Source organism: Heterodontus francisci, chromosome 11 (assembly GCF_036365525.1).
Source record: "Heterodontus francisci isolate sHetFra1 chromosome 11, sHetFra1.hap1, whole genome shotgun sequence".
In the NCBI taxonomy this organism is placed as follows: Eukaryota; Metazoa; Chordata; class Chondrichthyes; order Heterodontiformes; family Heterodontidae; genus Heterodontus; species Heterodontus francisci.
This window is the reverse complement of record NC_090381.1, coordinates 44,531,067-44,591,830: the sequence shown is the minus strand read 5'-3', so window position 1 is coordinate 44,591,830 and position 60,764 is coordinate 44,531,067. Positions and strand designations below refer to the sequence as shown.

General features: G+C 43.1%; 1 protein-coding gene across 2 annotated transcripts; it reads left to right on the top strand.

Annotated features, from left to right (window-relative positions):
• Positions 1-7,865: 7,865 nt before the first annotated feature.
• On the top strand, positions 7,866-43,829 carry LOC137375233 (ubiquitin carboxyl-terminal hydrolase 47-like). 2 transcript variants are annotated; one of them, XM_068042083.1, is made up of 14 exons: positions 7,866-8,061; positions 8,156-8,256; positions 9,275-9,371; positions 9,561-9,703; positions 10,543-10,631; positions 14,564-14,695; positions 15,716-15,811; positions 19,004-19,141; positions 22,480-22,521; positions 26,871-26,960; positions 32,942-33,064; positions 34,212-34,279; positions 34,423-34,478; positions 38,881-43,829. In XM_068042083.1, the coding sequence occupies exons 2-14, from the start codon at positions 8,223-8,225 to the stop codon at positions 39,999-40,001; spliced, it is 2,229 nt and encodes a 742-aa protein (XP_067898184.1). In that variant the 5' UTR covers positions 7,866-8,061; positions 8,156-8,222; the 3' UTR covers positions 40,002-43,829. The 2 variants fall into 2 exon arrangements, with proteins under 2 accessions (XP_067898184.1, XP_067898185.1); XM_068042084.1 differs by lacking the exons at positions 7,866-8,061; positions 8,156-8,256; positions 9,561-9,703 and having other exon boundaries at positions 9,281-9,371.
• Positions 43,830-60,764: the final 16,935 nt, after the last annotated feature.

Here is a 60,764-nt window from a genome sequence, read left to right as displayed (position 1 = left end):
ATTTTTAAACTCAAGGAAAATATGTAATGATCTCACACATTAAAACAGATGTTATTTGCTATATAACTTTATGATTATAGAAGTTATATAATTGCATGTTTTTCCTGTCTATCTGGAGTTACACTTCATGTTATTCAAAAATCTTTTTCCAAAACCCCTTTATACATGATTTTCTTCTCATAAACCCAAAACATTCAAGAATGCAAATAAACTTTATAGTGCAACAAAATATAAAAACCCTTCATCATAATAAAGCAGCATTATGATATTATGTGTAAAAATTGTACGAATCCCCTCATTTCAATAGTTTTTATTGACATATATATTTGCCTTTCACACATGCTCATCTCCAATCCACACCACAAATCCAAGAATATTTCATTGTGATTCATCGCTTCATATTCCTTTAGTTTTATATAAATACTAGTCAATCTCCTATGGTGTTGCTCAAATGACTCCAAGGATTTACTCTTTTATAACAATATGGGTGGGCGTGTTTTCCACATAGAGGATAAGATCAGGGCCATATCCAGTGACTGAATAAGTCAAACTCCATTTTTATTAAGTGCTTTCCTGGATTTTTATTGATGTTTTGGGAATTGAATTTACAGCTCTACCCATTGCTCTGTGAAAGCTGCAAATGAGATGCTTTATTTACATATACATCTAATTCCTTTACCCATCTGCTTAAAATGTATTCCATTTTTATCCCTCATCACTTTTAAAGCTGAGAAGACACAGCAAAGTGGTGTACAAGATGCATCAATTGAAGCTGGATATTTATGCCCTTAAATTGTGACAGAACTAATCCCTATTCGTTCCAGGTCCAGGCCAGGAACCTCATCCCAAATCTTTTCTCCAGTCTTTGGCTCCAAACGAAACTACGAACCCCGCAGGCAAGGTAGTTAACTCTTTCTGGAATCAATTACCATTGTCTGCTCACCATGTGAGGCATTTAGAAGACCACAGAATCATAAAATTATTACAGCACAGAAGGAGGGTATTCGGCCCATCATGCATAAACCAGCTCTCCAAATGAGCAATTCACCTAGTGCCATTCCCCCGCCTTCTCCCTGTAACCCTGAACAATCTTCTTTTTCAGATAACAGTCTAATTCGCTTCTGAATGCCTCGGTTGAACCTGCCTCCACCACACTCTCAAGCAATGCATTCCAGGCCTTAACCAATTGCTGTGTGAAAAAGCTTTTCCTCATGTCACTTTTGCTTCTTTTACCAATTACTTTAAATCTGTGCCCTCTCGTTCTCGATCCTTTCATGAGTGGGAACAGTTTCTCTCTATCTACTTTGTCCAGACCCCTCATGATTTTGAATACCTCTATCAAATCACCTCTCAGCCTTCTCTTCTCCAAGGAAAACAGTCCCAACTTCTCCAATCTATCTTCATAACTGAAGTTCCTCATCCCTGGAACCATTCTTGTGAATTTTTTCTGCATTCTCTCCAATACTTTCACATCCTTCCTAAAGTGTGGCACGCAGAACTGGACGCAATACTCCAGCTGAGGCTGAACAAAAGTTTTATACAAGTTCAACATAACCTCCTTGCTCTTGTACTCTATGCCCCTATTAATAAAGCTCAGGATACTGTATGCTTTATAAACTGCTCTTTCAACCTGTCCTGCCACCTGCAATGACTTATGCACATATACACCCAGGTCCCTCTGCTCCTGCACCCCCTTTCGTGTTGTACCGTTTCTCTTATATTGCCTCTCCATGTTCTTCCTACCAAAATGAATCACTTCATGTTTCTCCGCATTGAACTTCATCTGCCACTTGTCCACCCATTCCACCAACTTGTCTATGTCCTTTTGAAGTTCTGCACTATACTCTTTACAGTTCACAACTGTGTCATATCATCCACAAATGTTGAAGTTATGTCCAGTACACCAGGGTTAGGTCATTAATATATAGCAGGAAGAGCAAGGGTCACAACCCCTGAGGAACTCCACTACAAACCTTCCTCCAGCCTGAAAAACAATCATTAACCACCACTCACTGTTTCCTGTCACACAGCCAATTTCGTATCCATGTTGCTACTGTCCCTTTTATTCCATGAGTTGTAACTTTTCTCATAAGTTTGTTGTGCGGCACTGTAGCAAATGCCTTGTGGAAGTCCATGTACCAGCATTGCCCTCATCAACCCTCTGTTACCTCTTCAAAAAACTCCAGCAAGTTAGTTAAACATGATTTTCCCTTGACAAATCCGTACTGGCTTTCCTTAATTAACTGACATTTGTTCATGTCCCTATTAATTCTGCCGCAAATTATTGTTTCGAGAAGTTTCCCCACCACCAAAGTTAAACCTACTGGCCTGTAGTTGCTGGGCATATCTTTATACCATTTTTTGAACAAGGGTGTAACATTTGCAATTCTCCAGTTCTCTGGCACCACCCGAGTCTAAAGAAGACTGCAAAATTATGGCCAGTGCTTTTGCAATTTTCACTCTCACTTCCCTCAATATCCTTGGATGCATCGCATCTTGAATCTATTTTCATCTGGTATGAGTTCCACTGCAGCTGTTCACAGGTGTCTGGGTGGAATTTCCTAAAGATGCACAGGAACTCCACCCAACACTCCTCTGGATGTTTGGGTAGTGTGCAAATAGAAATGTGTTTGCCTACTAGAAATTAAAAGGCTGGTCTAAATGGGGCAGAATTCCCATTTAACCGGGTTTGACCTGAATTTCTCAATCACCCTGGAGAGGGGGAGTCAAGCTTTCCACCCTCTCCAGCAGCAGAAATTTCAGAAATCTGTTATTTAACAGTATAGAGAAGTGGGGAATAAGGATGGTCAAGGGTTTGGCCTGGTAGGGTTCAAAGAGGAGATCTTCTTAGGGAGGCAGAGAACTGAGCTATTAAATAAGTACTTTATTTCTGTCTTCATTAGATAAGAGGATAATGCCAATGTGACAGTAAAGATAGTACAGAAATAGGATAAAAATAAAGAGCAGGCTTTTGAAATTTTGGCAGCAGTGCTTAAAGTAGAAAAGTCACTCAATCCAGTTGGGGTGTATTTCCAGTTGCTGAGGCAGAAGTAAGAATAAAAATTGCAGAGGCTCTGGTCACAATCTTCCAAACTCCCTTACATTCAGAGAAGAGAAATAAGAAAGACCTGCATTTACATAGCACCTTTCATAACAACAGGAAATGCCAAAGTGCTTTACAGCGCATGAGGTACTTTTGAAGCGCAGTCACTGTTGCAAATGTATGAAACATGGCAGCCAATTTGTTCACAGCAAGTTCCAACAAACAAACTCTGTGGTACTGCCCAGATAATCTGTTTTTGTGATGTTGATTGAGGGATAAATATTGACCAGAACACCAGGGATAACTCCCTTGCTCTACTTCAAAATAGCACCATGGGATCTTCTACATCCACCTGGGAGGGCAGACAGGGCCTCAATTTAACATCTCATCCAGAAGACAGGACTAGATTGCTGCACTTAAGTCCTGGAGTGGGACTTGAACACCTTCTGATTCAGAGGCAAGAGTATCACCAACTGAACAATGGTCAACAACCCTACTCAATAACAGGGAGCAGGATGAATTTGACAATTACAGGCCAGTCAGCCTAACGACTGGTGGGAAAACTTTAAGAGACAATAATCTGGGATAAAATTAATTGCCACTTGGAAAAATATGAGTTGATAAATTAAAGCCAGCATGGATATTAAAGGCACATTGTGTTTGATTACTTTGATTGAGTTCTTTGATGAAGGAATGGAGAGAGTTGGTGAGGATACTGCAATTGATGTTGTGAAAGAGGAATTTGAAAAGGCATTTGATAAAGTACCATATAGTAGACTTACAAGTAAAATTAAAGCCCATTGGGACTAAAGACACAGCAGCAGCATAAATACAAAATTGGCTAAGGGACAGAAAGAAAAGAGTGGTTCATGGTTGATTTTAAAACTGGAGGGAAGTGTACAGTGATGTTCCCCCATGGGAAGGTGTTGGGACCACTGTTATTTCTAATACATTTTAATGACCAGGACTTAGGTATGTAAGGCATAATTTCAAAGTTTGTAGATGACACAAAACTCAGAAATATAGTAAACAGTGAGGAAGACAGTAACAGACTTTGGGAGGACATAGACAGGTGAAATGGGCAGACACATGGCAGATGAAATTAATGCAAAGAAGTATGAATTGACTTATTTTGGTCGGATGAATGAGGAGAGGTAATATAAACCAAATGATACAATTTTAAAGGGAGTGCAGGAACAGAAACCCAGGGGTAAAAACAAGTGCTTGAACTTGCCAGGACAAGTTGAGAAGGCTGTTAAAAAGGCATATGGGACCCTTGACTTTATAAATAGAGATATAGAGTACATAAGCAAGGAAGTTGTGCCAACCCTGTATAAAACACTGGTTAAGCCCCAGCTGGAGTATTGTGTCCAATTTTGGGCAATAGATTTTGAGAAAGGATGTCAATGCCTTAGAGATGGCACAGAGGAGATTTACTAGAATGGTACCAGGGATGTGGGTCTTCAGTTATGTGAAAAGATTAAAGAAACTGGGGTTGTTCTCCTTGCAGTAGAGACATTTATGGGGAAATTTGATAGATATGTTCAAAAGCATGAATGGTTTTGATAGATGAAATAATAATTGTTTCTAGTGGCAGTAGGATCAGTAACCAGAGTACACAGATTTAAAGTGATTAACAAATGAACCAGAGGCAACATAAGGTAAAGAAGAATGCACAGCAAGTTGTTGTGATCTGGAAAGAAATTTGATAAATACTTGCAGGCAAAGGAATTACAGGGCTATGGAGATGGAGCAGGGGAGTGGGGCTAATTGGATAGCTCCACCAAAGAGCCAGCAGAGATATGATGGGTCAAATGGCTTCTTTCTGTGCTGGTGGTTGGTGGAACAAAATGTCACTTCACAAACTGAACATACATATTAATACCTATTATAACTCTGATATATTAGTCTATGAAAGATGTGAAACAGTCTTCTCGTCTCGATGGGATAATTTTTTTTATCACTTTCTCCTTTTGCATCACACTTTATACTAACATAATTTGACAGCTTTGATACATCATTGAAATATTCAGCACTAAATAGTTACAGAGATTTTGAACTCTTAAATTATTTATCAGTCAGTGCGGACTTCTGGGTCGGTCCACTCCTTTCCAAACTTTCCAGTAATGCCTGCCTTTGTTGTCACACAAGTGAATCTATAGTTTTTTTTTAGAGATACAGCACTGAAACAGGCCCTTCAGCCCACCGAGTCTGTGCCGACCATCAGCCACCAATTTATACTAATCCTACACTAATCCCATATTCCTACCAAACATCCCCACCTGTCCCTATATTTCCCTACCATCTACCTATACTAGGGTCAATTTATAATGGCCAATTTACCTACCAACCTGCAAGTCTTTTGGCTGTGGGAGGAAACCGGAGCACCCGGAGAAAACCCACACAGACACAAGGAGAACTTGCATACTCCACATAGGCAGTACCCATAATTGAACCCGGGTCGCTGGAGCTGTGAGGCTGCGGTGCTAACCACTGCGCCACTGTGCCACCCTGAAAGTTCTCCTGAAAGTACAAAATGCATAAGCATAAAGAGATCATTAATAACTATGATCAGATCCCATTGTAATCATGAGCAGCCTAATTTTCTAGCAAACAAAAAATAATTCACCAACTCCGTTAATGTCGGGAAAGTCCGTCATCGGCAAGAGGGACAGATTGCAAACTCATTTAGATATATGGTGAAGCATGGAAAGGCTGTAACTAACCAATGATAACAAGTGACAGCAGCAAGCAGTCAGTGTATTTTGATCCACTGCGTACCTGCAGGACATCTCAGCTCTTAAAATATCAAATCATCATTTTCTGAAGTAAAAATGTATACTAATTTTTTTAAAACTTCCACACTCTATATGTTATTTGTACTATTTTCTATTTTGGGCCATAATTACCTCCTCTAGGAACAAAAACAAATATTTAGAGTTAACTTGTGTCCATGTGCAAAACTGACATATTTTCCAGCTAGGTATGGGGAAAAGGTAGGGTACAAGGGGGTGGGTGGTAAAGGCCCCCTACCTGACCCGAACCCGACGGGATCCGATGACATGTGTCGGGTTCGGGTCGGATTGAGTCGCTCTTCCGGGTCTGGCTTTGGGCTTGCGTCAGGTCAGGCCGGCTCCGGGTCGGGCCTGGTCCAGGTTGGGTCAGGTCTGGTCTGGGTCCAACATACACAATATAAATGTTTGCTCTGCTGGGAGGAAAGGGAAGTTCAGTTTAGTAAGTGTCAAAAGTTGAAAAGCCTACCTGAGCTGGGAGTCCGGGACATCAAGGAAGGAGATTCTGAGTCTGCGCAGTGAGCGAAAGAGCGTCTCTATGACATCATCACGCTCATGCTGTAGCTTCCTTCCAAAAGTGGTAAGTACAGTGAGTGCACTATGGTCGGGTCGGGCGTGGAAAAAATGGAAGGACTCGGGCCTGGTCGGGCTCAGGTTGGATGTGGTTCTGTTGGATTCGGGTCGGATTTTTCTTTCTGACTTGAGCAGGCCTTTAATGGGTGATGTTGGAGGACAAGAGAAAAAATATTTGAATAACACTTAAAATTGGGAGATAATTATGAAACCATTTTCAAAAGTAAAATATGGAATGACTAGATGAAGGTTACCCATTGAATGATAAGGGTACCATTCATCTTGTTCCTAAATGCTCAATTCAGTTTAAAAAAGCAACTTATTTGCAGTTCTCTCCTGATACAAGTCCAATGAACCCTGAAAAATTAATATTGTATCTGGATAATTGCTGCTTGTAAGGTACAGGTTTAACTCAGTGCAGAACTACTCTTCCTCCATTGACTAGCTAGCACATGAGTACTGACATTAATTGAGCGAGGGGAAAATTAAAAACTGTTTGCCAATAACAAAAACTCAGATATGGTGGGGGAAATATTGCACATATGATGTATGTGGGAAAATTGGTACAGTGAAATGATTGAAATTTACAACTGAAATGATGGAAATTTACTTAGACACAAGATTTGAATCAGCATCTATACTGTGTAACTTACAAACACCTGTCAAAATAGAATTGAAATTCAGGATAAGGTTCTTGAACAGTTCTGGATTTTATTTGGTTCCACAGACAAATCTCTACTGAAAATTAATTTGCGGTACAGGGAATCGTCCTACTCATATAAAAGTGATCTTTTATATAATTGTACATGTCAGGAGATTTATATATGTGATGTGGATTAATAATTTCCCCAGGGCATTTTTTCAACTCAGTGTTTGAAATCAGCTTGGATTCCCAGCTAAAGATTGTGCATCGATACAAGTCTGAGTGAGATCTGTCTCTGTGCCAGATAATTTCACATAAAACCTGACATTTTACTATGTTATTTTACTAGAGTGAAGTACTAGTGCTAGTTTAAAATGCTGATTTCAGAAGAACATGGCAACATGCTACTGCTTTCCACTGTCTACATTCTACCACAGTGCAGCTCTCTGTCAGACACAGGGAAGCCAGCAAATCTGGTAGCAATTCACAAGACCCACGACAAACTGAGTGCTCACTGCCACTGGAAAAAAGTCAATACTTTCACATCTTCTTAGTGAGGGAGAATGGCAGGTTCACTATCAGCTGCACTTTTAAAATGAATGCTGCATGCATCTATACGGAATTCTTCTTTCTCCTATTTTAATGCAAATGAAAACTCATTTATTTGAATTGCCTTCCTGAAAAAGAAATGACAGAGAAATCTTGCTCTAGTTCAGGGAGGCATCAGAATTGTCAGCCATCTCTTCTAGATGACAGAACTACAAGCAAACCAACAAGTAATAGAGCTCCAAGTCCAAATTCCAGTAATCAGAAACTGAAACTCGCTGTTGTCTGATTTTCACTGCTGATTGCGTTGTCAAAATCGGATGGTGTCGAGTGACGGGTGAATAAGAAGCGCCTTGAATAGTGGTCATCCAATCTGAAACACCGAAGCACCCCGTTCATCGTTCCTCAAGAAATACAGAGCAGAAACCTGATCAGGGAAACACTTGGAACAGAGAACCACGGACGTAAGTAAATAAAGGACTACACGGATTTAGCTATTACATGGAAGGAAATGGTTAAACCATGTTTTGCTGAGTAACGCCTTTCACTTCATTTCAGATTAACAAGAGAGGAAGAGTTGAATTAAAGAGAAAAGAAACAGCAAAAGTGAAAAGAAGTGGAGAAAATGTCGACAATACGAAACGGGGACAATCATGAAGGCAAGGGATAGAATTGTTATTTAATGAATTCATTATGTACTAGTGTTATTAACCTGCTTAGAAAAAAAATCTGTGGCGAAGAAAGCCTTTATTTTGCTATATCTTCAACTGCACATACTCTTATAAAATAGCTAACTGTTTAAAGAGGGGGTTTAATCATGTCACTTCTAAAAGTTAAAAACTTGCATTTATAGAACACCACCTAACACAGTAAAATGTCCCAAGGCAGAGCACAAGCAAATCAAAACTGAGACTGAGCCAAAGAAAGCAACTAAAAAACTTGGTCAAAGTAGTCTAAAAACAACCTGTATTTATATAGCACCTTTAACAGAGTAAACGTCTCAGGTGCTTCAAAGCAGAACTATCAAACAAAATTCCACATGGAGCCACCCAAGGTAATATTAGGACAGGTGACCAAAAGCTTGGTCAGAGGTAGGTTTTAAGGAGCATCTTAAAAGAGGAGAGAGAGGTCCTAATGGGCACTAGTCCACAGCACTGAATTTCCCTATCATTTGGCAGCAAATTGTTAATCTCATTCAGACAGGTTCAAGATTGTATATGGTTGAAAATTCAATCATGATTTCATCTGATATTGGATAAAGGCATATTATTGAAATAATGTAGTCAGAATGTTACCCTGCATTATCAACTTGTGCTATTCCTGATTTAAGTACCTGATATTGGGACCGACTGCAAAAGGTAGAAAAATATTATTATCCTTGGCAATGAAATCTTCACCTTGATTCCAAAATATCCAACTTGTGCCACGTATGATCATAAAGTTGCTGATTCATGTTTATTTAAAATTGACACAACAAAGCATCTGGCCTGTGTAGCCTGTATTCAACATTTTTGAAAATTTGTGTGAAAATGTGGCAGAATTGCACAGCCATAAGGAATCCTTTGCGTTACACAGATGCACATGGAAACTAGCATTCCTTTGTTTATTATCTGTTAAGAAAATCTGCTATATTCTATATACGTGATCAGTGTTAACAAAGCTTTTATTTATGATTAGAGTTCGTTGGAATATATAACCAAGGAACAACTTGTTACCTGAACACATTGCTTCAGACTCTCTATATGACTCCAGAAGTGAAGGAAGCTATTATCGGGTTTGTACAATTAATATAAATAATAATGAGCTTCTAAATATATTCCATCCATGTGCTATCTAATTAGTTTGAAGTATGATATGTTTTAGGTTGGAATATTTATACATAAAAAGCAAATAATGCATTATGTAAAAGTCATACTCTACACTGAAAATGCTTGCAATTGTTATACAATGTCCCTCCTGTTAGATTCATGGAAAATGCATGTGAAAAGATCAATAAGGACATCAGCATTTGCTACCAGCTTAAAGAACTGTTTGCAGCATTAGATGCAAAACAAACAGCACATACAGTTCAGATTACAAAGAACCTGGGCATGAGTGAAAAAGATGGTAAGTAACAAAATGCTCGAAAAGCCAAGATAAATCAGACAGGCATATATTGTGAAAATCATATACCATGACATATAATTTCCAGGAAGTTCATCAAAAGCTGATGGACCGAATGGCCTCCTTCTGTGCTGTTATGACTCTATAAAAGTATTCACAATGTTTTATATATAAGTTGCCATTAAGTACAAGATATTGGCTTTGAAATTATTTGATATGGCAATTTAATGCATGATGAAGGTTTTGAAATGTTCATTTGAAATTCCTTTTCTGCTATTTTAGCAAAAGATTTATTTGAAATGGGTAAAGCAACAAGGAAATGCATTTCAGACCAATGCATAAAGCATTTGCATGCAAGTATGCCATAGCATAGTTTCAAGGCCATTATAAGCTATACTCGAAGTCACTCTATAACACATCATATATCTCAGCAGACATTGTGCAGGTTATTTACCGAAGCATGAATTTTCCCATAGCTTAGATTGGAGAATTAACCATTGAGGTCAGTGCACAATAATTTGTAGTGCTCCATTGATGATGAGAGCTTGCTTGTCAGAAATTATATTAATCTGGTCCTCAGAGTGACTAGGTAGGATTTTTTTTTGTTATAATGTGATTTTCATTAATTATTTTATCCCACATGACTAATTCCTTCATGAATGCAACCCCTGACTTTGAGAAGTATCCCGTGTTCTAATGTTCCATGTTATTTTCAATGCTACAGCTATACTTTCCAACACTACTGTTACTTCCTGAATTTTTAGCAATGAATATAGCTTTTATTCAAAGTTCAGATTAATTAAAGAACAAGTCCATAAAGACTATTTTGGTTTATTTTTAAGTGTTCGTACAACAAGATGTAGAAGAATATTTCCGACTGTTGCTGAACAAAGTTGCCAGAGAAAGTGATAGGTCTTGCAATATATTGCAGGTGAGCTTATAATGGAGGAAAGATTTTAAAAATCAATTCTCACAAATCAATAAAGTTGATCTAAGCAAGATTTGATCCTGATGTTCTTCCTTGGGTATCTCTGCCTTGTAATCAATTGGTGTATGTTGTCCAGATTAATTGCATGAAAGTTTTTTTTTAATTTGTTTGTGGGATATGGGCATTGCTGGCTAGGCCAGCATTTATTGCCCATCCCTAATTGCTCTTGAATTGAGTGGCTTTCTAAGCCATTTTAAGAGTTAACCACATTGCTGTGGGTCTGGTCACATGTAGGTCAGACCAGGCAAGGACAGTAGATTTCCTCCCCTGAAGGACATTAGTGAACCAGACGGTCTTTTACAACAATCGGCTAAGGTTTTGTGGTCGCCATTAAATTAGCTTTTTAATTCCCAGATTAATTGAATTCATATTTCACCATCTGCCATGGTGGGATTCAAACCCATGTTCCCAGTGCAGTAGCCTGGGTCTCTGGGTTACCAGTTCAATGACATTACCACTATGCCACCGCCTCCCCATGATCATGTTTTATCTTTCACACTGTTACCTTTTATACTGCTATGACAGAGCAGAGATTGGAGATTGTTGTTGTCATTAAGTGTAACATTTGAGGTATTGAAGTGACACTGATCAGTAATTTAAATGAGTGTCATTCAGCTCTTGCTTATATCCATATACATAAGTGATGTAAAGATACTGTCGACAGAATGCTGGTTCTAAGCCTGATGGCAGGTAAGTGCATTAGGAATATTAACTGTCATTGTTGGCATAATAACTTGGTAAGAGCATAATGCACCATTGGACAAATTTAGCAATCCCACCTTCCTTATGGAGAGATGCACTTGAAAAAAGGACAGATTGGAAAGTTGGTCTTACAGTCCCATAGTCCAATCGCTAAATCAAATTCTCTTTGAGCACAACTCCCACTTGACACTGTGGCAGAGCTGTACCAGTGCTTTTGCAAGCACCTCCATGCAGCTGTTATGGCCACATGGTGTGACGTGTGTGGTTCCCACTGTTCAACTCCCCACCTGACTGCAGCAAGTGTATTTATATTAGAGTTTGGCCCCTTAGTGTTTTATTTTTCAGGTTAACAGTGACAAGTTTTCTTGTAAGTTTTAAAAACAGAAAGTCAATTGTTTATTGATCAATTTGACTTATCCTGAAATTGTCACAACCGCATCCACTGATTTATTCGTGCATGCACGCAGACACACAAAAGAGGAAACAGATAGGGCTGAATTTTACCAGCCCCTCGATGTCGCGCGTCACAACGCGGGGGCCGATAAAATGCTACGGGGAGAGGCCTGCCTCGACCCGCGACATCGAGAAGGGCCCGCCACAAATTACCAGCAGCAGAGGGACCTCATTGTGGTCCCTCCACCGCATGGCGGCGGCAGACCAATTAGAATATGTTAAATGGTACTTACCTCTGCAGATTATGCAGCCCGCTGCCTCTCCATGGACATTTGCTGATTTACTTTGAACGGGCAGCCGTCACATGCCATCCCGTTCATGATTAGAAAAGCCGGCAGGTCATCGGAGGCAGAAGGTTTCACGACAGAAGGTAAGTTCCATTTTCAGGGGTCTCACTCTGCATTCTTAAAGGGAGGAGAGAGGGAGGATTACAGAGCTCGCACTCTGTATACTGGGAGGGAGGGGGATACTCAGGGGACTCACTCTGCATACTGGAAGGGAGGAGGGGGGATTACAGGGGTTGCAGCTCTGCATTCTTAAAGGAAGGAGGGAGGGGGACTGGGATTACTGGGGGGAAAGCTTTGCAGGCTTGAAGGGAGGTACTGTGTACTCTCCCTCCATTTGTTTGTGTTTGTGAAGGAGAAATGGCACTCTAGGCACCCTGTGCATGGGGAGGGTGTCAGAAAGGGTAGGAGCATGAATGTTATATGGATGGTTATATATCGATGCAGCTGGTAGGAACTTTGTATGGTCATGTTGTTCCACTCTGAGTGTTAACCGAGATGGGCAATGCCATGACACGCCACATAGTTGATCCTTGAAAGCAGCTGATGTACCCGTCAACACCAATCCCTGCCCTGTTAGGAACCTTCGAATACATGGAGGGTTAAACTTTATTTATCACATTGAAATAGGTATGGCTCATCCTACATTGTGTGATTCTCTGCTCGTGAGGATCCGTATGCACCAGAGACAATATCAACAGGCAGGTGTGATCCACATAGAGTCCCCCGGTCATGAACAACAGCCCCCAAGGGGAGTTTACCATTCTGATTGCCATGCATCTACAGGCCCCACATGACATACCATCGGATGTCAGAGCACCAGTATCAGAGGCAATTATGCATGTAGAGAGGGTGGTGACACATCTCTGTGCCCTGCTCAAGGATGACCTGCAGCCCATGGTCTTTGGTGGACATCCTATGCCTTTGGCCCTCATAGTTGTAGCAGTTCTCAAGCTTGATGCCTATGCAGATTTTCAGGGGCCCACCAGAGACCTTTGTGGTGTCACACAGTCAGCAGTGCACTGCTGCATCAGGGAAGTCACCAGTGCCCTGCACCGGAGGGCCAGTGAGGATGCCCGCTTCAGGACGGACTCTCACAGCCAGGCCCAGAGGGCCATTGGTTCTTGCACCATTGCCAGAGAAACATAGGTTGTAATGTTCATAGACTGCACTCATGTGGCCATCAGGCCTACTGCCAGGCTACCACCTGCAGACGTCACCATTAAAGGAGCCCTCTCAATCTAGGTGAAGCTGGTATGTGATCACGCAGATGCTTCATGCAAATCTGTGACCACTTCTCAGGCAGCTGCCATGACACCTGGGTCTTGCGCCAGTCCCAGCTGCCACTGCTGTTCACTGAACTGGCTCAGATGGAGGGGTGGCTTCTTGGAGATCAGGGCTACCCTTTGCAGACATGGCTCCTGACACCAGTGAGAGACCCCACCACTGCTGCAGAGGAGAGGTACAATGCCAGCCACTGAGGTACAAGAGCCACCATTGAGCAGGAGATAGGCATACTGAAAGAGCGCCTCCAATGCCTGTATGGATAGGGTGATGCCCTGTACTACGGGCCGAAAAGGCCAGCTCCTTTCTTTGCCGCTCTGCAGAACTACGCACCCAATAGGGGCCAGGCCTGGCATGATGAGAAGAGACGGCAACAGGATTCCTCCTCGGACTATGAGGACACTGAGGACCCAACAACATGAAAGACGCATGTGAGGGCAGATGACATTCAGGCTCTGCATGCAAGGCTAGCAGTGAGGTAGGGATGTCCGGAAGTGGCTTATCAGACAAAGGCTCTCTACTCCATAGGAACCGACATGAGCTCTGCAAGCCACACATCACCCTCGCTCACCTGCTGTGCACCCAGTCCACATCTGCAGCATCCCTATGTAAACCATTAGAGGCAGCAGCTGACTGAGACAATGTCCATGTCACTGCATCCGTGGAGACGGTCATGAGTAATGGTGGCGCAGCAATGATGTTATTGCATACATTGGCTCTCCTGAAGGGCCAACGGTGCAAATGGATATGACATTGGTACTACATGCTGGCACACATCATTCGCACAGAGAAAAGGACACACATATTGATGAGGAACATTTAGTGAAAGACGTATTTACATTGCTGTGACACCCGTGCATTCCCATTTGTGTCAGTGTGTTCTCTGTAAACGGAGAGGTTGCCCCTTCTTGGTGCAACCTCTGTGCTAGCAGCCTGACTGGAGGAAGGCTGCTGATCTGATTGCCCTTTAGCTGTGTATGTCTTTGGCGCTCATACCCTGTGCACCCAAGGCCTAGAGGGCCCCAGCTAGCTGGAGGAGTGTTCGTTCATCCCCCTTTAGTTATTTAGTAGATGTGAAGGGCTACTGAAGGGTGGGGATGTGCAGAGAAAAATACAGAAAAACAGAAGATTCTTTCATAATTTTTTTTCTAGATTTACCAGAGTAAAGTGATTAATTCGCTGAAGTGTTTAGAATGCAATATTGAAGCCCCAGAAGAATGCATGCTTTTGGACATTCCTTTGCCCATTCGCTCATTTGATCGTCCTTTTAGTTTTAAGAGTGTGGTAAGTAGCATACCAGTGTTCATATTCACAATTGTAGCAAAGCCTGTTTAATAACAGGGACACGATGAGGGTCTAAGCCAGAACCATCAAGTAGTGAATGCTGTGTCTTAATGGGCTAGAAATACCTGTGCTGACCTCGTGGTGGTAGTTCTGATGAAGAGCCAAATCTTTCGTTCATATCCTGGCATTTTAACATGTAGGGCAGGCACCTGTGCCAAATACAGCATTTCAGATTTTGGGGGTGGGAGGATTTACTATGGCACCTTGCCATAGTATAAATGGACCCAGCTCAGGAAGTGTAATACATCAAACGCTAGATTTCCCTCAGTGACATGTTGTCATATGCCTGTCCATTTTGGGGCAGCAATTATATAGACTTCCAGCTTCACTTTCAGGGAAATTTTGCTAGATAGAAAAATGAGCACATCCTGGCATAATCAGGCCCCACCTCAAATTGTCTCATTCGCCTAGATTGCAGCATTTCCATCCTGGTTTTGCCCAAGGAATTTAATCGAGGTGAATAAAATTATGAGGGGCCTGGATAGAGTAAATAGGGTGACCTATTTAACTTAGCAGAGTGGTCAAAATCAAGGCACATAGATTAAAAATAATTGGTAGAAGGATTAGAGGGGAGATGAGGAAACAATTTTCACCTAGAGGGTGCTAGGGACCTGGAACTCACTGCCTGAAAGGGTGGTAGAGGCAGAAAGGTGCCAATACTTGGATGTCTATTTGAACAGCTGTGACCTTCAGGACTATGGAGCTATTGCAGGAAGCTGGGATTAGGCTGATAGCTTTCCATTGACCGGCATGGACGTGATCAGTGAAAGGCCTCCTTCAGCGTCATAAATTTTTTATGATTTCTACAATTTCCACGAATATCAGGCCAAGTATATCATTTAAGTTTGGGTTAAAATTTGGAAGACCAGACAAAAAATATTGATAAACTTGCAGTTATTATCCATTTTTCATGAAAATCTGCTGAAAAAGTCATCACTTTTTTTATAATTGTCTTTTTAGAATGAATCGCTTAGAAATTTTTTGGAAGTTGAAACTTTGAGTGGGGACAATTTGTGCTATTGTGAACCCTGTCAGAAGAAAACAAAGACTAAAACAGTGAGTTCATTTTCTATTGCTCTAATTTTAACAGCTACAGTGTAGTTTTGTTGAATGCATTATTTAGGACAGGAAAAATATTCCACAAAGCAGATATAGTGTTATTGGTTGCATGTAAAAAGCAAAACCGTGACTTGTATTACCAAGAGCAGGTGAAATACCTAGATTGTTGAAATAAAAGCAAAATACTGCAGATGCTGGAAATCTGAAATAAAAACAAGAAATGCTGGAACCACTCAGCAGGTCTGGCAGCATCTATGGAAAGAGAAGCAGAGTTAATGTTTCGGGTCAGTGACCCTTCTTCGGAACTGTTCTTCGGATTGTTGAAAACCTGATTGTTAGCACCTGATAAACTGTAAAACTCATTGCTTTAATTATTTTCTGTTTTTTAGTAGCTTTTCAAGGTATTCATCTGATTCTGGGTCCTGTTGTATGGAATCCTCACAGAAAACAATTAGCAGTGATACAGTAGACACAGCAAATTAGTGCTAAAAGGACACTCAGGCACATATCAGGGATTGATCTGAGAGTGAACAATCAGAGCCATATGATTCTACATATTGTAGACTTAACCTAGAGAAGGAATACACCCATCAGCAGATATTCCAACTGGCTTCTAGAGGTTTCATGGTTGCCCTTGACCATTCAAAAATGGGGCAGCACAGTGGCGCAGTGGTTAGCACCGCAGCCTCACAGCTCCAGCGACCTGGGTACTGCCTGTGTGGAGTTTGCAAGTTCTCCCTGTGACCATGTGGATTTTCGCCAGGTGCTCTGGTTTCCTCCCACAGCCAAAGACTTACAGGTTGATAGGTAAATTGGCCATTATAAATTGCCCCTAGTATAGGTAGGTGGTAAGGGAATTGAGGGAAGGTGGGGATGTGGTAGGAATATGGGATTAATGTAGGATTAGTATAAGTTGATGGTTGGCACAGACTTGATGGGCCAAAGGGCCTGTTTCAGTGCTGTATCTCTAAATATAAAATATAAATACAACTAGTTGGGTTCCCCAAATTATATTATATGGTCAGAGCTGTGTAGGATATTGGGTTCTGTATCCTAATGTAAATATTTTATAAATGATCAAGGAGGCTTACTAATCCTGGTGGAATGGTGAAGTGCTAATAGCACTCGCATTTTGTCCAACAGTATATTTGCATAATTATTCACAAATCAAGTGTAGATTTGGGTGTAGGGAGTGTAGGAAGAACAGTAGTGCTCAGCATGGAAATTTGTATGTCAGTGAAATTTAAAGGGAAGGAAACAATTAAACAATAGGGTTGCAAAAGTTCTGGAAGCTTTTAGAAGGGCTCTAAAGGTATCTCAGCCTGTTAGCTCCTGTTGGATCTCAGTTTTTCATGATCTCATGGGTTACACGAAAAGAGACGAAGTCCGACTGCAGCTTTAAGAAACTTTATTGCAGTACGTAATTGTTACATCTTCAGAAAACTTAACAATGAACTGAACTAAAACTAAAAGCAACACACACACTGAACTAACACTGAACTAACCTAAAACTAAAAGCACCACACACACTAAACTAACCCCCCCCCCCACCCCTAAACTGAACTCTTTGCACCAAATCAAGCCTTATTATAGTTATTCATACAAATCAGTAACACGTACTCTTTGTTCCCAATTGGTCTAGAAACCTCTGCAGTTTCTTGGTGTCGGGGCCTGATTGGGGTACTGCCTTGTCAATTTGTTCTTAACTTCTTACTTCAGTTTCCCATCCCCTTATCTCCTTGTGAACCGTTAGGCTGACAAAGGGTTATTACTAAACAGCCTGCAGCTGTCCTGTTAGTTTCTGCTGATAAGTTGCCTCTGCAGCCCTGAAGTTATGAAGTCATTTCTGATGAGCTGTCTGTGCAGCTCCGAGGTTATTTTGTTAGTAATACATGATTGATTAATTATTTCATCTTAAATGTCCCCATATTATTCTGTTCTCGAAAATTCTGTTCTCACAGCTCCCTTTGTGAATGTAGATAGAATTACAAAATGGGAGGCAAAAAGGAATGGACAGGAAACCTAAAATGAATATGCAAGCAAGTGACAGAGTAGCTCTAGCACCTGAGTCTTATTTGAAGTAGAGCTGGCCGTAAAGAGAGCCACTCAGTTGCCATTCCTTGGCACCATCCCTTTAAATCTGTCTTGTGGCATAGCTGAAACAGATTGGAGGCCACAGTTGACTGGTACTGTTCGTGTTTGGGCCAGCCCTAAGCTCAAGTTAACTGCAGGTGGCACAGTTCTACATATAATTCTCATCTAACCCAGAAGACAGTTACCACAATTAATGCCAGTGACAATGCTTGCCAACATGAATAGTGGCACTTTGGCTAATGAGGTCAGTCAGGTTTTGTTGACTGATGGTCACTTCGGCATACATTCTTTCCTTTACTACCGACTAAGCATGATATGCTGTGACTGAGATGCTTGTGAAGAAGCATCCAGCATTATAGTTAGTCTGACCTTCGCACCTAGCTGTGTATTGGGCCTATTATAACCTGCGGTAAGAGCCGAAGCCTCTATATGCACTAATCACTCACCAAAGTGAGGTATACTCACCTCTGTCTGTAGTTGTAGGTGTCTGTTTACTGACAGATGGGCACAAAACAACCGTTGAGCTGTCTGATCCACTTGGCATCCATCCGTTGGTGTTCATTTTATCCCCCAAACATCAAATGGATGACTTCCATTTGTAAACTTATTGGTACCTGTGGGGAAAAAAACACAACTTGTTTCAGTTGGCACTAAGTCTCATGAGCACCCAAGCACCAGCAGAAAAAGGGAAAAACAGTCAAGATAGGATCTAAAAATTGTTGAATAAATCTTTTTATTAGGTCTTTTAAACCCTCTTCAATGTACATCTCAGCATCATGGAACCTTGGTTATCTGTTTATGTGGACACACATTATTTGAACACATAATTATGTAATTTCTGAATCATTTGTATATTATATGAAGGCTCCTGTCTTTTCTCAAATGGGTGTTTTGTTTGCCTGCAGCGAACACATGCCATTGACAACAGGAGCAGAGACTACACGCAAGAGATCTCTGCCCTTATTCCTGCTCCGCAATATTCAGTCTGCACTTGTTTGTGAAACATTACGGACACAGAAATCAGACCTGTATGCTACTGTTCTAATATGAATTGGCATCTACATAGCTGTTTGCTTGTCTCCTTTTTATTTTCAGAGATACTATTTTGAAAGCCTGCCACAGATATTGGTTCTCCAGCTGAAAAGATTTGAGTTTGACTATTTCACGATGTGTTTCACAAAGCTGCAGGACTCTATAGAGATCCCACTGAAGTTAACATTTCAGAAGATGAAGGTACACATTTACATTGCTTTTCCCTTTTTATGGATTGCTTGCTTTTTGGAGTAGGAAAATGGCAAAATGACACAGGCTTCATTTCAATGTTAAAATTAGGGGCCAAATAGCGCCATCTTTCTTTGGTGCACCTTTTGCGGCAAGAACTCCAATTCCTCAGCACACGAAGTATCAGTGCTACCCAAATGTTCCTGCTGTGAATTATTAGATTTTCTGATGTAACCAAAGAGATAATTCAGCCCTTCTGTCTTCACTAACTCTAGCACCAACATCATGATATAAAGAATGGTTCTTTACATTCCTGCTGACAGTTACCAAAGACAAATATTTCTAGTTCAGTGCTGTATAAAACCAACATCCCATTTGATCGGATATTGCTGGGTAAAGTGTCATGTTAATGAGACACACATTATTAATGTGCAAATCAGCCAACAAGTTTAGGGGATTAAGAGATGCGTTATGAGTTACAAATCTCTCGAAGTTGCTGGTTGATTTACTTTACACAAATTGCGTCTTGCCCTTTGTCTACCTGTTATTTTCAGAACTTGCTGGATTTGCATATTAATTGCCTATTACAATCACTATAAAAAGTTATGTTTGATAATTAGTACTTTAATCATTAATGCAATGCCATCAACCTCTCTGGCACAGAATGGGAACAATTGATATGATGGAGTATCATTCTTTCAGGTAGTTAATTGTTGTTAAAGATTTTTTTAAATGTTACACTTTTTTTGTTATTTTTCCTTAGTCTCTTTTCTCTCTTTCTTAATCCAATCTTTCATTTCCTCTCTTTAGGCGATTTTTAACTTGTAGAAGCACTGGGTGGGGGAAAAGGCGGGGGTGTCCATTTGTGTGTACAAAACCCAGAAGTAAGTGTGGTGTGTCTGTCAGTGGTTGTTAAGCCATCACTGCATTTGCATCTGACTTCTGAGTTTACCGAACAATTAGGTTGCATGGACATGATGACGACCTGCATTAGTTGAGTTCAACTCCAGTATTTAAAGAAGCCCTGCCAAGATGACAGTTGATGGATCTTGGAGGTGGGAGAGAAAGGAAGAACCTGTCAGAAAGGAATTCCAACATTTCAAGTCGATGTCTTGCCATAGTGATGCCTCCCCAGATCTGATGCTGGGGGCATAAGGGCCTGCAGGGAGATATTGTTCCCTAATGATGGGAGGAAGAAGCCTGCTGGTGAAACCAAGAAGGCGTGGCTGGAGGCTGCTCAGGAGGTGAACGGCAGGAGTGTGGTGCCACGTTCCTGGATTCAGTGTCGAAAGTGGTTCAATGACCAAATCAAGACAGGAAAGATGAGTACAGTGGCATGGTCAACTACATCCTAATGTGTGTATCAATCCAACCCTCTCACACTGCCTTCTCAAGCTTATTGCAGCACATCACTGCTCACAACTTAACCTGCAGGTGCGCCCATCGCTCTGTCTATGCACTTCCTCATCCCCATCTGTACATCCACCAATGACACTCACCCTCATCTTTATGCACTGTCATGCCTCTCCCTCATAGTCATACTCAACAAATGCTGTCCATCCATCTGTTCAACATACTCTCAATCATAGGTGCCTTCTTTCCCTTCTTTCAGAAGACAGCACAGAACAGGAGAGAGAGACTGAAAACTGGAGCTAGTCCTCCAACAATCTTGCAACTAACATCTGCAGAGGAGGTGGCATTGGAGTTCAGCAGAGTCTCGGCGTGCCTGGCCATTGGAGAATGGAGTTGGGGACCTCCCAGCTACCTGGTGGCAGTATTAAATATCACACATCCACATGGCACACAACACTCTCATGTTGACTTGATGTCAGCGGCCAAGTGTTCGCCAGGCAGACAATTATGTACATATTGCAGTGCTGGTGCCAGTCAGAATGAGTGGGCGCTCAGGTTTGTGGCTCTGGCTGGCTTCCCACTGGTGCATGGTGGTATCACATGCATGTAACAATCAATGTTCCAGCTAATCTGTGCAGGTGCATAAATAACATGATAAATAATGCACGTGCATGGCCACAAGAAAATGTTTAAAGGGACCGGGCACTTAAACTGGCGTGGCCAGCAGGTCTTGGAGGTGAGATCCCCACCTTTAAAGGGATGGGGAACCTGGCACCGGGCACTTTGCAGATTTACACTCCTTGCAGCAGGTGGCAAATGTCTGCCATGACCTGACATGAAACCCTGATCTTCCTGAGGCACTAGTGTTCTGACATGTGCAGGAAGTTGATCCTCTGCCCATACACCTTGTGTTGATGGTATCGCCTCCTGCCAGCTGCACCTCTCTACTCTTCTTCTCCCTCCTGTGCAGTGGTAGGTCTGTGATGAGAAAGTTGCTGCTGCTCCTCCGGGTGCCGGTGATCCTGCTGACTCTCTTCTTGCTGCTGCTGGTGGTGTTAATGATGCTGGCTATCTTGGTCCAAGCGAATACAGCATAAGCACCTGATCTGATTGACACAAAGTGGAGATCAGGTGCACAAACCTCCAAAGTAGTAAAATTAGCTTGTAAGGTGGTGAAAGTAACCTCACGGAAACAGTGTTGTGAAAAAAAAAGCGTTTCACACAATTGGGCAAGAAATAAGCTGTGCGTTTTCAGTACTTAGGGGATTTGTGACTGTCATTTCTTCAGCCTCCTCAATTGATGGTGTGTTCTCACCTTGCTTTCCAGGAAACCTGGGAAACCTATGCAACCACTGTTAAGTCCCAAAACTCATGTTAACATTGCTCTTAATGAGCTATTAACATATTGAAATTAACAGCCCAACTTTCTCGAGGATGTTGCTCACCCACAGCATAATGCACTGCAGTTAAATGTGGAAATTGGTGGGTTGGAGCCATCTTCCCAACACGCTGTCAATTTCAGCAATTTTAACCCTCCCATCCGCTCCCAAACCCACTTGCTCCTGCAAGTAAAAATTCTCTCATCCACTCTATTTCTCCTCTTGTATCTGATTCTAATTCACCTTCCTTTGTCATTCATCTGATTTCTCTCAATCCTTAAATGTCATTGGTTAAGGAGCGACACTGTTGGTTCCTCTGTTCACTAAGGTCCCAGATGCCTTGTTGCTGTCACCCCTTACTTCCAGCAAGTTTCAATGTAAAATGTTTTCAAGCTGAAGAGTGCAGGAAACATCCAACTAATCGTGTACACCACAAGATGCCCTGCACCAGCAAGACTGAGACCATTATTTCTCAAATGAAGCGTATGCAGTGATCTAATAATTAAAAAGAAATACGTTTTGAAATATAGCTTTCCTTTTCACCGTTGTGTTATTCCAAATCTTGCAGTGCAAACTAGGTTTATATGCAAGTTTCAACTTAGTATTTCTTTTCCACAGATTAAGGATACCGATAAAACAGAGTGGCGTCCAATCCCCTTGGTAAGGTCTCTTTACCTTTGCTAATTATATTTGCTGAAAAGTATCTATTGCTTTGACATTTGGCATTTGCAAAGAGAACTCACAATTCTAGGCAGATTGCACCAACATTAAAGAGAGTTTCTCAGTAGCTATCTGATGGTACAGCACACCAGAGCACGAATACATGGTGCTATTGTTCTGACCGACCGCTCAAGACAAAGCCCCCAATCAAAATACATGATTCTGATCGTGGTGGGAGAAATGCATTGTTGATTCAGTCCCGCTCCTCCACAGATCGCCTAACATATCATTTTAAACTTTCCAAATTAAAGAAAACCACAGCCAAATTGACCATCTATTAACCCCTGAATGAGGCGAGTCAAACCAGGTGTCTTTAGATCAACAAATTAACTGTTTAATTAGAAAAAGCAAGATTCTTAAATACTACGAAGATATAAACAACATTTCAAATAAAAAAGTTAGTGTCCTTGCAGATTTATTGACCTGCCGAAGTGGAATCTTCCAATGTGTAACAGTCCAAGGTTGCTTGAAGTCCTCGCAGCATCCAATAGGAAAATAAAGATTCTTCAACAGTAGGATATTCAGTAGTCTAACTCAGCAGTTGAATTGATGCTCTTCTTTTCCAGTGATGAATTTCAGCAATTACAGTTCAGTAGTTAAAGGAATTTGGTTATTTTCTTTTAAGAAATTAATCTGGCTTGAGAATTCTGAGAGTATAATAAATAGAGTTTAAATAAACTGAGAGAGAGCTCTCCTATCCTTCAGTACATGCTGGCAGACAGTCAGTGTGTGTCTGTTAAATGTGTCTCAAAAGCCAGTTTTTCAGCTAGTTTCAAATGTCAATCGGCAATATTGTATCTCGTGTCCTTGGTCCTGAGTGGCTGTATCCTATGGCAACCAGAATGCATCCTTTGACTCAGTCCCCGGAGCTTGTTGCCTTAAAGCAGTACTGATCCTATTCCAGTCTTAAAGGCACACTGCATACTTCCTGGAAAAACAAAACTATAGGATCATAACACTCTTCAGTGGAGGAATGCTGACTTGATTCTCTCCATGTTACTGGGTCTTTGATCTCACAGCCAGATTGAAAATCTATCTCATCACGAATGAGTTATGGACAGTTTCATAAGTTAAAAATGAGCAGTATCTCACAGATATTCATCATGTATCTGTGAAGTTAATCAATAATGAATGTGGATAGCGCAATAAATAACAACTAAGTTTAAGCCATAGCCTAAGCATTTCAACAAAATTTATTCCCTCTGTTAAAATCCATTGATTCTCATTGATTCATCAGTGCTCTGTTCCACTTGTTCTAAAATGGGAAGAAGGAGCTGGCTGAATTATATTTACACACAATTGCCTTTGACCTCACTGACCTGTCTCAGACAATATTCTCTGGTACATAAATTGAACTGTGCAGGGATGTCTTCAGTTTGTGATGGGTTAAATTACCATAATAATAATGATGAGGCTAAAGGCACTCATCATTATTTATGCACAAATCAGACAGCAGTTTCAGGTGAGTGCAGATGTGTGGTTCAATGTGAAAATTCATAAGTTGCTGACCAAGATGCGCTTCTTCTCTGTAATCTGAGCAGACACAGCATCTTGCTGTCTGGCTCCCCAGTCAAATGTATTGAGTAGCCTGAAGTTCCTATACTGATGTCGTAGCTATGGAGTAAGCTCACCATAGAAGGTTAGGGTTTGTTCATTTCAGTCTAAGTACCCTTTTAACAGCATAATTAGTCTTAACTGCCAAACAACCTCTCTGGTACTGACTAACTTTTACAAATATGGAGTCTCATTGCTTTAGCTTTTAATTGTTGTTTGAAATTTTTAAGAATTTTTTTTGCCTCTCTGTCTTTTTCTCTCTCTTAATCCAGTCTTTTTCCCTCTCTGTATTTTGCTTTCTATAATTGATTTGATATTGCTTTCACAATTCTAGCTTACACACTTCCTGGTTCATAAGAACATAAGCAGGAGTAAATCATATGACCCATCAAAAAAATCTTTCTATCTCAGCCTTAAATGGATTCAACAATGGAGTATGTACAACCCTCTGGACCGACAATTCTGAAGTTTCACAACTCTTTGAGTGAAGTAATATCTCCTCATTTCTCCTTATCTCAGTTCTAAATGATCAACACCTTATCCTGAGGCTGTGCCCCCATGTTCTAGATTCCCCAGCCAGGGGAAACAACCTTTCAGTGTCTCCCCTGTCAACCCTCTTCAAAATCTTGTATGTTTAATGACAGCACCTCTCTTTCTTCTAAACTCAAGAGAGTATAGGGACAATTTACTCAGTCTCTCATTACAGGATAATCCTTCCATCCCAGGAACCAATCTAATGAACCTTTGCTGTACCACCTCCTATCCTTCCTTTAATATGGAGACCAAAACTGCACACAGTACTCCAGATATTGTCCCACCAAAGCCCTATACAATTGTAGCAAGACTTCTTTATTCTTGTACTCCAATCCCCTTGCAATAATGGCAAACATGATATTCGGCTTCCTAATTGCTAGCTGTACTTGCACGCTAACTTTCTCTGTTCCTTGTACAAGTTCACCTAAGTCTCTCTAAACATCAAAATTTAGAAGTTTCATGCCTTTTAAAAAATATTCTGCTTTTTATTTTTTACTACCAAAGTGAATAATCTCACACTTCCCCACATTATACTCCATCGACCAACTTGCTGCCTACCCGCTTAACCTGTCTATATCTCTGCAACCTGTTTGTGTTCTCACAGCTTACATTCCCACCTAACATTGTATCATCTGCATTCTTGGATACTTTACTCTCGGTTGCTTTGTCTAAGTCATGTATATAAATTGTAAATAGCTGAGGCCCCAGTTACAGCCTGCCAACTTGAAAATATCCCCTTCATCCCTACTCTCTGCTTGCTGTCCATTAACTAATCCTCCATCCATGCCAATATATTACCCCAACTCCATGAGCCTTTATGTCACACATTAACCTTAGTTGAATACCTTTTGAAAATCCAAAGTATACTACATCTACTGGCTGCTTTTTATCTACTCCACTAGTTACATCCTCAAAAATCTCTGATAAATTTGTCAACTACAATTTCGCTGTTGTTAAATCATCTTGACCGTGCCTGATCATAGAATCATAGAATGGTTACAGCACAGAAGGAGACTATTGAGCCCATCATGATTTTGAACACCTCTATCAAATCTCCTCTAACCTTCTTTCTCTAGGGAGAACAAGTCCAGCTTCTCCAAAATATCCACATAACAGAAGTCCCTCATCCCTGGAAACATTCTCCTAAATCTTATTGGCACCTTCTCTAAAGCCTTCACATCCTTCCTAAAGTGTCCTGCCCAGAATTACACACAATACTCCAGGCGAGGCCAAACTATTGTTCATACTATGATTTTTCTTGACAACTTATGTCAGGCTAACCATTCTGTAGTTCCCAGTTTTCTCTCTTCCCCTTTCTTGAATAGCTAACTTCAAAATTGCTGGGACCATGCTGGAATCTAGGGAATTTTGGAAAATCATAACCATGCATCCACTATCTCTGCAGTTACCTCTTTTAGAACCCTAGGATGCTGGCCACTATATCCAGGGGATTTGTTGGCTTTCAGTCCCCTAGTTTTCTCTAATATATTTCTCTGCTGAAAACTTTAGGTTCCTCACTCTTATTAGCCCCTTGGTTACCCTTTATTTCTGGTATGGAATTTGTGTCTCCTATGGTGAAGACAGACACAAAATATTTGTTCAGTGGCTCTACCATTTCCTCATTTCCCATGATAATTTCTCCTGTCTCTGGCTATATGTGGCCAACAGTTACTTTAGCTACTTGGCTCCCTTTCATATACTTGTAAAAGCTGTTACAGTCTGTTTTATATTCCTGGCTAGTTTTCTTTCATTTTCTATTTTTTTCCCTTTTTATCAACTTTTTGGTCGCCCTCTGCTGGTTTCTAAAACTCTCCCAGTCCTCAGGCTTACTGCTGTTCTTCACAACATTATAAGCCTTTTCTTTTAATCTAATACTATCCTTAACTTCCCTAGAAAGCCACAGATAGATTTATGTCACTGAGTTTTGTTTTTTAATGGGATGCATTTTTGTTGAACATTTTTAATTGTTTCTTCAGTTTCTTTAAACATGGACCTATATCAACACAAAACCACAATAAGAATAAAGAAAACTTGCTGAAGTATTATACAATCCCACGTATTTTCTGGAACATTCAGTACATAGCATTTTTGTAATGTTGTATTGCAATCATGAATGTTTCAGTAAAAAAATTTTCTAACAAGAGAGAATGTAAAATGCTGTTACTGTCCACCGACCAGATTTGGATTGAATTTTTCCATAGGAATCCAAAGAAGCAACAAAGTCATCAGAAAGATCCAGGAAAAATGAATCTGAAGAAAGCCAGATACTACTGGAAGATGAGAGCCAGGAGGTAAGGAGTGCTGAGCATGGCACATAAAACAAGGCATGCAGCTCTGTCTGAGGCATATTAGTATATAGTATAGAAGGTCATTTTATGGGATGTTTTATAACTTTAAACATTGTATACATGCATGGTGTTGTTCTTGCTGAGACATAGAGAAATATTCATGCATCTCAACAGTGCATCATTGGAAGCTCTTTCCTGGGTGGTGTAGAGCTTGCATAGCATTGATATGAGCTATGTCTCAAATAGAAGAACAGGAGAATCGGCCAGGCTCTACAACGGACATGTACCTCTGTCCTACTGATTTTCCTCTATTCAGCAACAACAATGTGCATTTTCTATAGCACCTTTCACATAGTAGAATGTCCTATGGTGTTTCACTGGAGTGTTTTCAAACAAAATTTAACATCAAACCACATAAGGAGACATTAGGACAGATGACCAAAAGCTTGGTTAAAGTGTCTTGAAATGGAAAGAGAGGGAATAACCTGGAGAGATTTAAGGAGGGAATTCCAGAGCATGGGGCCTAGGCAGTTGAAGACACAAGTGCCAATTGTGGAGCAATTAAAATTGAGTATGTGCAAGAGGCTTGAATTGGAGGAGCACAGCGATATCGAAGGCTTATCGGGCTCAATGAGGTCACAGAAATAGAGAGGGGTGAGGCCCTGGATGGATTTGAAGAGAAGGAAGGGGATTTTAAAATTTGAAGTGTTGCCAGACTTGGAACTAATATAGGTCAGCAAGCGAACAGATTTTGATGTGAATTTTGGCTGAGCTAATGTTTACAGAGATTGGAAGGTGGGAGGCCGGCCAGGAGAGCATTTGAATAGCTGATTCTGGAGGTAACAAAAGCATGGGTGAGGATTTCAACATCAAATAGGTTGAAGCAGGGATGGGCATGCACAATATTACAGAGGTGGAAGTAGGCGGTCTTGGAGATGGAGAGGTTATGTCATCGGAAGCTCATTTCGGGGCCAAATACAATACTAAGGTTGCAATGGTCTGGTTCAGCATCAGATGGTTTCTAGGTGAGAGATAGAGTCGGTAGCTAGGGAACAGAGTTTGGCGGAAACCGAAGACTATGGCCACAAAATTCAGCTCCATATCATCCGAACTTTTGGCACCTCAGCTACCATTTTGGGTACAAAATGACATCTGTGCCGTTTTCTCACACTTCTGCAGGTTGGTGAAGACGTTCGCTTTGGTGTTACACATGTATCATCATATTACATACGTTACTTTTTGGGTGCCGCATCTAAATACAGAGATACCAAGCCACAAAAGGTTTCACTCCCTGAATGTGCAGCTGCTGTGCAGGTGAATAGCCGGTATACTGACAGCAGCCATGATGTCTTTATTCTGAGCCAGTCCACTGTATCATCAGTATTTCAGCCACCACATCAAATTAGAGGGTGGCTGCTGAGCAACAAGGCCTTTCTTCTGACCATCTGGCTCATGACTCCAGTGTGCAATCCAAGTACACATGAGGAGCATGCATATAACCAAATGTCCTGTTGTCACATGAAATGTCATCGAGCAGACCATCGGGGTGCTTAAACAGCGCTTTTGCTGCTGGACTACTCTGGAGGAGCTCTGCAGTACTGTCCAGAGTGTGTATCACAACTTGCCATGGTCCACTGCATCCTGCACAACGTCGCCATCATTAGGGCGCAGGCCTTGCTACCAGGTACATGCCGAGCAGCTGAGGAGAAGGAGGAGGAGGAGAGCAGCACATTCCCTTTCTGGCTGGTCTGTCTGTGTTCAGCTGATTGGAGTGCATTGCCAACGTACACAACCCCAATCTACCATTCAACAACAGTCTCACACTTTACTATCCCTCTGTTACTGGCCATCAGTGCGTTCTCTTGGCCACAATGCTGAAATAAAATCCACCCTAAATCAAAAATTCTAAACCAACTTTATCAAGAAACCATCCAATGTTCCATACAATAGTCACTAATTACCTATGTGCTTTCCCTTAGTGCTTGTCGTCCGTGTGCCTTTGCCTATCCTAGTGCTTTGACGCAAAGCCACCCCAATAGCTGCAGCATGGCTGATGGAAGGCTCCTGACTTTCACCGGGGAAACTGCAGATGGCCTTGCAAGATGAACTCGAGCAGCTCTGGCCCTAGAAGGCCCCGCTTTGGATTGCAGCACCTCAGCATGGACGGCAGCAGCCTGGGCTTGCTGGCTGACATGCAACAGCAAGGGCACTGGCGGAGGGGCAGAGGTGGGGCAGTATAAATGCTGTCTTCCTGACAGTCACTGCCACTCCTCCAGGGCGGCGCCTCAGCAATCATAGTGATATGTTGGAGGACAGATTGCTGAACTGCTGTGAGATCCTGCAAACACCTTTCAGCACTTGTATCCGCAGCAATGATGGCAGCCAACTCAGCCTGCAAGGCAGCAAGCTGGGCTTGCATGACTTCATTTTGAACTTCCACTGCAGCAATTAGACATTGGGTGGGAACAGAATGGAGGCTGACGCATAAGCTGAGGATGATGCCTCATGGTTGGGTCTGCAAGTGTTCTCACGGAGTTGGCCACCACTTCTACAATGGAAGGAATGAGCTCCAGACTCAATGCAAATTACTGTGCCAAGTTGGAGCGGTCTCTTCTATGGTCCTTGATATTCAAAAGGCTTTCTGGCATTTCTGTGTACTTACTGATCAGCCTTTTCCTATACACTGCCCCATCAAAGTTCTCATCTAAGCCCCATGCAGCAGAACTATGTGTGACCTCAACTTTTCCCCATGCCCTGGCTGCAAACCACTCATGCCCAGTGACTCCCCACGTACAGAGTCCTCCTTTATGTTATCCTGTAAAGTATGTACAGCATCAGTATCTGAGCTGGTGGCTGTGAGTGTGAGATAAAGTGACAGTATTTCATCATCAGACTCTTCTTCCTCTTATTTATTTTTTATTTTTTATTTAGAGATACAGCACTGAAACAGGCCCTTCGGCCCACCGAGTCTGTGCCGACCAACAACCATCCATTTATACTAACCCTACAGTAATCCCATATTCCCTATCACCTCCCTACACTAGGGGCAATTTACAACAGCCAATTTACCTATCACCTGCAAGTCTTTGGATGTGGGAGGAAACCGGAGCACCCGGTGAAAACCCACGCAGACACAGGGAGAACTTGCAAACTCCGCACAGGCAGTACTTAGAATTGAACCCGGGTCCCTGGAGCTGTGAGGCTGTGGTACTAACCACTGTGCCACTGCTTCACACTCCTGCACCACTGCCTGGTGTCATGATCCTGTTTATTTTTCTCTCCGGGAAATATGTAATATGTCTTTACGACAGCAAAGGATCAGTACTGCTTTAAGAACAAGCAGGCCTCAGGAGTTACCAAGAAGGTGCATTCTCATTGCCTTGGATACAGCCATTCGGAGACTGGGATTCAAAGGGTGCATTCTCGTTGCCTTAGATACAGCCACTTGGACTGATCATCGAGAGATACATTTGTTACAATTTAATTTTGAACTGGCTTGCAGCGCAAAAAGCCTGTTCTAATAGGAGGAAACAGAGAGACAGCTGTGTGTTAGCACCTGAAAGGAGAAACAGGCCATTTAAACTGAAGAAAGAGAATTTAATATATATTTATTATTCTCTCTCAAAGTTCTAAAATGTCAAGCCAAAACAGAGATCACTGATAATTTAAACTGAAGGAAGGGAAGTTAGACTGTGACAATCTTTTATCCCTCAGAAACTCTAAAGTCAGATTAATTCTATTGAAAGTGTTTGCAAGTCGTTAATTGTTGAAATTCGTCGCTGGAAAAGGAAAGCATCACTTACTGCTGGAATTAGACTATGGACTGTTCTACTGTTGAAAAACCTTTTTCTTCCTATCAGATGGCTGTGAGGACTTCAAGCAACCTTGGTCATTTTCACCTCCGTCAGGAGCATAAATTTGCAAGGACTCTTAATTTTTTCCAGTTTACATGTTGTTTTTATCTTCATAGTGTTTAAGAATTTAGGTTTTCTAATTAAACAGTTAATTTGTTGATTTAAAGACACCTGGTTTGGTTAGCCTCAGTTGGAGGTTAACAGATGGTACAATTTGGCTGGGTCTTTAATTTGGAAAGTTTAAAATGATATGTTAAGCGATCTGTGGAGTGACGGGATTGAAATAACAGTGCGTTTCTCCCACCACAATCAGAATTGTATATTTTGATTGAGGGCTGTGACTGGAGTAGTCAGTCAGAACACTGGTCAAGTAGTAATTCTTGGGTATCTGAAAGGAGAAAGGCAATTTTAGTGAGGGGCGATGGGGTAAAGTAAGAGGTACATGCATCTTGTGCAACTTGGGAATCAGAAGAGGTTGCAGGATGAGAGGCAAGTAGATGTAATGAGGAGGATTAGGTAGGCTCTTTTCAGCCATGCCACTGATCATGGCCTCAGTCATGGCCATTGTGATGGGAAGGAGGAGTAAGCATTCAGTTGTTGGGTATCTCAGATTGACACATCACCCATTTAAACTGTAAACATCTCTGCTACACAGAGTAGTTCATGTGTACTTTTATGATGCTATGTGATGTGATGTTTAGTGCCTCATGTACTTATGGTTTATTTTCCTCCAAGGAATATTGTATATATCTGCCGCTTAATGTGGAAAGCCTGTATGCTACTTTTTCACATATAAGACCCCTTCTTGAGTTGGTAGCTTTTTGAAACTGTTAGTAAGCTTTTCCTAGAATTCTAGGTTAGTATGTATGGATGTGGTCATTTTTCAGTTTGATCTGAATAGCTTCTCTGTGGATGTTTTCACAAGATTAGGTGAGAAATGGTGTAGATTGCAGCAGTTGTATATTGTGTGAAAGGAAGAATTGCTCCAGACCAAAAACAAATAGAAAATACTATTCCCATTCTCGTTTAATGGAAGTAGATGGCTCCTTTGTGACTGTTAGTCGACTGTCCATTAGGAAATTGCTCTGTGCATTGTAGTGGGGAAAATGGCCATTTTCTTTTCCCCAATTTCCTGGATTATGGGGCTGAATTTTTCCAGTGATGGGCAGCGAGCTTCAAAAATGGCGGGGCACATGCGTGAGGTTTACTCCGCGGAGCCGCAGCAATATTTAGCACAGCGGTTCATTTACATGGCCGGGGCGGACCACCCCACTGATGGCATGGAGAGTGCAGGCACTCCATCCCCGGCAATGGCATCCAGCGCCACTGCTCAGGCGTGGCGCCATTTTTAAAGGGCTTAGAGCTGTTAGTGACAGTTTAAATTTTTAAAGGAACAGCTAATATTCCCCTCGCAATAGCCTTACATTATCATTCCTGCTCTCTCTCCCATTAAAATACTTACCTCGAGTATCTGACCTTCCCCGCCCCCCCCCACCAAGGTTCAGAAACTTTTACCTTTACCCCTTCCAATCACTTCTTCGACCCTCTCTCCTCACCCCCACACTGAAATACCTACCTCTTCCCCCCTTCCCACCAGCGTCCCGCATCAGATCTCCTGTTGGAGCTCAGATGGCGTGGGACTGCTGGCCACCAATGGTAATATGGGAGCGGGATGGCCGGCGCGATGAGGTAAGTAATTATTCCTTAGCTTTAATAAATTAACATAATTGCCAAGTGGCAGGGCATCTGCCACGAGGCCTCGCCACCACCGGTAATATGGGACAAGGCCTTCCAGCATCGAGGCCCATGGTGGGCCTCTCCCAGAGGCATTTTCCGGGCCCCCTCACCACGACCCCCAACACTGGAGGGTTGGTAAAATCCAGTCCATGTTCTCAAGATTTCATAGAATATGGAGCTGTCTCCAATTGGGACACTGCTTTACAATAAGGGAGCAACAACATTTTTATTCATTTCACAAAGATATTAACATGACGAACATTAATGTCAGGTTTTAAAATGCCTTATGCTAGAGCATCATGTTAATTATATTGGTGCCAAATTACAAAAGCCCTTAAAGTTTTAATTGTGATGCAGTTCTCTTTCTGATTTTGTGCTTCAAAATCTCTCTAGAATTACGAGCTATTTGCAATCTGTGATCATTCTGGAGGATATCGCAGTGGTCATTATGTTGCTTACATTAAACCAGTTTCTTCCAGTAAATGGTACTGTTTCAATGATACAAACGTCACCGAGGTAAATATTATTTCCTTTACTAAGAATAATGTTCTGACTTTCAGAGCACACTTTATAAATTTTCCAAGGTAATTTTTCAATTAATTTAGGTAATCCAAATATATTTTGGAAATTTATAGCTATACATTATATAGATTTCTGGATATCTTGTTGTGGCTGAAATCATTTTATAAAGATAACATTCGTATTACTTAGACAATAATTTCAGAAAGCAGCTCTGCAGATTTTAAAGTAAAAATTCACCAGTGCTTTCATGCTGTTGTCAGTGTAGAAGGGCTGCCTGCTGCTTTCATTTGGCACTGTCCCCCTTCTAGATCCCAGAAATGGGAGCTTTGAGGAGCACAGCAGACATTCCCACCCTGCAGAGGCAGTGTAATTTTGGAGTGGTATCTTTCTGCTATGAGAAAGGGAGTCAGAAATCAGCTGAGCCAAAGGTGAAAAGGATCACAATTTCCTGAAAAGTTCACCCTGCAACGATGGGTCACTGTTCCAATTATAAATTATCACTCTGGGATAAATTACCAAATGCCTTTTTAACTCTACAGCCCACATTCAGACTAGCATAGAACCTACTCCTACTCTTGGCAGCCGCAGGTCCTGCCGGACCAATCAGGTGCACATCTGGCAGATTCCCGAGGAATGCCCCATCAGACACACTCCCAGATTACTGCCAGTATGTAAAGGGTTGGACAGAAGAAGCGCCCAAGACCCTGAATCAGAATTTTCCATTTAGTCGCAAAGGAAAGCAAGCCCTGAGATTCTAGATTCTACCCCAATTTCCATGCCTCTGTCCACACCAGTGTACCCTCTAACTTCTGTTTGCTGTGCATGGCCGGCTTGTGATCTCTTTAAGATTGGCACGCAGCTGCGCGTGTATGCATCTTAAAGGGAAGTTTTCTTGTGCCCGGCCTGTTTGTTCCCTACGTGGCACATTCCCGATTGTTGCACAGCCAAGCACCCACACAGCTTAGAGGGAACATTTCTCCACACTTCCTCCCTACACCCCGCCAAAGAAACCTGTCATTTTTGTGGCAGAATCCTTGTGCAATTGCTCGGTTTTAATCGTGAACAAGAGTTTTGCATTCTTTGAAATAAAATCCTTTATCCTACATTAAATCAGAAATTAATAGAATTATTACTTTTACAGTTGAAGGACTTCATTTCTGGAGTATGCAATGGCAGTACAGGCAGCACAGAAGGCATACCTTGTAGAAGGTAGGAGTGTTGTGTAACTGATTTTCTAATTAAATCTTCTTGATTAGCCTTAATTTGCCTATTACATTAACGCCAGAAGATTTTTAGAACATAAATTGTAAGATAATAACGAACTTTTAATGATTATTGCATTTTTATCGTAGATCGTCTACAGCATACATGCTAATGTACAGGAAGGAGGAAGTAAACAGCTTTGAAGGTAAATCAAGCCCTCCTTTTCAGATTTTTTTTAGATACAGCACTGAAACGGGCCCTTCGGCCCACCGTGTCTGTGCCAACCATTAACCACCCATTTATACTAATCCTACACTAATCCCCTATTCCTACCACATCCTCACCTGTTCCTATATTCCCCTGCCACCTACCTATACTAGGGGCAATTTATAATGGCCAATTTACCTATCAACCTGCAAGTCTTTTGGCTGTGGGAGGAAACCGGAGCACCTGGAGGAAACCCACGCAGACACAGGGAGAACTTGCAAACTCCACACAGGCAGTACCCAGAATTGAACCCGGGTCGCTGCAGCTGTGAGGCTGCGGTGCTAACCACTGCGCCACTATGACATTGATCAATTTGTATTCACTAACTTATGTAAGCATTAAATCCCTATACAGGATTTTTCAAATATAAAGAAGCACTCATTCAAATTCATTTACCAGTCCAGCTCTTGGTCTAAGTTACTAAAATAAAAAAAGGGGAATGATTTATGCACAAGTGTAATTTATATTTTTAATTTTATGTCACCATTATCTGGTGCTTTGGAATATTTCATTAGTATTACACTCAACAGCTTATTTGATTCAATTTTGCAGCCATTTATTAATACTTTATTGCATGAATGGAATAAATTGTACCGAAATTAAATTTAAAATTAGGCTGCTGTGTAAGTTAATGCCTCTTACACATTTTGCACTTAAACTTTCCCCCAAGTGTTTATTTTAAAGGTTATATCAAATATATCTTTAGTCACTTGCTAAATTATTGTATTCTAGATAGTAAATAATAGGCATACTTCAAAAGGAGATTTTTCCAAAAATCTTCCTACTCTTAGAAAGAAGATTATGCCTGAAGAATGATGTCATTATATCTGACAGCCAGTGTAGTATAACATGAGTTACTTCAATACTTGTGGCTTTATTCCATTGTTGTGATTTTAGATTTAGATTTTTTTAGATTTAGAGATACAGCACTGAAACAGGCTTTTCGGCCCACCGAGTCTGTGCCGAACATTAACCACCCATTTATACTAATCCTACACTAATTCCATATTCCTACCACATCCTCACCTGTCCCTATATTCCCCGACCACCTACCTATACCAGGGGCAATTTATAATGGCCAATTTACCTATCAACCTGCAAGTCGTTTGGCTGTGGGAGGAAACCGGAGCACCCGGAAGAAACCCACGCAGACAAGGGAGAACTTGCAAACTCCACACGGGCAGTACCCAGAATTGAACCCGGGTCACTGGAGCTCTGAGGCTGCGGTGCTAACCACTGTGCCACTGTGCCGCTTGGTTATGACCAAGGAGGGAGTAATGCACTGTTAATTCAGTCCCACTACTCCACAAGTCACAACATATTAGTGAAGTTTCCCACATACTGGAAATTAGCCAAATTAAACACTTTATTTATCCCCCAGAATAAAGCACGCCAAACCAGATTTCTTTAAACAACAACAAAATTAACTATTTATTAATAAACAAAATCTTAAACAATAATGAGATAAATTTCTAAATATGAAAAGATTTATAACTTCTTATTCTTCCTAACCCTTATACACACACGCATGGATTCAAAAACCAGTTAAATGGGGGAAAAGGCTTTTTGGTGTTCAACTGTTTCTTAGGAGTAATAGAATAGTGGTGGTCATGGTCTGGTAGGAGATTTCCAGATGGTGAGGTGCTCCAGAGTTGAATTGTCTCCCCAGGCGGGTTGGTGAACAGTCTGTGATGGGTGGGCATTCAAGGCAATTTGTCTGCAGCAGGCATCACACAGATCTTTCAGCAAAAGGTGTAGCAACAGGTCTACTTAAATTTTAAAGTAGCAGTCTAGCAATAGAAGCTTTCTTGAGATTTCAGGATCTCCCAAAAACATAAGTACCAGGAATCACTCTTGAGGCACAGATTTTCCAGAGACTGGAGGAAATAGGAATTGGCTACCTTTAACAATGCAGGGCTTCCTGTCAGCCAAGGAGCCTTTCCCCACAGAGAGCAGCAACTCCTCCTTCTCTGGGTCTTTTTCTCTCTCCAGGCAGAGCACAGCCACAACTCAAAAGTAGGATACCTTTTTACAAGAGAGATGCAAGCCTTCTTTTCAGGGAGAGGTCTTTTTCTGGTCTGCAAACACAGGTCTCAGCCAGTTTGTTCTACCTTCTGCCTGCCCAGCACTGGTCTTTCACAAACCAAAATGAAACTGAAACTCTCCAACAATAAGTCATGTGGCCTGTCTTTTACCTTGCTGAGGGTTGCTTGGAAACAGTTGCCTTCCAGTTTGAGCCCCACCCAGTTCAGCATTCAATGTTCTCGGAGAAAAATCCCTCTTGTTCTCAGTCTTTCAAAACTTTCCAAGTTTTCTTTTTAAAAACAAAGCACCGTAACACCGCACAATGGGTTACTTTGGGTTTGAAAGGGTTGTGTAAGCACTGAGGTATCTCTAATTGATAGTGTCAGTTGCTCAGCATTCCACTTTGAATTATCATGAGCAGAACAGGTCCAAATACCTTTTAGTGAGGTAAATATTTGCACACATTTGCAGCATGGTTTGTTAAAGAGCCAATGAATTATGAAAATATGTACACTTGTAAAGTAAGATTTAGTGTTTGCTTGGAAGTTCTGCTCATCGTCTCATGATCCAGTCATTGGGATTAATTTCAACCCTCAGTGGGTTTTGGGTGGATAGAGGGTAAGTGCAAAATGTACTTGTTAGCCTAAGTTTGAGGCTCGGGGTATTTTAATTCCTGGGCCATATCTACATGCCACTGATCAGCTGGCCAGCCATAATGGGCGTAAATTGACTGCTGGTCACAGGTTACAAAGCATGTTCAGGTGGCCAGAAGCCACCAGCCAGCAGCAAAGGAAGGCTCCTCAGCAAGTAGGTATGTCACAGGAGGAGGATTTGAGAGGGCCTCACTGGAGGGTTTCCTTTTCCTGCTAAATTATCTTCGAGGACCTCTTCACCCTTCCTGACAGCCACCAAACTGCTTTCACCTCTTCCCCGCTTGGATTAAAATGCAGTCAGGGTCCTGTTAAGATGCCTATCAACATAGATCTTTGAGGTCCCACCTGCATTAGGCAGTCACATCAAGCCTGCAGAAATTTGTAAGTTAAGGTCGCAGGTGGACGGAAAGAAGCAAGTTCAGAGTGGCGAATAAACTGGCTTAGTTTTAAGTTCCCACCTGCCCAGTTTCTGCTGGGTGGGTAGGGTAAAAATTGACATCTTTTATTTTGCAAACTGAGATAGTTCTCATTAAACACTGGAACTCACTGCCTCAAAGGGTAGTTGAGGCAGAAACCCTCAACTCATTCAAATGGAGTCTGGATATACACCTCAATCTGCAGGGCTATGGACCAAATGCTGGAAAGTGGGATTAGAGTGGGTGGATCATTTTTCGGGGGGCACAGACACAATGGGCTAGATTTTAAAGGCTGTCCAATGGCGGGAGGGGGTAATGAAGATAGCAATGGAGGAGACCCACCACCGTCCATGGCAGGCCCTGTACCGATCTCGGCGGCGCAGTGAGGCATCATAGCGGCTGCCCTGCTGCTCGGTGACGGGACCATGATTTCCATATTTAAATTAATTTATGCACCTGAATTACTGAAGGCCCTGTCGCCTCATTATTCACCGCCCCGTTCTTCATTTGGGGAAACGTGGTGCAACATCTATGGGGAGGCGGGAGGAGGTGATTGTCCCTATGCTGGAGCGGGGGAGGGGGGGTTAAATGCTTCAGATTAGTTGGGGGGATGATGGGAAGGGGTAAAGGAAAAAGGTGCCGAACTTTGCTTGGGTGGAAAGGTCAAATAATAACTGTAGGTATTCCGGGGGTGGGGGGTGCGGGGAGCGGTGCAAGGGAGAAAGGGCAGGAATGATGTGTTATGCCAATGGGGGGTGAGAGAGGGCATGGAAATATTTTTTATGCATTTTTTATAAACTTTCCATTAATGGTCCCTTTAAAAATTCAAATGATCAGTCAGGGCTTTAAAGCCCTTTAAAATTGGCGCTGGTGCCTGTGCATTGGTGCCAGACGCCTGTGCTAGGAACGGCTCGCCTGCCCCCTCCACATCATCGGTGGGGGTGCAGCCGCCCAAGCCACGCTAATGAGCCGCCGCATTTGGAATTATGGGCCCGTGCGTGTGGGACACAAATTTTGCTGCCCGCCGCTTATTTCGGTGGTGGGCTTTTAAAGTGCAGCCCGATAGGCCAAGTGGCCTCTTTCTGTGCCATAAACTTTCTATGATTATATGATTCTATGATGTAGTGTTTCCTATTTTCATGGCCATCTTAAAATGATGCTAGGCTTTGAATTGTAATTGAAGCAGTTATAAATAGGATTATTAACATTTATTTTATCATTTTCATTTTTCCAAAACGTTTCAAAGGAGAGAATGCAGTTGAAGAAAAAGAATCAACACAGCCAATGAAAATGAGTGAGGAAAATGGAAGTCTTGAATTGGGAAGAATGGGAGATGGAGAAGACAATCATTATCCTGAACGATACAATCAAACTCCTGACCAAAATTCAGAAAACCTTCCAGAAAAGAATGCCACAGTAACAAATGAGGGAAATGAGACAATGGTAGAAATAGAAGAAAGAAAGTGTGAAATGAAGGAAAAGGAAAGGCAGACACAAGAAACAGATGTGACAGAAGGTGTGAAAGTTATGAAAGAAAAGAGTACTGAAACAGTTGAAATGGTTACAACTGAGATAACACAAGGAGAGCAGTGTCAGATATATAGGAAAGAAAATGTTGCGACAGAAAAGTTGCATGTGGGAGACCTAGAAGACTGTGAGGGGAAAACAGTAGAGAAAGTAATAGGTACGGAAAAGGAAAACAGGAATGCCATTCAAACAGAATGTGTAATGGAGAAAAACAAATTAAAGCTGGAATTTGTGAGAGGAGATAATGAAAAATTAAACGAAGACCTCATGGAAAGCAATGCAGATGAAAAGAGTATTAAAGAGTCAAATGGAACAGAACAGATAAATGAAAGAAGTACAGTGCAGGAAAGAAATCACACAATAGTTCAAAATGAAATGGAACAAAAACCAGAGGAACAGAAAGGAATGGAACAAACCAGCCAAAGCAAGAGATCACAATGTGACAAAAGGTTAGAGGAAATCAAACAACTCCAGGGAAGAAAGGAGGAAAAAGATGTGAAACAGAATGAATATTCCTCAGAAAAGGAAGAGAGGCAAATTATAGGTGAAAAAGGAAGCCAAGAGGAAGAGAAGAAAGGCTTGCTAGCAGAGACAAAGAAAGGGGAAAGGAGAGAACAAACATCTGGAGAAAATGTGCCAAAAAATCCAAATAAATCAGATAATTTACAAGAAAATGGAATAGAAGAATCACCAGAGACAGAAAATAGAATGGCAAGAAACAGAAGTAAGAGGAAGGGCTTTCTCTTTTGGGAAAAAACAAACAAACAAAAGAGAAATTCTAAAACAAATAAAAAGTCACCGTCATTTTGTTCTTGTCTGGGAAAGGTGGATGAAAATTAAAGGGAGAATCACGTTGAAAAGTCAAAACATTAAAAATGTAACATCTGTATTTTCAGTCTACTTCTGAAAATTAATTATTTAATATCCAATCGCTGTCAATTTATTTACATGGATTTATACAAGAATTCAAAAACACAATTTTTTTTTCTTCATTCATGGGATGTGGGCATCGCTGGCCAGGCCAGCATTTATTGCCCATCCCTAAATGCCCTTGAGAAGGTGGTGGTGAGCTGCCTTCTTGAACAGCTGCTGTCCATGTGGGGTAGGTACACCCACAGTGCTGTTAGGAAGGGAGTTCCAGGATTTTGACTCAGCAACAGTGAAGGAACAGTGATCTAATTCTATGTCAGGATGGTGTGTGACTTGGACGGAAACTTGCAGGTGGTGATGTTCCCATGCATTTGCTGCCCTTGTCCTTCTAGTTGGTAGAAGTCATGGGTTTGGAAGGTGCTGTCTAAGGAGCCTTGGTGCATTGCTGCAGTGCATCTTGTAGATGGTACACACTGCTGCCACTGTGCGTCAGTGGTGGAGGGAGTGAATATTTATGGATGGGGTGCCAATCAAGTGGGTTGCTTTGTCCTGGATGGTGTTGAGATTCTTGAGTGTTGTCGGAGCTGCACCCATCCAGGCAAGTGGAAAGTATTCCATCACACTCCTGACTTGTACCTTGTAGATGGTGTACATGCTTTGAGGACTAATGAGATGAGTTACTCGCTGTAGGATTCCCAGCCTCTGACCTGCTGTTGTAGCCACAGTATTTATAAGGTGACTCCAGTTCAGTTTCTGGTCAATTGTAATCCCTAGGATGTTGATAGTGGGGGATACAGCGATCGTAATGCCATTGAATGTCAAGGGAGACGGTTAGATTCTCTCTTGTTGGAGATGGTCATTGCCTGGCATTTGTGTGGTGCAAATGTTACTTGCAACTTATCAGCTCAAGCCTGGATATTGTCCAGGTCGCTGCATTTCGACATGGACTGCTTCAGTATCTGAGGAGTCGCGAATGGTGCTGAACATTGTGCAATCATCAGCGAACATCCCCACTTCTGACCTTATGATTGAAGGAAGGTCATTGATGAAGCAGCTGAAGATGGTTGGGCCTAGGACACTACCCAGAGGAGCTCCTGCAGTGATGTCCTGGAGCTGAATGATTGACTTCCAACAACCACAACCATCTTCCTTTGTGCTAGGTATGACTCCAACCAGAGGAGGGTTTTCCCCTGATTCCCATTGACTTCAGATTTGCTAGGGCTCTTTGATGCCATACTCAGTAAAATGCTGCCTTGATGTCAAGGGCAGTCACTCTTACCTCACCTCTTGGGTTCAGCTCTTTTGTCCATGTTTGAACCAAGGCTGTAATAAGGTCAGGAGCTGAGTGGCCCTGGTGGAACCCAAACTGAGCGTCACTGAGCAGGTTATTGCTAAGCAAGTGCCACTTGATCGCACTGTCGATGACACTTCCATCACTTTACTGATGATTGAGAGTAGACTGATGGGGCATTAATTGGCCGGGTTGGACTTGTCCTGCTTTTTGTTTTCAGGACATACCTGGACAATTTTCCACATTGCCAGGAAGATGCCAGTGTTGTAGCTGTACTGGAACTGCTTGGCTAGAGTTGCTGCAAGTTCTGGAGCACAGGTCTTCAGTACTATTGCCGGAATATTGTCAGGGCCCATAACCTTTGCAGTATCCAGTGCCTTCAGTTGTTTCTTGATATCACGTGGAGTGAAACGAATTGGCTGAAGTCTGGCATCTGTGATGCTGGGGCCATCAGGAGGAGGCTGAGATGGATCATCAACTCGGCACTTCTGACTGAAGATTGTTGCAAATGCTTCAGCCTTATCTTTCGCACTGATGTTCTGGGCTCCCCCATTATTGAGGATGAGGATATTTGTGGTGCCACCTCCTCCAGTTAGTTTTTTAATTGTCCACCACCATTCATGGCTGTATGGGTCAGGACTGCAGAGCTTAGATCTGCTCCGTTGGTTATAGGATCACTTAACTCTGTCTATCGCATGCTTCTTACGCAGTTTGGCATGCAGATAGTCCTGTGTTGTAGCTTCACCAGGTTGACACCTCATTTTGAGGTAGGCCTGGTGCTGCTCCTGGCATGCCCTCCTGCACTCTTCATTAAACCAGGGTTGGTCTCCTGGCTTGATGGTAATGGTAGAGTGGGGGATATGCCTGGCCATGAGGTTACAGATTGTGTTTGCAACTGATCTGAATGAATTGTTTTATCTTTTAAATTTCTAAGTCAGACCAATAATTTTCTTGAGTAATTCACAGTTAATCCATTCTGTTCCTTATCTCTCCTGTACGATTTTTTGGTCTGGAAGAATATATCATTTGTTTCATCCCATTGCCAGGCAAACCCCCCACCTGCCAAGACTGAGGCACACATGATTTCGCACATGAGCATTAAAATTTAAAATTGCAAGCCCCTGACTGGAAAGACATTTGCATAGTAACTAGCAGAGTTGGAACAAGGAACCAGGGACCATGCCCTGACCCATTCAACCAACAATGGACTTTTGATTACCAGATGTTGAAGGTAGGGGGACCGAGCATTCCAGTTTGACTGCTAAGATAGCAGAATCCACAAACCCAGAAGAAGTGATCAGACCAGTTTTAGTTACATGACTAGCTGGCTGTTGAGATTTGAACTTCCAACAGGGATTTGAGCTCAGAAAGCTCCTGGTTCCTAGTATGAGAAGACCTCTCTCCTGCCTGCTCATATTTCATGGAACTGAATCTTGTGAAAACACGTGAACCTCAAAGAGAGAACCTTTGACGTGAACAAGGTTTAGGAATACTGGGCCTAAACGAAAAGCAAGACTACCTACAATCAAGTGAGCTTGAAGCACAGTAAACAAGAAACTCTTCTGAATTGCCTCAAACCCCTCTCTACTATATTTTCCTCTCCTCTTTTCTGTCCCTATTTGCATGGGTGTATCACATGTGCATGCTAGCACGGGTGGGTTGTATATCCGTAGGCATGAACCGTATTAGAGTTTAAGTTTAAGTTTTAATAAAATTTCATCTTTCTTCTTTAAACCTGAGAAAGCCTGTGTGAATTGGTTTCTTTGTCTTATAATTGGAAAGCTGTGAACAGGGATTAACAAAAATGGGGAGCTCAAAACACAGTATTCCAATAAGATCAGGTGACGATAGTATCAGATTCCCAGACACCTTTCGCAATCATCAGCGAACATCCCCACTTCTGACCTTATGAAGGAGGGAAGGTCATTGATGAAGCAGCTGAAGATGGTTGGGCCTAGGACACTACCATGAGGAACTCCTGCAGTGATGTCCTGGAGCTGAGATGATTGACCTCCAACAACTACAACCATCTTCTTTTGCACTAGGTATGACTCCAACCAGCAGAGAATTTTCCCCCTGGGCTCCTTGATTCCATACTTGGTCAAATGCTGCTTTGATGTCAAGGGCAGTCACTCACCTCACTTTGCATGCAAGGTGAGTCATGTGGAAGAGATGCTCCTAATTTCTATTCATCTTTGAGCCTCGGAGAGATCCATCATTGTTGTATGTTTCACCCTTCTGATCTGGAATTACAGTCCCCAGAGTACCATGTGACAGGATAACCAGTCAATGGGGAGGGGCTAAAAGATCTCTTTTCAACATTTTATACAGTTTCAGCTATTGGATAAAAAATTAATCACTGATGTTGCTTGGAGTGAAATGGAGGAAAAAGTTATAATGTAAATAACTGAGTAAAAGATTTAGAGGATGGAAGAACAACGTTATTTGCATGTTGAACAACTTTTCCAAACTGACAGCCAAGTATATGTGTAAAAAAACATATCTGAGTCCTTGTTTCTCTTACTGCCAGTAAAATTTGTTTACTTTGTCTGTCATCTGATATATTACTTCAGCAAATTTATTGTATAATAACCATGGACAATCCACTGTCACATTAGAGTGCACTGAGACTATGGTAAACTCTGAAATCACAATCCAGGGACAGGAATTTTAGCCTCTGCCAGGGCCAGGGACAGAGTTGTGTGGGCGGGCCGTCACTTAGAAGAAGACCAGAACGTTGGCAGAGGGACAAGGAAGCTGAATGTGAAACTGTTGACACCAGAACACATCAAGGAACACATAAAGGATTACAAAGGTAAGAACTGTGAAACCTCTCTTTGAGTCCCCAACGCACTGTGAAGAAACAATCAAGGTGAACATCAAGAGCTCTTCATCCTCAAAGACATTCAGAAGGCGAGTGAGAGAGACAAAGGAAATGTCCTGACGCCAGAGCAGCATGCAGAATCTGCTCCTGATTCAGTCGATGGGGTCGATGTCAAGGAGGATCTCCAAGAGGTGAAGAGCCAGCAGGTCTCGCTCTTTGCTGTGGAGGCCTCCAAGATCCCCTTCCAGTCCAAGGCTCACTCCAGGGAGCAGGATGAGATGTGCTCATGTTTTTTCTTGCAAAAGGTACAGAGAGAGCTCTGCCATTAGCAGCCTGAAGGAAGAAGACAGCTCAGTAACATCATCACAGTCTGGCATACAAAGGATCAGCAAATCCTTTTGTGCCGGGCTGTACAATATGAAGCCCACGGCCTCCCAGTCCTTCCTGTCTTCTGTTAGATGCGAGAGAATCTGGACAAACTACTAACTCTGAAGAAGCTGACAAAGGCTGTCAGGTCCATCAACACTGTAGTAAAACTCCTGGAAGCAACAGTTTACTAGCTAAGTTCAGGGGTCAGCAACATTTCTGTACATGGACACCAGTGTCCATGGTAAAAGATTTTGGGGTCCGTGATTGGCAATTTCAAGGACAAGAAATTTCCCATTGTCTTCTTCAGATCAGCTTTTTAATAAAATTGCGAGTCACTTTCACAGCTGACAGGTGTTGAGAGAGGGAACAGCGCTTCCAAACTTAGACAGACTTGGGATTTTTCAGTGGGTTCAGATTTTTTTTTTAAAAAGCCAAATGCAATAGCCAAATCTGTCTGAAGTTCAGAAACCGCTGTTCCCGTTCTCAGCAATGGTTGGGGTGGGGGTGAGAGAGAGGGGGAGAGAGAGAGAGATGGAGAGAAGGCGAGGAAGTGAGAAAGGAGAGAGAGGGGGAGAGAGCTAGAGAGAGGGGGGGGAGAGAGACAGAGGGAGAGAGGGGAAGAGAGACAGGAGGAGAAAAAGGAGGAGAAGGGGGAGGGAGAGAGAGGGGAAAGGGAGAGAAGGGAGAGAGAGGGGGGAGACAGAAGGGAGAGAGGGGAAGAGAGGGAGGGAGAAAGAGGGGGAGAGAGGGAGAGATGAGAGGGAGAGAGGGGGGAGAGAGAGGACAGAGAGAGCGCAAAGGGGGAGAGAGAGAGGGAAGAGAGGGAGGGGAGAGAAAGTGAAGTGGAGAGAGAGAGAGGGGAGAGAGGGAGAGCAGGGAGAGAGGGGATGAAAGAGAAACAGAGGGAGTGGGAGAGAGGGAGGGGGAGAGAGGGGAAGAGAGACAGAGAGGGGAAAGGAGAGAGGGGGAGATAGGGGGAGGGGAAAGAGGGGAGAAAAAGAGCGAGAAAGAGCAAAGGGGAGAGGGAGAGAGATAGAGGGGTGAGAGTGAGAGGAGGTTGAGGAGGGGAAGAGAGAAAGGGGTAGAGAGGGAGGGGAGAGGTGGAGATGGAGAGAGGGAGACAGATGGGGAAGAGAGAGGGGATAGAAAGAGGGAGGGGGAGAGAGGGAGTGTGGGAGAGAGAGGGGAGGAGAGAGAAAGAGAAAGGGAGAGATAGGGGGAGAGAGAGTGGAAGAGAAGGAGAGAGGGGGAAGAGAGAGAGAGTCAGAGAGAGAGGGCACGAGTGAGAGAGAAGGGGAGAGCGTGAGGGAGAGAGGGGAGGGAGAGAGGGAAAGAGAGAAGGTAAAGAGAGACAAAGAGAGTGAGAGCGAGAGGGGGAGAGAAAGGGAGAGGGAACAGGAGATAGACAGATGGGGTGAGAGGGAAAGAGAGTGAGGGAGGGGGGAGAGAGAGTGGAGAGAGAGACGAGGGGGAGATAGAGAGAGGGGAGAAAGAAACATAGAAAATAGGAGCAGGAGTAGGCCATTCGGCCCTTGGGCCCTGTTCCACCATTCAAAAAAGATCACGGCTGATCGTCTAATTCAGTACCCTGTTCCCGCTTCTTCCCATATCCCTTGATCCCTTTGGCATTAAGAGAGCAAGAGAGATGGGGAGAGAGGGGGGGGCGAGAAAGGGGGAGAGAGAGGGAGGGAGAGACAGAGAGAGAGGCGAGAGAGGAGGTAGAGAGAGGGACGGGGGAGAGAGAGAGAGGAGAGGGGGTAGAGAGAGCAAGGGGGGAGAGGGGGGGAGAGAGAGTGGCAAGAGAGATGGGGAGAGAGTGGGAGACAGAGAGAGGGGAGAGAGGGAGGTAGGGGAGAGAGAGGGGTAGAGAGAGGGAGAGAAAGAGAAAGAGGGGAGGAGAGAGGGGGCAAGAAAGAGAGAGTGGGAAAGAGGGGGGAAAAGAGGGGGGAGAGAGAGAGAGACGGGGGAGAGAGGGGAAGAGAAATAGAGAGAGGGAGAATGAGAGAGGGTGGAGAGAAAGAGAGGGTGCGAGTGGAGGAAGGGGAGAGAGAGAGGGGGAGAAAGAAGGGGAGGAGGGGAGAAAGGGAGAGAGAGAGGGAGTCAGTATCTCTGAACCTGCCCCTCCATGTCACTAACTGTTTCAGGGATGAGCAAAGGCACCAATCTTACAGGGAGTAGCAACAACGGCTGAGAATTTCTAACTCTTCTGCTGCACTCCTTGTGAGGTTACTGGAGGGAGTACCCTGGAACAACCGAGAAATGTTGTCTTTCAGTTGCTTTACTGTCTTTCAGTGCCCCCCCCCCCCAACCCCTTCAAAATACATTGTATATCTAAAAAAAGGCTTAAAGTTTTGCCAGTGGTATCAATAAAGCATCAGGATTTTTTGAGATGGGATTCAAAATATCTGTTTTCGGTATCCTACTAAATCCTGAATGAGTTGTATTCGACTCTATGGGACTGGATCGGTCCAGACCCGCTGGAAGTGTATAAGAGTATGCTTCTGGCCAGCAGCAGTCAAAATCCATGAGGAAAGGCATCTTCACCCTCATCTATCAGCAGAAGGGGGAGACAGACGAAATCAGAAATTGATGCCCCATTTTACTGCTTATCGTGGACAACAAAATACTGTCCAATGCCATTGCCAACTGGTTCAAGTCTGCTCTGGAGTTGGTGATTCACCCGAATCAGACCTACAATGTACTCAGCAGGAAGATCTCTGATAGCCTTGCACTGCTCAGGGATACGATTGCCTATGTACGGGACAGGGAGGTAGACACCTATCTCACAGACCTGGAGAAGACCTTTAACAGAATATCGCACAACTACATGATAGACATGCTCTCCAAAATGAGGTTTGGGGAGGGAATCTGCAACTGGACCCAACTGCTCTAAACAAACATCAGCAATGCAGTTTCAATCAATGGGTGGGAATCAGAAAGTTTTCTAATCAAAGTAGGGCTGTCCTCTCTCCCCTGTCTTGTGCAAGTGCTGTAATGAACCTTATTCCGAGTCCATCAGGAAGGATGCAGGCATAAGAGGGGTGACAATCCCAGGCAACAGAGCAGCTCAGGTCAAAGATTCCCTGCACATGGACAACATTGCCATCTTCTGATCAGATCTGCTGTTGGTTCACAGATTGATAGGCATCTGCGACCAGTTTGAAGTGGCCTCGGGAGCCAAAGCAAATCACAGCAAGAATGAGGCTATGTTCTTTGGGGACAGGGCCAACCAATCCTTTGTCCCATTCACTTTGTCAGGTCACAGTACCTGAAGGTGCTGGGGATATGGTTCAGAGGGGACGGGGTAGAAGGAGCATATGACCATGGTGAAGCAAAAACTGGGCATGTGGGAATGACGCTCCCTCTTCATTGCAGGCAAGAACCTGGTCCTCAGATGCGAGGCGCTCTTGGTGTTGCTCTACGTAGAGCAGGTCTGGCTCATACCGTGCTCCTGTGGACAACCGAGCCATCTTCCATTTTACCTGAAGCTTGAAAATGGACCGTGTCTGCAGGGATATGACGTACAAATCTCTAGGGAAAGGGGGAAAAAAACATACCCAACGTCACCCTCGTCCTGATGGCCATCTTCGTAGGTGGCTGCATCAAGCTGTAGACCCGTATGCAAACATCCAGTATCTCTACGTACTGAGGTTCTGTCTGTTTCCGGTGTTGCGAAGGATGAGTCGGGCCATGTTGGTGCAGAACACTCCATTCACAAGAACACAAGAAATAGGAGCAGAAGTAGACCATATGGCCCACTGAACCTGCTCCGCCATTCAATATGTTTATGGCTGATTTTGGGCTTCAATTCCACTTCCCTGCCCGCTCCTCATATTCCTTGATTCCCTGTGAGACCACGAATCTATCTATCCCAGCCTTAAATGTATTCAATATTGGAGCATCCACAACCCTCTGGGGTAGAGAATTAAACAGATTCACAACTCCTTGAGTGAAGTAATTTCTCCTCATCTCAGTCCTGAATGTTTGATCCCTTATCCTGAGACTGTGTCCCCTTGTTCTGGGTTCCCCGACCAGTGGGAACAACCTCTCAGATTCTACCCTATCAAGCCCTTTTAGAATCTCGTATGTTTCAATTAAATCACCTCTCATTCTTCTAAATTCCAGAGAATATAGGCCCAATTTACTCAGCCTCTCATCATAAGGCAACCCCCTCACCCCAGGACCAATTTAGTAAATCTTCACTGCACTGCCTCCAGTCCAAGTATATCCGTTCTTAAATGTAGAGACCAAAACTGCACACAGTATTCCAGGTGCAGTCTCACCAAAGCCCTGTACAATTTTAGTAAGACTTCTTTATTCCTGTACGCCAATCCCCTTGCAATAAAGGCCAACATGCCATTTGCCTTCCTAAGAGCCTGCTGCACCTGCATGTTAACTTTGTGCGTTCCTTGTACGAGTACCCCCAAGTCTCTCTGAACATCAACACTTACCAGTTTCACACCTTTTAAAAAATATTCTGCTTTTTTATTTTTACAACTGACGTGAACATCTTCACACTTCCCTACATTATACTCCATTTGTCATCTTGTTGCCCACTCAATTAGCCTGTCTATATCTCTTTGCAGCCTCTCTACATCCTCCCCTCAGTTTACCTTTCCACCAAGCTTTGTATCATCATCATCATTCAGTTGGATCATGCCGTGCCACTTGTCCCTAATAGAAAAGTTTGTACAGGAAAACACCTTTGACCACAAGTCCATCAGGCAGTGGTCCACACGTAACGGCCTCAAGTCCCAGTGGGAAAAGAAGTTGGTGGATCCCAGTGGATGGTTCCCCGAGCAGATTGCCAAACTCATTTGACAGAATGCTGCATCTCCAGAACTTTCAAACAAGCACCAAGATGTAGCTTGGCTGATGGTGAGAAGGGCCCTCCCTGTCAGATACTTCCCATGTAAAACCCCTCAGGTTGTATGCACCAGAGAAGGTTTCATATGAAATGTAAACATACATTGTAAATATAACCTGAAATGGCAAGTGAGTGAGGCACCTCATATACTGTATTGTGAATCTGATCTGTATTGCCATTTTATGTAATGTCAAATTTGAAATGTTATGTAATGTACTTTTACATATTTAATGAATAAGGTACATTTTTGGAGACAAAAGTTAAGCGGGTGGGCGATAAAACCGGCGCCACCGGTGCCAGTTCCCGTCTGCATCCCACCGACGCATCATTTTCACGGAGCATGGATGGTTGGTGGCAGGGCTACCTGCCTGAAAGCAGAGGGTAGCCAATTGAAGTAATTAAAGACCTATTGAGGCCTATTGAAGGAGGCTGACTAGAATTTTTCAGTTGTCCTCCAGGTCCCCGCAGGGCACAGTTTAGTTAACTGGAGGTGGAGGGCAGTGCTCTAGGCAGGTTTAGGGGCCCTCCCTGCCTGCCTGTTTTCAGCCGCGGTGCAGGCCTTCCAGTGGAGGGGCTCCCCTCTCCCCAGAAGTGGCGGCCCAGCTGCAAAGGTCATTTTTCTTATTTTAAATTTGAAAAGGTTGGAGAGAGGGTGCCTCCATTTGGGCGGCTTCTCTCTCACTTACCTGCCATGGTAGCCTGCTGCTGCTTTCAAGCTGGAAGGCCTCCAATGGCCCTCAAGCTTCATGAGCCCCCCCATCGTCCTTAATTGGATGGTGAGCCCACCCTCTGGCCACTAATTGGCCAATTCAGGAAAAATCACAGTTGAGTGACTGTTTCCCACACAGTGTGGGCTTCTGACCCCCATTTTAGCCTGTTGGCGGGATTCCGAAGCACGCAGGAAAATCCTGCCCCAGGTCTCTGACTACCCTGAGCAGCAATACAGGAGACATGCTGCCTGTTATGTATGTTTATGTAGGTTTGTATCCAATGTACCTAGCAGCAAAGTTTTCAAAGGGAAAATTCTTTCCTGATTTCACTGACGATGAATAAATGTTTCATAAATACTTCACGTGTGACAAGGTTCAGCAGGTACTCAAGATTTGTTCTTTCTTATCTTACAAATAAAATCACAAAAATGCTCAAGTTAATTCATAAATCAACATTTTATTTTTAAATCCCTTTCAGGTTCACTTGCATAAAACATAAGAATTCCGTGAACAAGACTCAATCCCTGAGCACTGTGGTGTCTATGACTTGAGTGTGGGGATGTTAGAAAAACTGCCCTCATATCAATGCACTCAGGTTTCGATATGTGGTGATGAAAAATCAGTAGATTTTTTCTAATCCTCTGAACTGTATCAGTTGTGACAGTATGTGTGATACTATTGAGCTGAGAGTACAAACTTTATTTTATTGTTTAAAAAACCTGTTTCGAAATAAATGAATATATTAGCACTTTAGTTAGTTTTATACTTTTATAAATATATGTATATATAGATATATCTCATGTAATGTTAGATTTCCTTATTCATCCACAGGATGTGGGCGTCACTGGCCAGGCCAGCATTTATTGCCAATCCTTGAGAAGGTGGTGGTGAGCCACCTTCTTGAACCACTGCAGTCTATGTGGTGTAGGTACACCCAGAGTGTTGTTAGGTAGGAAGTTCCAGGACTATGACCCAGCAACAATGAAGGAATGGTGATATATTTCCAAGTCTAGATGGTATGTAACTTGGAAATGGTGGTGTTCCCATGTGCATGTGGCCCTTGTCCTTCCAAGTGGTATACCTAGATCGTGGGTTTGGAAGCTGCTGTCAAAGGAACCTTGGAAAGTTGCTGCAGTGCTTCTTGTATATGGTACACACTGCAGCCACCGTGCACTGCTGGTGGAGGGAGTGATTATTAAGATGGCGGATGAGGTGCCGATCAAGTGGGCTGCTTTGTCCTGGATGGTGTCGAGCTTCCTGAGTGTTGTTGAAACTGCACTCACCAGGCAAGTGGAAAGTATTCCATCACACTCCTGACTTGTGCCTTGTAGATGGTTGAAAGGCTTTGGGGAGTCAGAAGATGATCACTGACTACAGAATACCCAGAATCTAATCTGCTCTTGTAGCCACAATATTTGTGTGGCTGGTGCAGTTCAGTTTCTGGTCAACGTTAACCCCAGGATGTAAATGGTGGGGTGGGGGGGTGGGTTAATGATGGTAATGCATCAAATATCAAGGGGAGATGGTTAGACTCTTTCATTACATATGCATTACAGTTGCTGATTGTTGAAAGAAAAAATGCATATTAGTTAATAAAATAAAATGCTAAATTATACCAGAGTAAGGCAGCTTAATGTTTATGTGTATTGTGTTTCATGAAGACCCCACCTGCTACGAATGAGGCATATTAATTTTGTCGTATGGAATATTAATTTTAAACTGCTGCTGGATTGAAAAGATGATTTATTTAAAGAAATCACAGCAGTGGCTGGAAACATTTGCATGCTAAAAGACAGTTGCCCGGAGAGACAATGGAAATGCTCCCTGATCCAATCAACCCAAATGGATTTTGATCACCAGACATTGAATGTGTAAAAAAGCCAACATTCCATTCCAGCCCCCCCCCCCCCCCCCTCTACTGAAGATGGCTACTAAGATTGAAAGAATCCACAGAAATCTCACTGGACAGGTTGTCCTGAAAAGAAAAACCCTCATCACATGACCACCCCGCTGGCCCAGAGTTTTTGAATTGTGTTCTCAGAACTGTTTGAAGACAGAGTCTTCAATGTGAAGCCAAAAGAAAAGGAAGGTCTCTCCCTGTTTCTCTCTCTCTCTCTCTCTCTTACGAATTTCCAGATCCACTGAAGCCACTAAAACTTCAAGAGAGAAGACTCCTACATCGAAACAAGCTTGAAAGCGTGCACTGGGCCCCAACAAAACGGCAAGATTTGACTGCAGTTAAAGACTTTACATCAAACTCAAAAACAGTAAATAAACTCCAGCTATTGCTCCAAACCTTTCCCTTGATCCAACCCACAGACAAGCGAAAAATTGAAAGTGGGACCTCAAATTTATCCCAATCAAAAAGAGAAAACATTTCAATACAGGTTTTCTTGTGGTTGTGTGTGCTAGAATACTAACATGTCTGGGACTTAAGCCAGTAACTACCCAAGTCAGGGTGAAGTAACTTGGGATAAGTTGAAAGCACTGTCTATGGAAGAGTTGAGAAATATGGCTGAGCAGTGTGGGATCACTTTTCACGCCAAGGCTAGAAAGTCCGAACTCCTATAACTAGTGGCCAACCATTTTTCCCTCGAATCTGAAGAAACAGAGACAGGGTTAGAAATAGACTCTGACAAGGTATTGCTAGCAAAGATACAATTGGAACAGAGGAAACTTGAATTAGAAGACATGGAAAAAGAAAGAGAGAGAGTCTTCCAGAAGGAATGTGAAGAAAAAGAGAGAGAGGAGAGAGAGAAAAAAGACAGGAGAGAGAGAGCCTTCCAGAAGGAATGCAGGAGAGAGAGTTGAGGCGGCTTGCGTTAACTAGGGGACGACAGAGTAACCCCAATGAAAGCATAGCTAATATGGATGATTTTAATGCAGGGCTGGGTTCAGAATTGTTAAAGGTTACTCAACTGGTCCCAAAATTCAATGAGGGAGACGTGGAAGTGTTTTTTGTATCTTTTGAAAAACTTGCAAGGCAGTTAAAGTGGTCAGCTGAGACTTGGACTCTGCTGCTACAAAGCAAGTTAACCAGAAAAGCCGATGAGGTTTATTCCCTTTTTCCAGACAAGAGTTCATCAAGTTATGAACTGACAAAAAAGTGCTATCCTTGGGGTAGATGAATTAGTACTGGAAGCTTATCACCAAAGGTTTCACACCTTCAGAATGCAAGCAAATCAACTCTACTTGGAGTTTGAGAAAAAGTAAGCAGCTGGCTTTTGACCAGTGGTTGAGGGGTCTTCAAGTGCAGATCAGCTATGAAAATCTCAGAGAGGTAATTCTGCTAGAGGAATTTAAAAAGCCTCTCCCACTCTCCATAAAGACACATGTAGTGGAACAAAAATGTCTCAGAGCTTGGCAAGCCTCAATTCTGGCTGATGAGTTTGCTCTCACATATAAGCCGGTTTCCCAGGGGAAAACCTTTTCTAGTCACCCCCAAAAATATGAAAAGGACAGAGGGTGGGAAGGTGATAGAAGCCCAAGCAGTCATGTGAGAGAAAGAAAAGCAGAAGACACAGGGGGCCCTCCTCCAGCCAAAAAGGAAGGTACTGTAAGTAGGAGTGAGAGCCGGAGTCTTGTGTGCTTCCATTGTAATAAAGCAGGTCATCTAAGAGCTGACTGCTGGAAACTAAAAGGAAAAGCCATAGGGTTAATCAGGGCACACCCACTCAGTGAAGAAGATGGGATCCCTGATGAAAAGCACAGCAGAACAAGCTATGGCTTTAACTGCAGCAGTAGTAAGGCCCAGAAAACGTACTGCCGTAGGTGCGGGAATATTTAATAGGATTCCTGAAGGTTATCAGGATTTTGTGTCTGAAGGGAGAATAACCCCATACCTCTCGAGTGGAGCAAGCAAGCCCATAGTAATCCTCAGGGATACAAGAGCCACTACATCCCTTTTACTGGGAAAAGGCCTGACCTTACCTCCAGAGAATGCAGTAAATACCAGAATAGTGGTGAATGGTATTGGAGGGTAGTGTATGCCTGTACCTTTACATCAGGTGCACTTGAAGTGTGACCTAGTTTCAGGACCGGTGACCAGAGGGATTGTCCCTTGTTTGCCTGTGGACTGGGTTGACCTGCTCCTAGGTAATGATCTGGCAGGGGTGAAGGTGGTAGCTTCCCCAGTAGTGAAAGAAAGACCGCAGGATGTCAGAGAAACAGGGCAGTTGCAGGAGACGTTCCCTTGCAGTTCCCCTGAATGTTTAGTGAATCGGGCCATGATCAAACCAGTTCCCCAAGAGGAGACTGAATTGGCACTGCAGGCAGATGACCATGAATCTGTCTGTCTGAAACTTTCTTTGGAAAGTGAAAAGACCCAGGGAATGAATTAACTGAATCTTCCCTAGTTGAGGCTCAGCAAGCCAATCCAATACTGAAAGAGTTAGCATAGGCTGCCCAGTCTGAAACTGAAGCAGAAGGAGTCCCTGATTGCTACTATTTAAAGAATGACATACTGATGAGGAAGTGGAGTTCACCTCACAGACCTGAGGACAAAGAATGGACCTGGTTCACCAGTTAGTGGTGCCGCAGAGGTACTGGAGAGAAATATTAAAAATGGTCCATGAGATTGCAGTGGCTGTACATGTCAGTATACGAAAACTAAAGCCCACGAAAGGCAGCAGTTTAACTGGCCAAAACTCCACGAAGATGTGGTGAAGTACAGTAGGCGTTACCACATGTGCCAAATTGAGGGGAAACCCCTACCTACAGTGAAATCTGCACCCCTAAGTCCTGTACTGGTGTTAGGAGGACCCTCCTGCAGAGGGCTGGTGAACTGTCAAGGACCCCTGCCGAGAACAAAAGGGGACAGGCAGGCACATGGCTGGCAAAAGGTTTGAGAGGAAAGGGGAAAAAGGGACAAAAGGGGAAGGTTGAAGGAAGTCCGGGAGTGATCCCAGATGAAAACCCTTCTTGTCTGGTCAGCCAACCCCGAAATGTTTGAAAAATTAGACCCCACATCCTCCTATGTAAATGCAGACACCAGAAGCACCCCACCAGAGTGGCTAACAGCATTTACATAAACCTACAGAGACAAAGAAAGTCCTCAAGAGGGCAGAGAAACTATGAGGGTGATGCCTCACCTAGTCGAAGTACCACGGGGGAGTGCAGTAGGATCTGGACAAATACCGCAAAGCAGAAGTGTCCCAGAGGACAAAGGGAAGATTAGCAAAGAATTGTCCCCCACAGTCAGGAGGCACCCTACGCAGTCATGGAAATGTGCAAACTGAAAAACTTCTCCAAAAATCAGATATTTATTGGGATGCCAAAAAGGGCAGTTTAATGCAGCACTGCTACAGAGGAAAGGCAGGCGGTAACAATTTTTAGGATTTCTGACTGAATGAGAATAAATGAGAGATGCATGTGTGTTTTCCTGTACTTAGTCTTTTGTTAATGAAATCGCATTTCATTCCACTGGGTGTGGAAGTGTCACGAATGATGCATATTAATTTTATCATATGGAATATCAATTTTAAACTGTTGCTGGACTGGAAAGATGACTTGTTTAAAGAAATCACAGCAGTGGTTGGAAACATTTGCATGCTAAGAGACAGTTGCCTGGAGAGACAATGGAACTGCTCCCTGATTCAATTAACCCAAATGGATTTTGATCACCAGGCAATGAATGTGTAAAAAAGCCAACATTCCATTCCAGCCCCCCTACTGAGGATGGCTACTAAGATTGAAAGAATCCACAAAAAAATGACCAGACAGACTGTCCTGAAAAGAAATACCCTCATTCCATGAACAACCTGCTGGCCCAGTTTGAAGACAGATTCTGCAATGTGAAGACAAAAGAGAATGAAGGTCTCTCCCTGGCTCTCTCTCTGTCTATCACGAATTTCCAGATCCACAGAGAAAAGACTCCTACATCGAAGCAAGTTTGAAAACATGCACTGGGCCTCAATGAGATGGCAAGATTTGACTGCAATTAAAGACTTTACAGCAAACTCAAAAACAGTAAATGAACTCCAGCTGCTGCTCCAAACCTTTCCCCTTTATTCTTTCTCCTTTTGTGTCTCTATCTGCGTGTGTTTATCGCGTATGCATGCTTGCGTGGTTGCGTCATGTATTCGTAGTAGTTTTAACTGAATTAGAGAGTTAAGGTTAATAAACTTACACCTTTCTTGTTTAAATCTAAGAAAACCGGTCTGGTTGATTTCTTTGCCTTACAATTGGAGAACAGTGGACAAGGATTCACTGAGGGGAAGCTAAAGACGGTGTTTTTAAAAATTAAACCCTATTACGGTCAAACCAGGCAAAGGCTGAGAGGGAACCCCTAGACTCCTTTCTCACTTGTTCGTAACAAGTGTTATTGTTAGCTGTTACAACGGCAAGTAAACAAATGAGCCACAAAAATATGCAAGCTTCAGCTGAATGGAGACAGCTCATGTTGGTGCAAGGAGTGCCAGTATTTATATTTGCTTAATAAAAATAATTAAATATTAGTATCCTTGTAAATCAAACATATTCTAGCTTTCACTGAGCCAACCTACATTTTACACACAGTATGGAAACATTTAATAGGGTGTATGATAAAACATTATAAGTAGAATGAAGCCATTTTATGTTAACATCGGATCTCAAAACTTTATGGTCTACATGATTGTATTCTCCACTAGTCTATTCAAGAGATAATACAATGCATTTCTAGAGACAGAATATATTGAGAGACATGGTGAGAAGTTGCGTAGGTGAAGTTGACTTCATCACAAGAATTGGCTTTGCTGGAGATAATGGTGCTTGAGAAAAATTCTCAAATTCTTGTGTTATAACATTAACCCTTCACAATAGTAATGTAGGAAAAATAACACTGTAGCATACAAAGATGTTAACATTGGCCTGAGATCCCACTGTACCATGAAACCCATCAAGATAAGAGGAAATAGGTTCAGATTGCATATAAGAAAACCATGCTAACAGGTTAAAGCAAAATACTGCGGATGCTGGAAATCTGAAATTAAAACAAGACATACTGGAAATACTCAGCAGGTCTGGCAGCATCTGTGGAGAGAGAAGCAGAGTTAACATTTCAGGTCAGTGACCCTTCTTCAGAACTGGTAAATATTAGAAGTGTGAAAGGTTTTAAGCAAGCAAAGCGGGGGGGGGAAGGCAGGGGGAGGGGAGGGGTTGGGGGGGAGGGGGGGAGGGGGAGGCAACAGATAATAAAGGAGAAGGTGTAAATAGGACAAGGGTACAGAATAGCTGACCAGAAGGTCATGGAGCAAAGGCAAACAATATGTTAATGGTGTGTTGAAAGACAAAGCATTAGTACAGATAGGGTGTTAACGGACTGAAAATTGAACAGCCGCAAGTACAAACATGAAAAAAACAGGGGTAAACAAACTGAACAAACTAAGATGAAATAAAATAAAATAAAATAAACACAAAAAAAAATTTAAAAATAACTAAAAATGAAAGTAAAATGGGGGGCCTGTCATGCTCTGAAATTATTGAACTCAATGTTCAGTCTGGCAGGCTGCAGTGTGCCTAATCGGTAAATGAGAAGCAGTTCCTCGAGCTTGCATTAATGTTCAGTGGAACACTGCAGCAATCCCAGGACAGAGATGTGAGCATGAGAGCAGGGGGAAGTGTTGAAATGGCAAGCAACCGGAAACTCGGGGTCATGCTTTCGGACTGAGTGGAGGTGTTCCGCAAAGCGGTCACCCAGTCTGCGTTTGGACTCCCCAATGTAGAGGAGACCACATTGTGAGCAGCGAATACAGTATACTACATTGAAAGAAGTACAAGTAAATCGCTGCTTCACCTGAAAGGAGTGTTTGGGGCCTGGGATAGTGAGGAGAGAGGAGGTAAATGGGCAGGTATTACACCTCCTGCAATTGCAGGTGAAGGCGCCGTGGGAAGGGGACGAGGTGGTGGGGTTAATGGAAGAGTGAACCAGGGTGTCGAGGAGGGAACGATCCCTTCGGAATGTTGACAGGGGAAGGGAGGGGAAGATGCGATTGGTAGTGGCATCACGCTGGAGGTGGCGGAAATGGCAGAGGATGATCCTTCGGATGTGGAGGCTGATGGGGTGGAAAGTGAGGACAAGGGGAACCCTGTTGCGGTTCTGGGAGGGAGGGGAAAGGGTGAGGGTAGAGGTGCGGGAAATGGGCCAGACACAGTTGAGGGCCCTGTCAACCACAGTAGGGGTGAATCCTTGGTTGAGGAAAAAGGAAGACATATCAGAAGCGCTGTCATGGAAGGTAGCATCATCAGACCAGATGCGTCGGTGACGGAGAAATTGGGAGAATGGAATGGAGTCCTTACAGGAGGTAGGGTGTGAAGAAGTGTAGTTGAGGAAGAAGTATAGTTGAGTTAGCTGTGGGAGTCGGTGGGCTTATAATGGATATTAATAGAGAGCCTATCACCAGAGATGGAGACAGAGAAGTCGAGGAAGGGAACGGAAGTGTCAGAGATGGACCATATAAAGGTGAGAGAAGGGTGGAAATTAGAAGCAAAGTTGATAAAGTTTTCCAGTTCGGGGCAGGAGCAGGAAACGGCACTGATACAGTCATCAATGTACTGGAAAAAGAGTTGAGGGAGGGGGCCTGAGTAGGACTGGAACAAGGAATGTTCGACATATCCCACAAAAAGACAGGCATAACTAGGGCCCATGCAGGTACCCATAGCAACACCTTTTACTTGAAGGAAGTGAGTGGAGTTGAAGGAGAAGTTGTTCAATGTGAGAACAAGTTCAGCCAGGCGAAGGAGGGTGGTGGTGGATGGGGACTGGTTGAGCATCTGTTCAAGGAAGAAGCGGAGAGCCCTCAAACTGTCCTGGTGGGGGATGGAGGTGTAGAGAGATTGGACGTCCATAGTGAAGAGGAGGCGGTTAGGGCCAGGAAACTGGAAATTGCCAAAATGACGTAGGGCATCAGAAGAGTCACGGATGTTGGTGGGAAGAGACTGGACCAGTGGAGAAAAGATAGAGTCAAGATAGGAAGAAATAAGTTCAGTGGGGCAGGAGCAGGCTGACACAATGTGTCTGCAGGGACAGTCCTGTTTGTGGAATTTGGGAAGGAGGTAGAAGTGGGCTGTCCGGGGTTGCGGGACTATGAGGTTGGAAGCTGTAGAGGGAAGATCTCCAGAGGAGATGAGGTCACTGAGAGTCCTGTGGACAGTAGCTTGATGTTCGGTGGTGGGGTCATGGTCCAGAGGGAGGTAGGAAGAAGTGTCTGAGAGTTGGCGCTGAACCTCTGCAAGGTAGAGGTTGGTATGCCATACAACAACAGCACCACTAACAGAGTAGTTGGTTACTGGAAAAGCTTTCCAAAGAAGGTTCCTGAGCCAAGTAGTTTAACTACCTTCATGACAAAATTGAATGAATATGTTGAGGAAAAATATTATTAGTATTTGATACAGCCCTAAAACATCAAAAGGACAAAGTAGATGGATTTAATGAAGCTTGTATTCCTCCATGACAGATGTGGGGAATGCTCGTTACATTGGGAAATGCAGAGTCTATGATTGCAATAGGCATAGAGACAGCACTGCAGTGATAATGCCAGAGGGAGCAATTCAAGCCCTCCTAGAAACACTTGAAAAGGAATGTCCACTTCCAGTGATAGCAAAGAAAACTGATGCTGGACTTAAACCAGTAATTCTGAGGGTTCCTGTCAGCAAGAAAAGGATTTGAAAGGTAACTTTTGACTTTCTTCACTGATGCCCAGTGGATATTGGGGCCTCTGGCTGCTGATCTCCAACAACAGCCAGAAGATGCTGAGGCCAGCAACCAGGTCCACAGACTCAGGGGCAGGGCCTGCATCATACGTGCAGCCAAGCCATGTTAATGCCTCAGGACCAGCAACTCAGGGTTATGACAGGCTGGATAGGCAAGAATGTACTTCTGAGGTGCTTCATCTATCTTATGCCCGAGCAAGGATGAGGAAGGAATATTGTGGCTGTGGTCTTTTCCAGGCTTGAGCTTTTCATGTTTCTATGGGAAGCCGAAGGGTTGGAAGGCTTTAAAAACAAACATAGCAGAGAGGGTCATATATTTTCCTTCCCTCCTGGCCTGGATGCAGCTCACCCATGTCTGGTGACTCACCACTTGCTGATCCCCACTCTATTCTACACTCTATGTTATCTGAGCTGGTGGTGGTGATTGTTTGATCAAGTGAGGGTGCTTCCTCATCGCAAGTCTGCTGCTGCTCATCCCCTTCATGGTGAGGATGCAATGGCAATCCAAGTGGCAAATTTTGGGTACCTGAAAGCAAAAACTCAGAAGAGGTGGGTTGGGGTGAGATAAGGGAGTGGGGTGGAAACCAAGACCTCTATGGTCATAATATCTGCAGCTTGCACCCCAGGCCAGATAGCAGGGTGAGGGTGAAGTGGGATTTGCAAAGAGGCATAAGGCAGGAATATACTGTCATCCTGGATGTTCTTGGAGAAGCTTGATGTAACAGTCTGTGTCATGGACAGCCGTATGATCTGGAGCATCATCTCCTCCAGAGGGCTCAGGAGATTCAGACGTGCCTGTCTCCCATCGATTCTCTGCTGCTCCCTGCAGTTATGCATGAACTTGTCCTGTAAGTGAGAGGGAAGAATGTCAGTGAGTGTGTTGCACTGTGTTTGGGTGATGTGCTTTCCATTGCTGAATAGTTGGAGATATGTGGAAGCCGCAAGAGGTGGGGTGTGAGGCTGTCAGCATTGACAAAGCATG

Excerpts from the sequence above, each read along its gene's own strand:
- LOC137375233 (XM_068042083.1), top strand. The coding sequence starts at position 8,223 with ATGTCGACAATACGAAACGGGGACAATCATGAAG. Across the intron at positions 14,696-15,715 it reads CTTTTAGTTTTAAGAGTGTG|AATGAATCGCTTAGAAATTT; the intron begins GTAAGTAGCATA and ends TTGTCTTTTTAG. Across the intron at positions 22,522-26,870 it reads AGTGGCGTCCAATCCCCTTG|GAATCCAAAGAAGCAACAAA; the intron begins GTAAGGTCTCTT and ends ATTTTTCCATAG.